Raw genomic sequence first — 72,089 nt, 5'->3', positions numbered from 1 at the left:
CTATTTTTTGTTCCACTTGAACCCATACTCATAGGCTATTCGCTGTCGATGTGACGTAATTAATCGGATTAACTACCATAGCAATTGATGAATACAATTTCGAATATATAGCCCTGCACTTCATCGTTCACGTGGCACCTATGCATTGAACCATAGTTGTCAAAGAAATGCTAATCACTCGCCATGTAAGATTAGTATTTATGAAAAGAGTGGTATTCAATCTATGTTTGGTGACATACGCGGGTGATTAGTGCAATCTGCTTGATGGTAGTTATTGCGATTATTACGTCACTTCGACAGCGAATTGTAATATAGACGAATCCAACAAGCCAAGTGATGGTCAGAATTTATTCGGCCATTATACGCTGGTGAAGTTACGTAATTAATCGGATTAATTACCATAGCAATAGGTGAAAACAATTTTGAACATATCGCGCTGCGCTACAAGCAGGTTACACTCATCACCTGTACTGTGTATGTCTGCAATCATAGATTGAATACAATACTGGTCTTTTCAAAGATACTAATCTTACAGGTGCAGCATGATATGGTTCAATGAAGAGGTACCGCCTGAACGTATCAGTGTATAACGCGGTATATTCAAAAATTGTTTTCACCTATTGCTATGGTAGTTAATCCGATTATTACGTAACTTCGCCAGCGTATTGAAATAAAACAGGAGGATGTGAGTTCATAAGGGCAATATCGGGGATTATAGGTCACAATCGATGTGGAGAGATGAGATGACAAAGGTGAATTTTGATGATTTTTACGATCGTCCGGATGAGCAAATCACTGAATGGGTCTTTAGTTCCCTCCTCTCCTTATCCTGCCAATATTATATGAATCAAAGTAAAATAAAGAAAAAATAAAATTAAACAAGAAAAAAAGACAAAGAAAAGAAACAATAAAAGAAAAACAATAGAATAAATTAAACTAAATATGAATAAAAATGATCACGAAAGGAGTCTTTAGAAAATGCAAGAAAATATAAATGAAAAGTTTGAACAATATTTTGTTTATAAAAGTTTGTGTGACCGTGATGAGGCTCGAACTCACCATCTTCCGATCTAAAGAACCAAAGTCTTATGCCTTGCCAAGTGAGCTATGCTCGTGAGATGCGAAATAAAGATAAAATAATACATTGTATACCTGCTTGTGTCGGTAAATGATTTGCTCAAATTCCATAATGATATAATATTGTGGAGGGCGCTAGCGTGAAATATGCTATCATCACAGTCGCTGCTATTCCTTATAGACGGGTTTCTACGGTACACCGAGGTCTCACTTATGTGGCCCAAGCGTGATAGAACTCGTCCTTTAAAGTCTCAACATAGTCTCCTACATGCTTACCAAATTTACCATATTTGTTTCGAGGCCATTTTAAACCTAAATTTAAACAAATAAATATATATATCAGCAAAGGAACCCAGTTCATTATGTTATTTTTAAACTTTCTCAAATTTCCCAAATTTTGGTCCAAACACTCGTCTTTTATTGGTAAAATTGTACAATGGACCCGCTGTAAATTTAAGAGTTCTCTCACCCAATATCCACTATTTGTTTCCAAATACCTATAGTGGTCACTCTTTTATATTATCCAGAGAGATGCGACTATTTTCACTTTGTTTGAAGAACATGAAGAATCGGAAAACTTCCCTTGTTGAATCAGAATGGTCAGAACGACCGTGGCAATGATCAGATCTATGCAATGATCAATGTTTGGAAAAGCACCTTTTGAAGTTTCAAGTAATTATTCTTTTCAAATGTGTGTTTCTGGATATCTGACAGAAGCTTGGAATTTGACAATGGTATTAGTCATTTGTTCCAGCTAAAAGTACATCCATACATTTTTAATTCCGTGAACATGATTAATAACAACCCTGTCCTGTTGGCAGACTTTGTTTGCTTGTGTGTTCAGTTTCTTCTCCTCAGATGATGTTTTTGTTAGTGTTGCACTTCTTTACAATTTGGTGAACCCCAAAGTGCCCTTCAGTTTCTGTCCTTTATATTTTTTATTGACATGATTGAATTGAACCAGGAGAAAATGACTGATTCGAGTCAGGCATAAACAGATAAATTATACTTCTGGCGCCCAATCTTATTCCAGGGCTGGTCAATTCTATGAATAGTATGCTTAATTTCATGATAACAAAGACGAGCTTCATCTAAATTGAGATATAAACAGCTTTATGTTGTTACAAATCTGCATAAAAGATAGATCAGGTCGGCAATGTTAACCTATTGTTCCAGGGATCGTACTGGTCAGATGTTGGGGCTATTGGCATAAAGTACAATGACCCGGTCTGATGTTCGATACCTGTCATATGGGTGGTCATTGGTCAATCGGATCAGGAAATTTGCTCAACTCTCTTATCGGATGATCGTACAACGCACATCTTCTCTTGGCTCATCACCATGAATTAAAGCCATATTATAACATTTTCATACAAAATAGATTATACATGTATTTCTTTGCCATAAAATGTCAGCTTTCACTGTCAGATATATCCCCTTTAAGTTTTAATTTTTAGCCGAACAATTAAGGGATCTATAAAGTTTACTTCGAGGACTGTTAAATATCAAACATTTTACAAATATTCAATTTTAATAATTTGTCATAAAATTTGTATTATATCGCGAATTTCAAAAAAATATTTGATATCAGAAGGACATTCCTCGTATTCAGAATGCAATTTGATAGGTCTGGTGTACTCTCAGCTCCCACAAAAAATACGTGAAAACGTCGCTAAATGTTAATATCCCATTCCTTAAGGCAAAGCAAAGAAAATCGGAATTTACTACCAGCAGCGCCGATGTCGGCAATACGTATCACTCCTTCGGTCGTGTTATGGTACGATTCTTTGTTGTGTACTCCATATTCCAGAAAAATACAGCACTAATTTTTTGGGATTAAAAAAAATATTTTCAACTTCTGCCAAATGAAACATATCTCAATCCTAATTCATTTAGTCCTAACTGGCAATAAAAGGTAAAATTCACTATTGCACAAATTTACGAATTAAGCGCAAAAAACATGCATTTTTAGTGTGTTTTTCACCTGTTGTGACAATCAAGTCTAAAATTTAAATCTTTGCATTCTAATTGTTGGAAAAGACATGTTTCATTTATATAACCAATCATTTAATTAATGTAACACAAAAAAGTGAAAATTAGAGCAAAGTGCACTCTCCCATTGATAGTTCTACGCTGGCCCTTTTGGGAAAAGGTGACAACAGCCATTTAAGAAGCACTTTGCTTTTTGTAACATAATATGGTGCAACTAAATAGCATTGATTTTATTGATATCTTTAAATTAAAAAATGTTTAGAAAATAAACATTGCCCTGTAAGGAAAAAAGCACATCTATTATTTAGTTCAATAAATGTTGGTGATGGGAGCTATTAAGAAGGAAAATTAAGGGATTAAGGGTTCAATTAAAATTATACTTCATACATTTTAAGTCGGTGGTAACCAGTATTTCAAAAAAGGTGTAGCTTTGAATTGATGTGATGGGATTCAATTTTATTCAATATTATGCTGACCAACAGGTCGTTCTACGGTGTGACGATTTAAATTACTATTCAATATAAAATGGTCTGAGAAGGCATTGAGACAAACACTATGCATGTTAAATGTTGCAAAGGTTAATGGATCGAAATGAAAGAGCAATATGGCCAAAATCATGAAAATAGGGCAAAATTGTAAAAAAATTCGCGCTTCGCGCGCGCATTCAAATGGCAAAATTCATATTGATCTGTGGCTAAAATAGTCTGAAATTGATTTTTTTTTTCGGAACAAAATATGTTAGTCCCCCTCTATATTATACGTGAACCAAAACTTGGCCACTGACTTGAGTGCACATGCCTTCCTCGGCATGTGAGTTCAGGCCTACAAATTTTGGCCTGGCCCAGGGCCCCCATAAGGTAAATCCGCCCTGGTTAAAAGGGCCCGTATTGCTCCTTGCTCTCTTGCCAAGCTATAGAACCCCGTGACCCTAAAAAGACCCTCCCCCAAAAAAACTCCCTACACGATCATACAGGGGTACATATTAAAAATGCCCAAAATTCACTGAACAACTTGTCGAATTATTCGTCTGGGTCTAAGGATCACAAAAATGTAACAAATTTACACGTATAAGACATTATAGTGACCAAGTTATGAGGTTCAACAGGTCCAAGGCTAATTTGCATGTTATACAGGGTTGAAAATTAAAGTTCCTCCGATTTTCGTAAAAATGGGGGGAAACTGTTCCTCAAGTTCAAGGGATTAAGGAAAAGAATAGTTTTTACTATCTGCGATGTCAAGTTTAGAAGATAGATGATAAATAAATACAAATTCCATTGAACCCAGTGGAATCCTACATATCGTTTGACTCTTTGCTGTGTAACATGGTAAATAGACATCGCAGATAGTGCAAACTGTTCTTTTTCTGAAACTTTTAAGCTAGGCGAACAATTTGCCTCAATTTTTACGACTGAAATGGTATAGCAACAATGACTTTTGACCCATACACAACAAGCAAATCGACCTGTGACCTTTTGTGCCCCATAACTTCCTACCGATAGGTCGTACACGCACAAACATTACATTTCTTGGATCCGTGGGGTCAGACGCATAATTTGACATGTTTGAATGTCTTATTGGAATAAAATTAATTGTTGCCCCTATACGGTCCTATGGGGTAATTTGGGGGCCTTTTTGAGGCTCGCGGGCTCAATATTGCTTGGCAGACAATAGATTCGAGCGGGGATTCGAGTTCAGCAAACCAAAATTAACAAAAATATGTTAGTTGCAAACTTTAGGCCCATTCTCCGATAAAGCGTTCAAGTTTGGTCTCCGGAATGACAAAATGCCAACCACAAAGAATTCATAAAATTCATTCAGGATCGTAAACTTTAATAGTTTAAGAACACAAAACAGTGGATGGGTGATTTTTCAACACTACTTCATTTTTGAGCAATATTACTTGTACGTATTGGGGGTAACGTATCAGTGGTAACGTATCTGTGAAACCCTTTCCCATCTTTGTCTTAATCGTGCAAGTGTAAAAACTGACCGACTTATTACCCATACTTGATCAGTCATTACCCAATGTGCTAAAGTCTGGTATGGTATTTGGCTTCATTTATCACAGCGTTTTTTTCCGAGGGGAGTAGAATTTAGGTAACGTATCTGTGACGGCATGAACGTAACGTCAGGACTTTTTGCCATTAATAGACCTAATTTTTTTTACTTTGAAACCATTGTGTTATGTTCCATATATATAATATAACTATGGAGCCTGATTGATCCATCACATATGAGAACATTCATCTAGCCAATTAATTTTACAGATTGTTATCCATTAGAAATATGGTAACGTATCTGTGAACAATATTGGCGACATAGTCTGAAAGACCTGTTGGAAAAATTTAATAATCTGTGTTGTGATGATTTATACTTTATAATTAGGGCATGATACCAGCTAATGAAAAGTACCTATAATCCATTATATGCGCGCATGTTTAGAGAGCAGGGACACATTATACACACCTTGGCTGGCGACATGGACATGCATAATCAGCTTTATTGTTTTATACTTTCTAGGCATGTTACAACCTCTAGCCTCACACATTTTAAAAAGCAACTCCTAAGTATAAGTTATATTAATAAAATTTATTTCTTTCTGACGAAACAAGTCTGAATACGACTTGAAACTATGGGCGACACATAGGCCTATTTGGCATTTTGAACACTTTATCGGAGAATGTGCCTTTAACGCAAACTTGCCGCTATAGGAACATGATTTTTCCAAAATAGAACCAGTCTAGTGTTCGACTTATTTATTTTCGTCTTAAGGTGGTACTACACCCCTTGATAAATTTGTGACTATTTTTGCATTTTTTTCAACAAATAATAACACACTGGTAACAAAGGTTATGTATATTAATAGGGGCAAGGAATCCAGTTACTACACTGGAATTTCAGTGACTCAAGACAAGTGGTACGTTATTCATTATAAGAAAAGATGTACAGCTAGAATGTACCTCATTTCTTAACAATAATAAACCACTTGTCTTTGAAATTTCAGTGAAGTAATTGGATTTCTTGCCACTATAATATACATAACTTTTGTTACTAATGTGTAGTTATGTTTTTGAGAAAAATGCAAAAATAGTCACAAATTTATCAAGGGGTGTAGTACCGTACCACCTTAAGCATATTGTCAATTTTTTTCTAGCTTTCTTCAAGATTACGTTTAAGTATCCCTACAATGAAGAATCACTTTTTCGAAATCTTTATAGAATATTTCGAAAATGTATCCCAACCTCTCTGAAAAAACCCACAAAAATCTTTACCCCACCCCCTATAAATTCACCACCCCGGGGTACACATAATTATAATTATTGCACCAACCCCTATACCACTTTCTCATAATTATATGCATTGATTCCTAAGATTCGTACTTTGTAATGCTGATATAAATTTCAAAACTTGTCGATCACCATAAACTTTGTTGTACTTTTAGGTCACTGTACTATTTCCAATGTAAAAGCTCTTATCATAATTTCAATATGAATATCTATTATTAAGTGTTCTTGGCTATCAGTTAAATAATTGTGCAAACAGTAAACATGTCCTCGAAGGACAACCACTGGCCGCTTCTTTGATGTTTTGTTCAACTCATCTTCTATTGTAAAGTCATTATTCGGAGTAAGATTTTCTTTTGAGTCATCATAATTACTTACTTTTATTGAAGGACCTTAAGCTGTCTTAAAGGGCTATCGCCTCTATGGTTGTTACATGTGTAAAAGAAACAAGCAGGGTGGCCCCAGGGAGGCTCAAGCCGATTATCGATAATATTGACTAATATTTTCGATATTCTGAACACTATTTCAACAGTTCAAACTATATAGATATTGACGACTTGTGTAAACTGTTGAATTCAAACAGGGAAGGTGTTGTTTTCCACCTTCTTTGGTCGCAAACAAGACAATTAAGGTCTTATGCAGGGTCTTATGAATTTAAAAGTACATTATGTTTTCACAACTGGCGTCGAAATCATGAAAAACAGGCGGGGAAGGTCATATATCAGAAACGGGGCTACGAAGACGGCTGGTTCAGATTTCGTTCAATTTTATTGGGCAATATCAAAGACCACAGATACAAGAGTGGATTCAAAATCTACAGTGACGCCGACAAGGGGGGTAAGGGGTGCGTTACCCAGGACCCGGGGCCCGTAAAAAGTATTAAAAAAACCCGTAGGGCCTACTTTACTATGGGGCAGTAAAAGCAAACAAAAGGGACCTCAAGGGCCCGTAAAAAGTGACGAAAAGATACCTTATTATTAAGGCATCTTTTCTTTGCTTTACGATACGTGCCAACAAAGGTCTTTTTCTCGTCCATTAAGCTTAAAGGCCAATATTGGAATGTCATCTTTCCCTGGGTAAGATCATGACACCAGGCCAGCACATGGCCAGAGGGTAACATGAATAGGTTTGTTTCACCTTGAAGGCAAGGATAGTCTTGCAAATATGGGCCAACTTTCCCCTAGGCTGTCTAATATGCAATGAATTAGTTGGACTACAACTGGTATCTACTGGTCAATTTATACTCCTATTTCCACATCTGTTATTTTTATATGGGCCTTTAAGGTATCTATCTCTTCTTTGATTTTTACGGGCTCTCCGAGGTCTTTTTTTTTTCTTTTTACGGGTCCAACTTGGGTATCTTTTCTTTGCTTATTAAGCTTTTTTTACATGCCCACTAAGGTCCATTTTCTTCCTTTTACGGCCTACGGTATCTTTTATTTGTCTTTACGGGCCCGTTGCCATAGGCGTAGATCCAGGGCGGGGGTAGGATGGGGTATAATAAGTTCAATCTGGGAGCAAAAGTCGATACTTCGAATTGCCAATTTTCGCGCGTTCCGCGCGCATTTGTCCAATTCAACGGTTCATAGGCCTACTTGATTATTTAGCTTCAAATTGGCAAATTGTTTGCACTTCGCGTGGAAATTGTTAAGAGAAACTTAATCTGGGAGCGTTCACCTTGCCCCCGGTTACATGGCTCTCGGGTAGCCCCCAATGCCCCGCCTCCCGAAAATAAAAGTCCTGGCTGTTTTCCTCCCATACACTTTCTGAATAAAGTTTACTTCGAGGACTGTTTTTCATAGCAGCCTTAAGGGGATACTACACCCCTCGACAAATGTGTGTCTATTTTTGCATTTTTCTCAAAAACTAATAACACACTGGTAACAAAAGTTATGTATATCAAAGGGGCAAGGAATCCAATTACTACATGGAATTTCAGTGACCCAAGACAAGCAGTTCGTTATTTATGATAAGAAATAAGGTACCGCTAGGATGTACCTCATTTCCTATCATATATACTGAACCGCTTGTCTTGAGTCACTGAAATTTCAGTGTAGTAATTGGATTCCTTGCTTCAATAATATACATAACTTTTGTTACCAGGGTGTTATTATTTTTTGAGAAAAATGCAAAAGTAGTCACAAATTTACCACAGGGGTGTAGTACCCCCTTAAGGAAAGAAAATTAGTTTTGCATTCCAGGACCTCATTACTCTCTTTAGATCATTGTCATTGCCTCATTTAGATAATGTCATATACCGAGAGAATCTTTATAGGCGACGAGACTATTCTTTCGTGATATATCTCATCTTAAAAATGGATTATGATTTTTGTCCTCCGAATATTCTTTAAAAAATATTATTGAACACGCACAATTTCTTCCACTTCTTTTTCTGTGTTATTGCTATAAATGCCCCGGTTCACAGCCAGCGGTGTACTTTAATTTGAACTGTATTATCATATAGGGCCACGATGATAAGTCTGTGATTAATATTTACTATGATCAGTGAAGATGTGATTATCGGTTTAATCAATTGAATTTAATACTCATATCGAACGAAGTCTATCTGTTATCACGGTAGGCCTATTTATTTGGTGTTTATTGTTTACCATAGGACTAGTGACGCAAAATATGGGGCATTGTACTTTTTTGTACTTTTAAATGTCACTCGATATATTGTATAAAAGACCCGATGTTACAAAAGTGATTTTCAATTAAAAATATTTCTTTGTTTCGGCAGATGAAACATATATCCAGCTCAATCATATTTTAGTTCGACCTTAAACTAGGAATAAAAGTTTAAATTCCACACGTTCAATCAAAATCTTATTTTGCATCATAAAAACGGTGGCTCTTTTCGGCGGGAATAAGTAAAACATGATCAGTTTCGCCGTCGATCAATATTAATGAAACGAGGAGATAGGAAAAGTGATCCCGCCCGGTAATCAAACCCAGGACTCTGGCCCTGGTCTCAACTAATTACTAGCTCCTAGTTTTGCACATTTGACTATGCCCCTGGTTCCCAAAGTTGAAGCATTCTAAATCAAGACTGAAAGGCCCATCCCTCTAACTTCACCCCTGTGGTTACAAATCATTCTTGTTCCTCCCCTTAAACCATCGTCCTTAACAAGGATCGGTGGAGTAGGCGGTGGTTATTTACCACCTCTTTAACAATATGTGCATGCAGTAATAACGCTAAAGAAAGTGACCAAAGGCTTCTGTGTAATTGTGCATGTGGGACATTTATCCATTGTGCTCGTTTTAACCACTAACGATAACTGCAAACCCCAACTTACCCGGGAGTATATAGGGTATACAAAATGCTATCAATTCAACAACCTTCAGGTGTGAGGTTGACATCCAGATGAATTTACAAAGTGCTCGAATGAATATCATATTGATAGTGTCTCTCTGATTACAATATTCATTACCTTCATATTATAAACTAAAAAAACCCCGATGAAAATCAGATGTTTAGAATTATTTCAGCTTATTTCGGAGTAAAATAATGGTTATATACGCCCAACATTACACTGAACATAATGGAAAATAAGCTATTTTGTAGGTTCGCGGAGACATGTCATTGTGATGTCATATGAGGCATGTTGGTACCTATTTAAAACCCACACATATGTACCAAACAAGAAAGTTTTTAACTTTCCTGGTACCAAATAAGCATGCATACAATATTTCGATAATCAAGGGTGGCAACTATAACCGCCCTTGGTAAACGGTGTTACCAAAACAAGTTCATCAAAAACATGAGCTCATATTCTAAGACGAGGCTTAATTCAAATCAAATAAAGGAAAAGTTTATATTTCGTCACTTTGTTGGTATCAATTAATGAAGTTCTGAAAAAAAAATAAAGCAATGCATAATTTCTCCAATTATACATCACTGAACAGGAATGAACCCTAAGGTAAAGCAAAGGTAACAATATTTGATTTACAAGTAATTATTGTTCTTTTGGTAAATACTTGATAGTCTATGAATCTCACGAACAATAACAAACTTTTGGACTCAACGTTGTTAAACATTTTGATTCCCCCCTCCTCAAGCTCCCGAGGCTGATTTTTTTTTCGACCCACCTGTTTATTATTGTGTTCCCGCATCAAATAGTGCTGCTATTCCTCTGTATCTCTACATGGATATGCTCTATAGAACCCCAAAGTATAAACAGAAACCAGATTCACGATAACCGTAATTGACATTGACCATACACTACTTTCAAAATTAAAATATTTTGGCATATTACACAAACGAACATTGCACCATGATCTGGGACCAGCTATAATTTACTATAGATGCACGCAGTCTTGATCATGGTATGCATTTTACTAGCTCTTCCTGTAAATTGCATATGCAAAGTACAGCAAAAACTCACGTTTCGAGTATAATACGAATCACGTCATGGCATTTAATTTATCAGACCAGCCCCCCCCACCCCAATTATAATGATATCAGCTATATATACTCATGATTTAATGCCAATCTCACTTACAGATGGCGCACTGCGATCCGCAATACGTATTATTACTGAGGCTGCTTAGCTTGCGCTTACACTTACTTCGTCAGCTATCTACTGAAGATAGCTTGCTCAGATGGAATATTTATAGATGGGTATCAATTCAGCTGTAGTTGTAGCTGTACCCAATTCAATTTTAAATGAAGTTACCCAACATATTGGAAATCATAATTTTATGTGCCTTATGGAATGGATAGGATATGCCTTTAAACTAATATTATTATTATTTTTTAATTATTGTTATTGTTGATGCTGCGGTTATTATTATTGTTGTTATTATTATCATTATTGTTGGTACTATTATTATTTGTGTTGTTGTTGTGGTTGTTGTTGTTGTTGTTGTTGTTATTATTATTATTATTATTAATAGTAGTACTGTTATTATTATTATTATTATTATTATTAGTATTATTATTTATAACTACTAATATTGATAGCTTATCGCTTCGCTTATAAACGCTTACCTTATGTCACTACAGTTAAATCTCGCTACATGCTCAACAATTTTGCTGCAATAAACAACTATTTATTCAAGAAATCTCTGATGGGTAAGACATGATATCTTAATGTAGAAAGTAACAACCATCATGACCATATTGTGAAAAATTAGAAAGGTTTTTTTGTTTTTCAGTGTACCATATACAATTCACATCTTCTTTAAGCATTTGCACAGCTTTTTGAAAGAAGGAGAAGGAACGTTGTCATGGTTGTCTTGGCCTGTAGGGGTGCGTTGTTAGGATGGGTGTGGACTCTGAGTACATCATTGAGAGAATTTCCGATGGTGATTTATAGTGAAACATTATGTTTCATGATTGAAGGGAAAAAGAGATTCAATAATTCATTATTCTTTTAAGATTCTCATTTCAATATTTTATTTTGTCCACATTCATCGGAAGAAAATAATTCTAAGAAATATGTTAGAAGTAGCCATTACTTTTATACGGACACTATTGTATAATACAACAAATTGGTCAATCACTTACACTCTTACGATATTCAGGAATTTGGAAAAGAATTGTCAAAAATATTGAAGAAGGTTACTTGTAGTATGTTATAATACTTCCTCACACAAAACCACATTATAGAAAATATAAATGTACAGTATGGTATAAAATAAACCAATACACTTACAAAAGTGTGCCAATCTTATAAAGTAATGTTATTACTGACAATTTTGTTTGTATGAAAATACAATTATTAGTATTACAACATTATTTTACAATTTCTGTTGATTGCACTTGTGTGAGATTCATTTCTTTTAATTGTTTCTATACAATTATTTTGTTTGAATTGCAATTATTATGTAAATATGTAATACTGAAATATCATATACCGTGTGTGTCGAAAGTCCGTTCCGCATATATCCGCTAATATGGAAGTACCCCCTCTGTTTATTTGCCTTTGGGCTACTTGCTGCAATGAACCTTAAGGCTCATTGCAGCGAAAAAATATGTCGGCCGTTGTTCTGGAGTTTTAGAGCTAATTTTGTATGTTATGGCAGATTTAAAGGTCTGCAAACATTGATTTTCAATGGAAAAACAACAAAAACCGAGGTTTGGAGACTTTCGGAGGTTATCAAACATAAAAAGACAACAACTTCAAATAAATTGCTAAGTGACATTTATATTAATCCAAAACAGTAACTATAGTAACAAATTAATATCAAATTAATTGTGTAAGTTTAATTTAAAGCATGTTAAAATGTTTTTTCTATGGGGGAGGAACAGACTTAAGACACACGGTATATGTAAGTGCCATATAACTTCATTTGAAATTGAAATTGGCATTTCCAAATATACAGTGTAGAAATTTCGCACATAGAATTGAATATTAATATTAGCAAATAAATGTCGAAAATTAAATCATTTTACTTACAACATATTATCTTCAAGGGCTCGGTTCAACACACACACCAAAAATACCAAAATACCTACAATTTTTAGGTCTTTTATGAGAGTTCATGTATATCTTCAATACGAAAGGTCAACATTTTCATATGATGGTCGTCTTTTCATTCCGGCTACATACACGAATCAAAATTATTTCAGAAGGACATTGTATTCAGAATGCAAGTTGGTCTGCCTAATGTGCTCTCATGTCCCAAAAAAAAATATGCAAAGCTGGTGCGTGGCCGAGCAGCAGATCATTTTGGAAAAATGAATGAACCATCCCTATACGTCTACGTAAGGTTACATTTTCAGTTGTGCTTGTTGAACCATATACGTTTCGTAGTATATATTCGTCACATTGATTTATGATTACTTAGACAATTAAAAACAAAAACAAAAAAATAAATGTCAACAATTGTGACTGACATAGTTGATAATGTACATAAAAATTCTTTTCATAATAGAAAACTTGAGGCACATGGACAATGATTATTGTTTAATCGTTGAAATTTAAAAATAATTATTCGGTTCTTTTCGACTATTCGCTGTCGTAGTGCACGTTAGTAACCATTGGTTACTGCTCCAAGCCTGGGCTCACACACCTGTTCCGAATTTTGATATGCCATAGATTTTGTGTTGTGATCATTTCGATCAGTGGTTCGTGTTGGTGCCAATTTAGGCTTTTAAGCATTTGTATGTGAGGTGCGCCCTTAATTCAGTAAGCGATCTAAATTTAGCTCATCTCTGGACTTGCGCAGAAGTTGTGTAAACAATCAGATTCAGACAGACAAAATGGCGGATAGTTACCCGTGGTAATTACAATTTGTAGTTTTTGTTCTACCACGGAATACACAAAATCACTAATATCAGACTAAATAGATATCGTACAGTATTATATATTATCAACGAGTATTAAAGAGACATTAAAGAATTGGTTTGTAAGTGAAAACTGTGTTTGGTGCGTATGTTCAATGAATCCCAGGTAAATTTCTGCATAGTAGGGAACGATCTGTCTCATAGGCCAAGAGTTCGTTCGTCAGGGCGAAGTTTTGGTAAAACCCCTACAGTTCGTAACAAAGAAAGCGTGATCCAGTTGACATAGCAACGGTCATATTGTAACGTGCACTACGACAGCGAATACTACGACAGCGAATATATGAGAGTCCGAGTAAAACCTAATAAGATTAAAAAATAGTTTCAATTAACAAATACGAGACCACTTAACATGCCTGATTATACCACTTTTTTTATAGTAGTAACTTGAACAGATATCGGTAAAGAACTTTTTGACAGAAGTTGAGTTAAAGTTAACTTGAACGGAAAACACACACAAAATAATTTCAGGCACATTGAATTCATAATTGCACAACTAAAAACAAAAGGGACCAACATTTGAACCCTGCGGGATACTCGGTGAAATGCACTACTTATTCACAAATCCTTGTAACATGTCAATAGGGAGCGGGAATATAATGGTGGAGTTCTTTTCGGCTGATATCGAGCTGAGCGTCTGTAGATATCGAAGTTGTAGTGCTGATGGTGAATCCGCCATGATGTCGGCTGCTTCTTTAAGCGCTCGGGATGCTGATTGTTCACCCTCAGCAGCAATGACCTGTTCGGAAATGTTAACAGTTTACATTAATCTCAAGAAATCTAAATAATTGGCGTAGATATATGGGCTTGGTAAAATGAAGTTTGAGCCAGCAATTAATTATTTTCTATCTGGTTTGAAATGATGCAGCCCTGGATTTTAAACTGCACTCCATCACCCGTATTACACGTAGAAAAAAGTATGATGAAGGTTTACAACATATAAATATAAGATCAAAATTTATGTGGCTTTTATCCACCCAATTCGCTACTTGCACGGTTCCGCCATTATGCACTATGTGCGGGAGAGCCTCGAACTGGCAGCATACATGAATGGGAATTGAACTAGTCATAACGTTCTGTGTAAGGTTACATAATTCTTCCTTTCATGTATGCTGCCAGTTCGAGGCTCTCCCGCACATAGTGCATAATGGCGGAACCGTGCAAGTAGCGAATTGGGCAGTCACAACACTAGTTTGGTGCGAACAGAACCCAGTAATGGCCGAATGAAATTTGACCATCACTTGGCTCGTTGGATTCGCCGATCATAACATATCACATAATCACACACACATTTTAGAATACTTACTTTAGCTCGAGAATCCCGCGTTGCTTCGGCTTCAGCCGCCATTGCACGTTGCAGTTGCAATGGTAACCGAACATCCTTACTGTATTATGATTGAAATAAAGAAAACACATGGTTTCTTCAATGAAGCGTTATTTAAAGCAGTTTTTATTTCAGTTTTTACTTCTCTGTACTTTTCATAACTTTCATGATATTTGTCAGTTCTTTTGTTTTAGCTTTCTTTTGTTCCTTTTGTTTTAAATTAAAGCCAAACGCATAAATTTGCCATTCACCACTCTCAAACCAGACGTCTAGTCTGTGGAGTTTTGAACAGGCCAGTTTGTTACTTTTAAAACTGGACCTTCGTCTAATCAAATGCTTGTAACTTTGCTTATTGAAGTCACATTGGATTCAATGTGGTGTCATAATGTGCAGAATTAGATAGTGCATCTATTAAAAAAAAAATTACCCAATATTGTTCAGTTTGGAAATTGTGATTATTTTTCCAAGTGTAAGGATACTTTATTGGCGCAGTATAGAAACAAATCCAACTGGGTAGTTATTTTTGTTTTATTCTTATGAAAAATTTCGGATTTATGTATAGCGCCTTATTCCAGATCTTGGAGGATTCAAAGCGCTGTAATTTCGCTACCATGGTGAATCATCACAATCAGATCACATCAACTATAGGCCTATAAACCAGTGGCTGTGCCTGGCGCAAACCTATCCGCACTTAGATTGTAACATCCACCAATTATCTGTGCAGCTCCCCAAATTCCACTGGGTGAAGGAAGTTTTTGATAGCCAAACAACTAATCACCGATTTTTGAAAGCAGAAGGAAACCAGAGATCCATGAGAAAACCTACGAGAGCGAGCATGGAACCTGGATAAACCAAGTGCACATTATGTCCTTGGGCACGGCCGGGGCTTGAACCCCGGACCTCAGAAGTGCAAGGCGAGGAAACAACCGCTGTGCCAACTCGCTCTCCCTACTCTTTATAACCCACCCGATAACCCACTGATATTGGTAGAGAGGTTAGTATTAACATGATTAACGAAGGTCAATTTCTCATCTATTATTGAGCATATTGAGTGTCTTACATTTCAACTCTTTCCACTTTGACTCCCCATGGGTCTGTTGCTTCATCAAGGGCTGATTGCATCTCAAAGCTTACTCCATCCCGATTACTCAACATCTCAGCTAAGGTCTGTGGATTAATACATACAGATATAATTACTTCAGTGCAATTGGCCGTTTCAAAAGAAGTATTAGTCTTTAAAGAACCACTTGTCTTGAATCACTGAAATTTCGGTGAAATAAATTGGATTCCTTGCCCCTATCATAATTATACATAACTTTTGTTACCAGTGTATTTTTGAGACATTTTTAAAGAGAATTCCTACTCTCAACATTGTCAACAATATTTTTAAAGGCCGATATCTCAATTTCCAATTTCCAAAACGGTGTTGAGGAGCAAAATATCTCTATATTTAAGATATGTAAAAACCTCAAAATTGATAACCTGCCCAAAAGTGTCTCCTTTTGACATGACACGTCACATATATGCTTGCAGACGAGGTTTTACGGTATATCTTTAGATGATATTTCTATCAACCATTTCCACAGTAATGATATACATTGGGTCAACTCTTACCTTCGTTCCTAGACAGTTACGCAACGTTGTAGCCGCTAATAATCGTGTAGACCCTCGATAGTCTTGTACATTAACAACTGCCATGACTGGGTTATAAACTCGAAAATAGATTACCGCATCAACTGTAACAGTAACACTGTCTTTAGATAAAATCTGAAATAAAATGTAAACAAAACAGATAAGCCAGATGCTAAAATGAAATAAACTATAACTTAATGTCATGTTTTCCCAAAAATATTCTTTCGTATTGTTTCAAACTTGTCCAGCGAATCCCACGGTAGACTTGAAGACACCTAGCATTTCCTTTGCGTATAAAATCATTGAACAGAAGACAATTCCCAAAACGGTGTTACTTTCATCAGTCACTCCTATCTTCATAAACAATTTCCTATCTGTTCCACTAACATTGACAGAACTGCGTCGACTTCAACTTGATAGAAAGACCAATATATTCCTTTTTGGGGGAAACTGCGCACTTTGGCGTAGGCCCCTAATCCAAGAACCTTTCTTTCACTCAGCAGCTGAATAGTGATTTACATGTAAAAATATTAAATATTCATCTGGTTTCAGCACACTGCTTTGAGAGCTCTTATACATGACGGCATCTTTCCCATTATAATCATGCAGAAATGTAAACTAAATTGTTGTATTTCTCCAGCTTTTATAGTAAATACCAAAGTGGAAACTCCTATCTCCAATAGACATTGCCGTTTTACGTTGCAACATACTGGTTACACTATCTGGGGGTGGTGGAGGGGATTTCCCTGAATGGTTCCCCAGCCCAAATATAGATTTAACAGATAATGTTATTGTTATTGTCAACAAACCTCAAGGGACTTTTCGTTGCAATATAGATCTTTCCTATGATTGTTTTGCATTCCGAAGTATAGAAAGCCTATCATTTCTCCGAATATAATTATATCTAGAGGTAAAAGGTCTTCGGGGAAACAAACCGCTGGGATGTGTTTTTGTTTTTTTAAACAAGTATTGAATTATTCTCTATTCTCGACACATCAATCTATAAGGATCATGAGGCAACACAATATGCTTGTCCTAGAATGACCTTTGAAAATAAGTATAAACAATACATACTCTACAACTTGTGCACCTTCAGGAGCCAATGATGATATTGTAAATGAGACCTTGTTTTTGACTCAAAGTGAGATAATCACAAAGAAATACCTCTTGCGGTGGTACATCTAGTGAAATAGTCCTCATGTCTACTACTTTGATGTCGTCCATACACAGTAAATAAAAGAATAGCCCTGGTCCTTTAGCACCACCAGGTAATATCCGACCCATGCGAAATATCACTGCACGTTCATATTCTTGTACAATCTGTGGTTAAAAAACGAAATTTGATGATTTTTTTCTCCATTGCTATTTTACCGTCACTTAATATTAGCTTTACTATTTTACTATTAGATTTGAGGACAGTAAATAATTTGCTTGCGTTTTGGCGTTGTCACAAAAGCACCGGGACCGTTCCGCAGCGTTTTTTTTTTTTCTTTCATTTTTCCTGTTTTTTCTTTGCTGTGGCACAAATGTGCCGCCGGGAGACAAAACGGTTCTCTCCACGCAAATTGATCAGCTTTGTTTGCCTTATCGACGTTTTCTATAGCAAAATATACGCTGCAGAAAATGTTAGCCGCTAAAATTATGGAATGATCTCCCTTCTCTCACTGGAAAAAGCGTCAAAGAGGAGAACAACACCCCGAAAGCTTGCCACTTGGGCATGCTGCGGAAAACCAAGACCATGAACCGAAAGTCGCCGCGAGAACGGAAAACGCAGCCTTGTCGTATAAACGGATAAACGCATGTAGCCTACACCATGCCTACACATAAAAACTTCGGCTTAGATTATACGGGCCCTTACCAACTCTTACCATGCTTACTGAAACATTTCCGACCTTTATTTACCTTGATTGAAAGAAAGAGTGAAACTGGCAAAAACAATAGGAATATTAGCCATGACAATGCGGTGAGACAACAGATAGCTCCTGCGGCTCCTGCACTAACTTCATTCTCACGGTTATCATCGTACACTTGACCTTCAAAATAAAGATTGAAAACAAAAAATCATATGATTCAAAGGATTCAATATTCACTCACCGCAAGATATCCATGATAGGTTCTTTACAAAAACGATAATGATTTGGCTTATTGTTGGTTTTGGCCTATGCCATGTAGGCCTACACGGCGCTATTCAAACGGTCATTATTCACGGCGATGCGGCGCAGGAAAGTCTATACGGTTTATACGAGGGGCGTTCAAAAAGTTCCACCTCCATTATCACACCTCTGTTATCTTACGTGCCAAGATATTGAGATTACACATGGTTATACTATTAAATCTTGGCTACAAAATAAAAGTTATTTGATTAAAATGTGATTTTTGGTTGCTAAGATGTATCAAATGAGGTGTCAAAATGCGCAGAAATAAATTCTGCTTCCAACGCATTTTACAGATTTGTAAAATTTGTATAATGGCCATTATTTAAGGGGGTAGTTACTTTTTTGAGATGTTAATAATATTTGGGATATAGTAGCCTACTTAATGTTATGGAATCGGAAAAAATGCAAAATTCAGCCACATCGATCGTAATTCCTTTTTAGAATTTTATTTTAATCCAGCTTTTCAACTTCCTTCCCATGTGAGTAATAATAGTATGATGATACAACAGTATAGCCTAATATTCCGAAACAAACTAGCATTACCTTGGCCTATATTGAGTAACAAATGAAATTATCAACAACATGTACTTTCCAAAGCAATAAACATTGATCAACATATCTTATTTGGCGAAAACGCGTGTTATCCTTCTGCCGCGAAAAATCAAAAAAGTATAATTCATTTCCTGTGGGGCCTACTAGATTCCGGGACCTCCTATTAACTATCCCTAGGGGCTATACATTGTAAATTGACGACTAGTTGAAATGTCAATGTGGTTGAACCAGCAATTTAGGTGTTAAGGATTTTGATGTGGTCGCCAAAATTTGGTAGAATTTTTCTAATGCTTGATTCATTGTGAAACAATGGTGCAATATAATGCAAAAATACATTTCCTCTTTGTTTTTTATGATTGATGATAATTTTGAGTGAAACATTATGTTCGTCTTTGGTAAATTACCAAGTGATTGATCATTATTAGTAACATTTAAATTAGAGAGAAACATTATGTTCGTTTTTGGTAAATTACAAATTGATCATAATTAGTAACATATCGTATACCGTAGGCTACGTAAAAAAAAGCTATCCATGCACTGGATCCATGCACGGCATGTATTCTGCTCCAAAAAAGTATCCTTCCACTTGGAAAAATAATCACAATTTCAAAATTGAACCATATTGGGGTAAATTTGTTTTTGTAATGGATGCGCTACCTACATGAACTAATCCGACACATTATGACGCCACATTGAATCCAATGTGACTTCAAGAAGCAAAGTTACAAGCATTTGATTAGACGAAGGTACAATTTTAAAAGTGACAAACTGGCCTATTCAAAACTCCACGGACTAGACATCAGCTTTGAGAGTGATAAATGGCTAATTTGTGCGTGCCTTCAATTGAAAATAAAAGAAACAAAAGAAAACTGAAACAAAAGAGCTGACACATAAAATGTGAGCTATGAAAAGTACAGAGAAGTAAAAACTGAAATAAATATTGCTTTAATTACATGTATTTGAAGAAACTGTGTTGTACATTTGTTGCGCTTGTTGGAATCATTTTGCGCCTTGTACATGTTGTATAGGCCAGTTTGTCACTTTTAAAACCGGACCTTCGTCTAATCAAATGCTTGTAACTTTACTTTTTGAGGTCACATTGGATTCAATGTGGTGTTATAATGTGCAGAATTAGATTAAAAACAAATTTACCCAATATGGTTCAGTTTTGAAATTATGATTATATTTCCAAGTGTAAGGATACTTTTTGGCGCAGTATATTTGGTTGACACTTTCTATTACATAGCCAGACGAATCGTCTTTATCAGTGATGTTGTTACAACTGTAAAACCATAAACAAAGGTATCCCACGGTAGTTTTATCTTGGGTCCTGTGTTATAACCTGGGGTACCTTTGCGTTACATAGTAAAAAAATTAAATGGTTCAAACATTTTACCTCCACATCAAGTGGTTCATCCTCCTGAGCATTTTGACACCTTTTTTTTAATGAAAATCGGTTAAAAAATGAGAGAGTGCGGGCAAAGTATCACAAAGTATAGGGAGGATGTAACCCCACCTCTTTTTTCCACATTTACAATCATTCTGAGCAAGTATTGGTCTTTTAAATGAACTTCTGTATTTATTTACTTGGTTTAGATGTCTGGGAGTCCATTTTAGACATTTTTTTACTAGATTCAAATTTTTAATGGGGTTTTAAATCAAATTTACGATAGGAATCACTCACCCTAATCCTCCTCCCCCTAATCCTCAGCCACCCTTGGCACATTTCATGCCAAACGTCATAAGAAAATAATTTTAAAATATTTTAAAACAGGATAAAAACATGAGTAATCTAGAATAAATTAGCCTCAATTTAAGACCTAATTGAATCTTCTAAGTGAAGGAATACTCAAGAGACAGTGTTTTGAAATCCAAGCTGCCCATCAAAATGTAACAAAACCACCTTTTTGGGTACCCCAGTATATGACACAGGATCCTTTCAGTAACATAAAATAATCAAAATATCGTACGAACTTCAACAATTTTTGGTAGGCTTCCTGTAAGGTACTTAGTATTTGACCAACATAGCACTACGGGCAAATAAAAATATATAGGTCTCCTTTTCAAAGTGTGTGTGGGTGTTGACTACAAACAGGAACACCCATTATAAACCATTTATAGTAGGCCTACACTTTTCAAATTTATAATACGGGTGTAGCCATGACAATCATTTCGTACCAATACTCCATTATGCATGTTAAAAGCATTCTTACATAATGTATTTACTCTATCAATAAACCTCCAAGCCTCAGTGAGACAGAGATGTCGGCCATAATTGCACATTAGCTTTTAACCTTGATATTTCAAATGTCGATCACATTGTCAATTAGTAGATGCAAATAATTATGACATAGGATATTAATGTTAGGGGACTCATTTTCATCTATATTATAAAAAAGTATTTCATGGAGTAAAAACTAAGATGAACTAAGAACTATTATCCCTTTTCTAAAAAATGTATTATTCCTGAAATTAGTATGAACTTAGGGGATTGCCTTCCAATTCAAATTCCTGTCACTCATGCATGAATTTATCCGTTGGATACGGGAGTAATCTCGATGAATAATAAACCTTGCAATAAAACAATCTAAAAGAGAACAGCGTATAGCGTAGCGTTGTGGTTAAAGTCTTCGACTCTATATAGTGAAGGCGGTCCGGATTCGATTCCCATGGAGCAAAATTTCACTACGCACACTCTCTCAATTAATGCATTTGAATTTTCTGGTAGATGTACGAGTCGTATTTATTGGATTGCGTCCGTCTCGTGGTACAACCTACTACCAACCCCGGGATCGTGATCATCAGGGGAGATAGGGCCTACCAGTACCATTAGCCTTTCAAAGACTGGTTTTGGCACTCATCCTATGTATATATATTTGGATCCAAAGAGTGTTCTCTCATGATCGTTATTATTAACGACCAAACGTCTTATAAGCGAGTACTATGAAATAATAATACCAGACTCCAGGGGCGTAGCCAGCTTTCTTGGTCAGGGGGGCAAAGTAAAATTTTGGGGGCACAGACGAAAAAAATTGCAGTTGCATCATACAATACATAGAGACTGTATGTCTTCGAGCTTACCGAAAAAGGCTTTATTGGGACGATGTGCGCGCGTAGCGCGAAAAAAAAAATGGTATTTTACACTATTTTCGCCCATTATCCGGCTAAAAGGGCTTTATTGTTTACAATGTGCGCGCGTAGCGCGGAAAATTTTGTAATTTACACTATTTTGGCCCTGAATTTTGCTAGAAAAGGGCTCCTTGCCCTTTTCTTTTCCCTCCTGATTTTCTCTTTCATTTTTTGTCAGAGGGGCACTTTTTCTTTCATTTTTTTGTCAGGGGGGGCACTCTGCCCCCCCTGCACCCCCGCTGGCTACGCTACTGCCAGACTCGAACGGTTAACTACGTAACATCATCGACATACCCTGTGAACGAATTAAAAAAAAACACTGATATGTGCTGGTTTATTTTACACTCAGTGCACCAGCACACACACGACTCACCAGTATTTTGTGACTTCCTCCTTTGAGCACCATGTTCCTGCTCCCAAGCTTGAGACCCCTGGTCTTGAGACGATGATGCTGTCGTCGCCATCCTCAGCACCGTTAATAAGCTTCAATACAAATCGCAGCACACAGTATAGGCCCTAAATGTTGGTGTAATTGTCCGACTTCCTACTTTCTGAATGAATGCCAGTGCGAAACAGCTGCCAACGTGTTATGGAATATAATGATGATGGTACTACTGCGTCTGAGTTTTCTTATCAACACACGCACGACTATAGACCTATCTATATAATTACGTGTGCACTATCAATTATGATTTATATTAAATAATCTTTCATTCGTAATTAATATGCAGACTACTTAAGCTTTCTACCAGACTGAATCTTTGTTAAAACAAACTCACTATTTAGTCACGAGTCTTGAAAATGACAGTATCACGCATGTACATAACCGGAGATATGAGCAAACCAACAATTAAGCAAAACCAATCAATATGTTCACCACTTGTTTTAATTGCAACAAAATTAAAGATCATATCTGTCTGTGATAGTTGTTGAATCCTGGTAAAATAATAATCAATAAAATACAATATGGGTGAATCTGAACTATATCATGAACCGGATAAGAGTAAGAGCATCAGATAAATTAGTGCGCTATCAGCAGAGATGAATTAATGTACCAAGAGCAGTAGATGAATAAGTGCGCTATCAGCAGTTGTTGAAGTAGTAAGCTTTCAGTAGTAGATGAAGTAGTAAGCTATCAGCAGCAGCAATCAGCAGTAGATGAAGAAGTAAGCTATCAGCAGTAGATGAAGTAGTAGGCTATCATCAGTAGATGAAGTAGTAAGCTATCAGCAGTAGATGAAGTAGTCAGCTATCAGCAGTAGATGAAGTAGTCAGCTATCAGCAGTAGATGAAGTAGTCAGCTATCAGCAGTAGATGAAGTAGTAAGCTATCAGCAGTAGATGAAGAAGTCAGCTATCAGCAGTAGATGAAGTAGTAAGCTATCAGCAGTAGATGAAGTAGTAAGCTATCAGCAGTAGATGAAGTAGTAAGCTATCAGCAGTAGATGAAGTAGTAAGCTATCAGCAGAAGATGAAGTAGTAAGCTATCAGCAGAAGATGAAGAAATCAGCTATCATCAGTAGATGAAGTAGTAAGCTATCAGCAGTAGATGAAGTAGTAAGCTATCAGCAGTAGATGAAGTAGTAAGCTATCAGCAGTAGATGAAGTAGTAAGCTATCAGCAGAAGATGAAGAAATCAGCTATCATCAGTAGATGAAGTAGTCAGCTATCAGCAGTAGATGAAGTAGTAAGCTATCGGCAGTAGATGAAGTAGTCAGCTATCAGCAGCAGATGAAGTAGTAAGCTATCGGCAGTAGATGAAGTAGTCAGCTATCAGCAGCAGATGAAGTAGTAAGCTATCAGCAGTAGATGAAGAAATCAGCTATCATCAGTAGATGAAGTAGTCAGCTATCAGCAGTAGATGAAGTAGTAAGCTATCGGCAGTAGATGAAGTAGTCAGCTATAAGCAGTAGATGAAGTAGTAAGCTATCAGCAGTAGATGAAGTAGTAGGCTTTCATTAGTAGATGAAGTAGTAGGCTTTCATTAGTAGATGAAGTAGTAAGCTATCAACAGTAAATTAGGTAGTTCGCTATCAGCAGCAGATGAAGTAGTAAGCTATCAGCAGTAGATGAAGTAATAAGATATCAGCAGTAGATGAAGTAGTATGCTATCCGCAGTAGATGAAGTAGTAAGCTATCAACAGTAAATTAGGTAGTTCGCTATCAGCAGCAGATGAAGTAGTAAGCTATCAGCAGTAGATGAAGTAGTCAGCTATCATCAGTAGATGAAGTAGTCAGCTATAAGCAGTAGATGAAGTAGTAAGCTATCGGCAGTAGATGAAGTAGTAGGCTTTCATTAGTAGATGAAGTAGTAAGCTATCAACAGTAAATTAGGTAGTTCGCTATCAGCAGCAGATGAAGTAGTAAGCTATCAGCAGTAGATGAAGTAATAAGATATCAGCAGTAGATGAAGTAGTCAGCTATAAGCAGTAGATGAAGTAGTAAGCTATCGGCAGTAGATGAAGTAGTAGGCTTTCATTAGTAGATGAAGTAGTAGGCTTTCATTAGTAGATGAAGTAGTAAGCTATCAACAGTAGATGAAGTAGTAGGCTTTCATTAGTAGATGAAGTAGTAGGCTTTCATTAGTAGATGAAGTAGTAAGCTATCAACAGTAAATTAGGTAGTTCGCTATCAGCAGCAGATGAAGTAGTAAGCTATCAGCAGTAGATGAAGTAGTAAGCTATCGGCAGTAGATGAAGTAGTCAGCTATCAGCAGCAGATGAAGTAGTAAGCTATCAGCAGTAGATGAAGAAATCAGCTATCATCAGTAGATGAAGTAGTCAGCTATCAGCAGTAGATGAAGTAGTAAGCTATCGGCAGTAGATGAAGTAGTCAGCTATCAGCAGCAGATGAAGTAGTAAGCTATCAGCAGTAGATGAAGAAATCAGCTATCATCAGTAGATGAAGTAGTCAGCTATCAGCAGTAGATGAAGTAGTAAGCTATCGGCAGTAGATGAAGTAGTCAGCTATAAGCAGTAGATGAAGTAGTAAGCTATCAGCAGTAGATGAAGTAGTAGGCTTTCATTAGTAGATGAAGTAGTAGGCTTTCATTAGTAGATGAAGTAGTAAGCTATCAACAGTAAATTAGGTAGTTCGCTATCAGCAGCAGATGAAGTAGTAAGCTATCAGCAGTAGATGAAGTAATAAGATATCAGCAGTAGATGAAGTAGTATGCTATCCGCAGTAGATGAAGTAGTAAGCTATCAACAGTAAATTAGGTAGTTCGCTATCAGCAGCAGATGAAGTAGTAAGCTATCAGCAGTAGATGAAGTAGTCAGCTATCATCAGTAGATGAAGTAGTCAGCTATAAGCAGTAGATGAAGTAGTAAGCTATCGGCAGTAGATGAAGTAGTAGGCTTTCATTAGTAGATGAAGTAGTAAGCTATCAACAGTAAATTAGGTAGTTCGCTATCAGCAGCAGATGAAGTAGTAAGCTATCAGCAGTAGATGAAGTAATAAGATATCAGCAGTAGATGAAGTAGTCAGCTATAAGCAGTAGATGAAGTAGTAAGCTATCGGCAGTAGATGAAGTAGTAGGCTTTCATTAGTAGATGAAGTAGTAAGCTATCAACAGTAAATTAGGTAGTTCGCTATCAGCAGCAGATGAAGTAGTAAGCTATCAGCAGTAGATGAAGTAATAAGATATCAGCAGTAGATGAAGTAGTATGCTATCCGCAGTAGATGAAGTAGTAAGCTATCAGCAGTAGATGAAGTAGTAAGCTATCAGCAGTAGATGTAGGTGTTAGCTATCGGCAGTAGGTGAATTAGTAAGCTATCAGCAGTAGATGAATTAGTGCGCCAACAGCAGTAGATGAATAAGTGCGCTATCAGCAGTAGATGAAGTAGTCAGCTATCAGCAGTAGATGAAGTAGTAAGCTATCAGCAGTAGATGAAGCAGTCTGGTATCATCAGTAGATGAAGTAGTAAGCTATCAGCAGTAGATGAAGTAGTAAGCTATCAGCAGTAGATGAAGTAGTAAGCTATCGGCAGTAGATGAAGTAGTAAGCTATCAGCAGTAGATGAAGTAGTAAGCTATCAGCAGTAGACAAAGTAGTAAGCTATCAGCAGTAGATGAAGTAGTAAGCTATCAACAGTAAATTAAGTACTTCGCTACCAGCAGCAGATGAAGTAGTAAGCTATCAGCAGTAGATGAAGTAGTCAGCTATCAGCATTAGATGAAGTAGTAAGATATCAACAGTATGAAGTAGTAAGCTACCAGCAGTAGATGAAGTAGTAAGCTATCGGCAGTAGATGAAGTAGTAAGCTATCTGCAGTAGATGAAGTAGTCAGCTATCATCAGTAGATGAAGTAGTAAGCTATCAGCAGTAGATGAAGTAGTAAGCTATCGGCAGTAGATGAAGTAGTAAGCTATCGGCAGTAGATGAAGTAGTATGCTATCAGCAGTAGATGAAGTAGAAAGCAATCGGCAGTAGACAAAGTAGTAAGCTATCAGCAGTAGATGAAGTAGTATGCTATCCGCAGTAGATGAAGTAGTAAGCTATCAGCAGTAGATGTAGGTGTTAGCTATCGGCAGTAGGTGAATTAGTAAGCTATCAGCAGTAGATGAATTAGTGCGCCAACAGCAGTAGATGAATAAGTGCGCTATCAGCAGTAGATGAAGTAGTCAGCTATCAGCAGTAGATGAAGTAGTAAGCTATCAGCAGTAGATGAAGTAGTCTGGTATCATCAGTAGATGAAGTAGTAAGCTATCAGCAGTAGATGAAGTAGTAAGCTATCAGCAGTAGATGAAGTAGTAAGCTATCGGCAGCAGATGAAGTAGTAAGCTATCAGCAGTAGATGAAGTAGTAAGCTATCAGCAGAGCAGTAGATGAAGTAGTAAGCTATCAGCAGAGCAGTAGATGAAGTAGTAAGCTATCAGCAGTAGATGAAGTAGTAAGCTATCAGCAATAGATGAAGTAGTAAGCTATCAACAGTAGATGAAGTAGTAAGGTATCAGCAGTAGACGAAGTAGTAAGCTATCGGCAGTAGATGAAGTAGTAAGCTATCAGCAGAAGATGAAGTAGTAAGCTATCAGTAGTAGATGAAGAAATCAGCTATCATCAGTAGATGAAGTAGTCAGCTATAAGCAGTAGATGAAGTAGTAAGCTATCGGCAGTAGATGAAGTAGTAGGCTTTCATTAGTAGATGAAGTAGTAAGCTATCAACAGTAAATTAGGTAGTTCGCTATCAGCAGCAGATGAAGTAGTAAGCTATCAGCAGTAGATGAAGTAATAAGATATCAGCAGTAGATGAAGTAGTATGCTATCCGCAGTAGATGAAGTAGTAAGCTATCAGCAGTAGATGAAGTAGTAAGCTATCAGCAGTAGATGTAGGTGTTAGCTATCGGCAGTAGGTGAATTAGTAAGCTATCAGCAGTAGATGAATTAGTGCGCCAACAGCAGTAGATGAATAAGTGCGCTATCAGCAGTAGATGAAGTAGTCAGCTATCAGCAGTAGATGAAGTAGTAAGCTATCAGCAGTAGATGAAGCAGTCTGGTATCATCAGTAGATGAAGTAGTAAGCTATCAGCAGTAGATGAAGTAGTAAGCTATCAGCAGTAGATGAAGTAGTAAGCTATCGGCAGTAGATGAAGTAGTAAGCTATCAGCAGTAGATGAAGTAGTAAGCTATCAGCAGTAGACAAAGTAGTAAGCTATCAGCAGTAGATGAAGTAGTAAGCTATCAACAGTAAATTAAGTACTTCGCTACCAGCAGCAGATGAAGTAGTAAGCTATCAGCAGTAGATGAAGTAGTCAGCTATCAGCATTAGATGAAGTAGTAAGATATCAACAGTATGAAGTAGTAAGCTACCAGCAGTAGATGAAGTAGTAAGCTATCGGCAGTAGATGAAGTAGTAAGCTATCGGCAGTAGATGAAGTAGTCAGCTATCATCAGTAGATGAAGTAGTAAGCTATCAGCAGTAGATGAAGTAGTAAGCTATCGGCAGTAGATGAAGTAGTAAGCTATCGGCAGTAGATGAAGTAGTATGCTATCAGCAGTAGATGAAGTAGAAAGCAATCGGCAGTAGACAAAGTAGTAAGCTATCAGCAGTAGATGAAGTAGTATGCTATCCGCAGTAGATGAAGTAGTAAGCTATCAGCAGTAGATGTAGGTGTTAGCTATCGGCAGTAGGTGAATTAGTAAGCTATCAGCAGTAGATGAATTAGTGCGCCAACAGCAGTAGATGAATAAGTGCGCTATCAGCAGTAGATGAAGTAGTCAGCTATCAGCAGTATGAAGTAGTAAGCTATCAGTAGTAGATGAAGTAGTAAACTATCGGCAGTAGATGAAGAAGTAAGCTATCAGCAGTATGTGAAGTAGTAAGCTATCAGCAGTAGACAAAGTAGTAAGCTATCAGCAGTAGATGAAGTAGTAAGCTATCAACATTAGATGAAGTAGTCAGCTATTAGCATTAGATGAAGTAGTAAGCTATCAGCAGTAGATGAAGTAGTCAGCTATCAGCAGTAGATGAAGTAGTAACCCAGCAAACACAAAACGTTTTCGACATCATTCGCAAAAGGTTATAAAAGGTTGTCAGAAAACGTTTAAATGTCGGGTTATATAAAGGGTATATTAAGAGTATAAAACGTTTTCATAACCTTAAAAACATTGTTTTGATAATCTACTGCTCAGCAAACAAAAATGTTTTACAGAAAACGTTTAAATGTCGGGTTATATAAAGGGTATAAAAACGTTTTAATAACATTCCAAAAACATTCTTGAAAACTTGATACAAAATATTCTAAACAAAATGTTATTTTGGGGTTGAAAAAATATTTTTGCGAAAAATGTTTGCCCAAAATATTTTCAATAACGTTTTAAAAACGTTTTCATGACCTTTATATAACCCGACATTTAAATGTTATTAAAAGTTTTGAATAAAACATTTTAATAACATTTCTGTGTTTGCTGGGTTCAAATATTTTAACATAATGTTATTTAAGTATTGACACAATATTTGGCAAAAATGTTTGCAAAAATAGTTTACAATAACATTTTTTGAAAACATTTAAAAATATTGTTGTAGTAAGTTTTCATACAAAACGTTTTAAAACGTTATCATGACCTTTATATAACCCGACATTTTAATGTTATTAAAACGTTTTTACCTAAACCAAAAGCCAAAATATAACTTATTTAAAACGTTTTATAACGTTTTTGTGTTTGCTGGGAAGCTATCAGCAGTAGATGAAGTAGTAAGCTATCAGCAATAGATGAAGTAGTAAGCTATCGGCAGTAGATGAAGTAGTAAGCTATCAGCAGTAGATGAAGTAGTTAGCTATCAGCAATAGATGAAGTAGTTAGCTATCAGCAATAGATGAAGTAGTAAGCTATCAACAGTAAATTAAGTAGTTCGCTATCAGCAGCAGATGAAGTAGTAAGTTATCAGCAGCAGATGAAGCTATCAGCAGTAGATGAAGTAGTAACTATCGGCAGTAGATGAAGTAGTAAGCTATCAGCAGTAGACGAAGGAGTACGCTATCAGCAGTAGATGGAGTAGTATAGTAAGCTATCAGCAGTAGATAGAGTAGTACGCTATCAGCAGTAGATGAAGTAATAAGATATCAGCAGTAGATGAAGTAGTCAGCTATCAGCAGTAGATGAAGTAGTATACTATCAGCAGTAGATGAAGTAGTATGCTATCAGCAGTAGATGAAGTAGTATGCTATCAGCAGTAGATGAAGTAGTAAGCTATCAGCAGTAGATGAAGTAGTCAGCTATCAGCAGTAGATGAAGTAGTAAGCTATCAGCTGTAGATGAAGTAGTAAGCTATCAGCAGTAGATGAAGTAGTAAGCTATCAGCAGTAGACGAAGGAGTACGCTATCAGCAGTAGATGAAGTAGTAAGCTATCAGCAGTCAATGAAGTAGTAAGCTATCGGCAGTCGATGAAGTAGTAAGCTATCAGCAGTAGATGGAGTAGTATAGTAAGCTATCAGCAGTAGATAGAGTAGTACGCTATCAGCAGTAGATGAAGTAATAAGATATCAGCAGTAGATGAAGTAGTCAGCTATCAGCATTAGATGAAGTAGTATACTATCAGCAGTAGATGAAGTAGTATGCTATCAGCAGTAGATGAAGTAATATGCTATCAGCAGTAGATGAAGTAATAGGCTATCAGCAGTAGATGAAGTAGTAAGATATCAGCAGTAGACGAAGTAGTATGCTATCAGCAGTAGACGAAGTAGTAAGCTATCAACAGTAAATTAAGTAGTTCGCTATCAGCAGCAGATGAAGTAGTAAGCTATCAGCAGCAGATGAAGTAGTATACTATCAGCAGTAGATGAGGTAGTAAGCTATCAGCAGTAGATGAAGTAGTAAGCTATCAGCAGTAGATGAAGTAATAAGATATCAGCAGTAGATGAAGTAGTATACTATCAGCAGTAGATGAAGTGGTATGCTATCAGCAGTAGATGAAGTAATATTCTATCAGCAGTAGATGAAGTAATAGGCTATCAGCAGTAGATGAAGTATTAAGATATCAGCAGTAGACGAAGTAGTATGCTATCAACAGTAGACGAAGTAGTAAGCTATCAGCAGTAGACGAAGGAGTACGCTATCAGCAGTAGATGAAGTAGTATGCTATCAGCAGTAGATGAAGTAATAAGCTATCAGCAGTAGATGAAGTAATAAGATATCAGCAGTAGATGAAGTAGTATGCTATCAGCAGTAGATGAAGTAGTAAGCTATCGGCAGTAGATGAAGTAGTAAGCTATCAGCAGTAGATGAAGTAATAAGATATCAGCAGTCGATGAAGTAATAGGCTATCAGCAGTAGATGAAGTAGTAAGCTATCAGCAGTAGATGAAGTAATAAACTGTCAGCAGTAGATGAAGTAATAAGCAATCAGCAGTAGATGTAGGTAATAATCAGCAGTAGATAAAGTAAGCTATCAGAATGCAGTAGATGAAGTAATAAAATCAGCAATACGTGAATTATTTAGCTATCAGAAGTAGATGATGTAGTAAGCTATAAGCAGCTGGTGAATTATTGCACTGTTAGCAAAATCACCATTTTGCTAACAGCATTTTCCGCTGAAGGGCCTCTATTTTTCACACAGCCCCCCCCCCCTCCCATAAGTCCCCGATGTTGAAAGTTGCGGCCGCATATCGTGTTCTTTACTAATGGAGTGTCTCTTGGGCTTCTGAATCCCGATCTGCGCCCCCACAAGAACTTGATTCTGATGAGTTCCAACCCCAACGTGATTTGTAACAGTATAAAAATACATTGACCTAAATAATGTCTATTCAGGGTTTCAGATCTGCTTCTATTTTTCCAGTTATATTTTGGGATCTAAATCTGACATCAGAATCTGTCATCAGTAACCTCATTCATATGTTTACGCTTACACTTTACATTGAGGTTTATCAGGCCCGTATGCAGGATTTTTTTTTTTTTTTTTTTTTTTTTTTTTTTTTGGGGGAGCTAATTTTGAAAAAGTGGACCCTTTTTCCAGGGGGCGATTTTGTAAAAAGGGGACTTTCCTTAAAAATTTGGCCTTTTTTTGACCAAAATAAAGCATAAAAACCCAATTTTTTTGCTCGCTACTCTAGCAAATTGTCATTTTTTGGGACTGTTTGTAAACTTTTGCACATTTTGGGGGTGCGGCTGCACACCCAACACCCCTGCAAACGGACCTGTGTAAACCGCAACAAATAACACAATTTGTGGAAATACAACATAAATAATCAAATGAATTAAACCTCATAATATCAGAATAACGTATCAATACATTTATATTTTGTTTCCTTATGTCACATTCTTTCAATACAAAACAACGTGCTGAAAATATGCCTTGCATAAATCATAGATTATTATTTCTAACTCTACATAGACAATAATGTATAATATAGGCAGACAATTACCTATAATAATATAATATAGGTCAAAAATTAAAAGAAACATTCACTGTTATGCCATTAACGGGATAAAGATATTGTTTCTTGCATTTTGGAAAATCATCTCACCAGTTAATGATAACACACCTGTAAAGATTGTGTTTGTTTACAGTGCCTGGAATCATTACCATTTTACTCACTGTTTTACTGATTTTTACAGGCCTTGTGTTTTAGCCCCCCTTGAGGGTATTAAGGAGAGCTGTTCAACCCGCTCCCCTTAAGGAGAGTAGCCAAGCTGTTAAGGAGATTATCGGGCAAGCATATTAGTAAGGAGAAAGGAGAGTTGTTCTACATTAATACCTGATAAAGGACACCCCAGATTCTAAGGTGCTTTTTAGTTATATTATGCATAAAAAGTGTACTTTTAAATTGGGTAAAACCTCTCAATAGAGTTCCAATATGTCTTACTGATAAAAGTCGGTTATTCCTACATGTAATTTTACACGAAATCAGGGTTAGGGTTAAGGTTAGGGTTAGTTTAGGGTTAGGATTAGGGTTAGGATTAGGGTTAGGATTAGGATTAGGATTAGGGTTAGAGCTAGGATTAGCTTACACGAAATAATTACATGAAGGATCGACCTAAAAGTCATAATTTGCATAAATGTAAAATGAATGTCATATTTTGGTCTCCACAGTGGTAAAAAAATAATAGAAGTAAAAAGTAAAATCTATATTACAAATACATATATACATTGCATGAATAAGTATAAGCAAAGTACAGAACCAAAAGCCTGATATGGTCTCCATTCAGAGTATACAGGAAGACGCTAGATATAGGCTACATAACCAACTCGCTACCACTCGACTCCTTTATGTAAGAAGCATGGACTAAAGAAGTAAACCCATAATGTGCAGATATTTTTCATGAATTTTGTTTTTTCAAAGCAGATTTATTGGCACTGATAGTTTTAATGTTTACACATGATCCAACTTACACCAGGTAATTGGAATCAGTCAAAATTTTTGTACTTGGGAACAAAAAGAGCAAATTTGAATTATTATTTGAATTCAGATGATAAATCCCACATCAGCTCCATGTTAAATGGCCAAGATATTCAGTGGACATTCTTTTATTTTACCTCATTATTTCAGCTTTAAATGGACACAAAACCTTCCTGACAAAAATATAGGCCTATTACTAGTATCACTTCATTATTTTGTGGTAAAAAATCAACTAAATCAAATTTATTGGAAACCACACATTATGGCTTTAAAAGTAATGCTTAGCATTTATATATTTTGATCAAATTGAGATAAAATGATATTATTACAAAGATTAGTCCATGTCTCCATGAACTCAATAGCCTAAGTCTAATTTTGTAGAGGAAAGATGGCATATTGAGTACTGATGCATACATCGGTCAAATCACATACTGACCAAGTTTAATACAATTTCAAACAAAATCATTTCACATAAAGAGCTATAACTTTAATGTTACACATATACAATGTTACTCGAAAGATCGGCATGCAGAACTCACCAAAATTAAAACTTTCAAGTGTCTTCTTCATAAAAAATACCCTTTGAGGAAAATTAATTTACCAATAAATAAGTTTGAGGCTATATCTAAAACCAGTATTGCATATAGCTCTGTATGTGAAAATTGTGTCCATTTCGTATAGAACAGTATGTGATGTGACCAACGACATGTCACTAAACCAGATGACCCAGAATTCCCAAGCGATCCAAAAAGTCAGGTCAAAGTGGTTTGCCCAACGATACAAAATACCTGTTAGTCATTATGTGACTCAAATCTGCCACCTTCAAAAACCAATGAGCCATCCTGCTTTATAAAAATTTGACATAAGGTTGTGCATGGTATTAGTTTACCACTTTTTCAATGCATGCATGGAGTGAAGGGGCAATCAACTTGGTTGGTAAAATGTGGTTTAAAGCCATAATGTACGATCTTTTAAAATGAGTATGGCCAATTATTATTCAAACATAATTTTGGGCATATTTGTAATGCTTTAATACATGTATCCCAACTTACACCTAATTGGATTCAGACAAATGCATTGTGTTTTTAGGACAATAGAGCAAGTAAATTTCAATTAAAGTCAAAATTATGACTTTAAATCCTTGAGAGAGCAAGCTTGGGTTAAATAAGAATGAAATAAAATAAAATAAGATAAACACCATAGTTTTAACTAAAAGCAGTTAAGATAGTAAATGAGTTTACTTTCATTTTACCTCATTAGTTTGGTTGAAAATGACAAGAAAACATTCCTGACAGTTGTTACTAATAATATGTGGCAAAAAATCACCAAAATAAAATTGTATATTAAGTAAGGCTTTGCGCTATGTGCAGGATGTGCTCATTTAGTCAACAATTTCACATTTTCCACATCTCCATATCTGCCACTTTTAATGTTCATATCAAATTTTGAAAATAGTACTGTTGATTATCACTTAGGTCTTGAGTCTTCTTATTAATTGGGAATGCCTTAGATTGTTCATATGCCATTCTGAATTACCATAAACGTATCATAAGTCTAACATGAACATGGCTAAAGGCAACTAGAAATTCAGTAAATGTCATGGGTAGCCTATACAACATATAACATACTCAATGTCAAGATGATTTTTCTGTCATGGTGATTGTACTACGTTTTCCCTGCTTAATATGGGCTCTTAAACATAATTAAGCAAGTTACAAAAGTTCAGTAGTAATAACTTTATACTAAGCAAGTCAATTCATAGTAGCTGGAGCGTGCTAATTTGGTCAGATACCATACTAATTACTACTTTGGTATTTAGAATGAAAAAAAATTGAGTTTTGAAGTACTATATTGACACATTGGAATGGCATTCATAATGTTCCACGAACATTATTTTTGCTATTACACCATATAGCGGTTTAATTCAGCATATAAAGGGTTTCCACCAGCACCAGGTTTAGCTTTATCATGTAGTTTAAGTACATGTAGGCCCACATATACCTCCACATCAGATCTGAACTTCTTAATTCGTTTGTCTAAACTGTCATATGTATGCATATTTTTATCATACATGTATTCAGCATTGTGGTGACTAATGAACAGCTTAGCAAGTTTGGTCATACACAGTGCCATTCTTACAATGCCTGTACATGTTATTTCATAAGAAACAGGAAAGATGCAAAGTTTTTCAATATTTTGATTTTGTGAGAGTACCTCAAGTCCTGTGTCAGTGAAATGTTCAGGATCCTTGTCATCAAATGTCAGTGTTAAACTCTTCAGTTTTGTAAAGGAGGATCCTATTATATTCAGAATTTCATCTGCATCATGACAATTTTGAAGAGTTAGATGTTTTAACATGCTACTTGATAGTGTCTTTATAAAATCCAGACTAATCTCAGGCAGATGTAAGTATTTCATGTTTCTGTTACTGCTAATTAACGTTTCAAATGCCTCATTGGCAAGTGCCTGTTCTTCCTCCGTATATACCTGTCTTGTATAAAGTGGGCGTGAAAAACGAAAGGATTCCAAATTCCTGCAAACTTGACTGCAATCATGAATCAATGATGCTACAGAACTTACCGATTCAAACCAGCACATTTGGAGCCATAAAAGAGTTAAAGTTGAAGCAGAGTTTGCAATCATATCACTAAAGTCATTTGTCACGTTACACCAAGCAAGACTAATTGTACTCAAAGAACAGCCTAGTTGTTGAATAGATAACTTGCCGAGTTGTAAATGAAAATTCTGAGCCATGAAGCTATGTAAGCCATGAAAACCATCCCCACTCATGGACATAATGTCACACAATGTATGTTTAGGATTTTGTCCACATAAACCAGGAGATATTAATGCTAGAGACTTGAGCTCATTTCCAAAGGTTAATGATTCCACATTGTCCTCTTCAGCAAATGCAATGTCAAGCTCCTGTAACTTTGGGCTACTGGTGTTAATTTTATCCAAGATGTTCATATTGGCACAATGTGCATATATACGGGTGGTGTTTATATCAGCATAAGTATCTATCAGTGCTTCCACTCTGGACACTGCTGGTTTTCTACCAGATGAATAAATAACAATATCCTTCCAAAGCGAGCTGGTACATATTAGTTGCCACCATCTCTTGCACACACTGCATGAACAAAACGAAAGAAAATGATCAAACAATTCTATACTGCGCCAAAAAAGTATCTTTACACTTGGAAAAATAATCACAATTCCAAAACTGAACCATGTTGGAATAAATTTGTTTTTTAATAGATGCGCTATCTAATCCTGCACATTATGACACCACATTGAATCCAATGTGACCTCAAGAAGTAAAGTTACAAGCAATTGAATAGACAAAGCTCCAGTTTTAAAAGTGACCAATTGGCCTATACAAGGTGCAAAAAGATTCCAACAAGCGCAACAGAGCAGTGTTAATTTCAGTTTTTACTTCTCTGTACTTTTCATAACTTGCATTTTATTTGTCAGCTCTTTTGTTCCTTTTGTTTTAAATTAAAGGCATACACAAATTAGCCATTTACCACTCTCAAAGCAAATGTCTAGTCTGTGGATTTTTTAATAGGCCAGTTTGTCACTTTCAAAACTGGACCTTCATCTAATCAAATGCTTGTAACTTTGCTTCTTGAAGTCACATTGGATTCAATGGGGTGTCATAATGTGCCGGATTAGATAGTGCATCTATTAAAAAAATAATTTTACCCCAATATCGTTCAGTTTTGAAATTGTAATTATTTTTCCAAGTGTAAGGATACTTTCTTGGAGCAGTATAGATGAATAACTTGTAGAAAGCCCAACGCAGTGTTTAAAATTGGGATAATTTGCCATAGAAGTAGTGACATAACAGGATTAATTACCATAGCAATGGGTTTACACTACTTTTGAATACATTACCCTGCAGTCGCACTAGACATTATGCCGTTTCTCTGCATTAAACATAGATTCTCAAAGAATGGTGGTCGTATAGAATTTTAACATCATGCTGATCACTCGCACCTGTGAGATTTAGTGTCTTTGAAAAGAGCAGCATCCATCATTGCACACATACACAGGTGTTGAGTGAATCCTGCTTCTAGTACAGGGCAATACATTGAAAAAATAGTGTAAACCCATTGCTATGGTAATTAGTCCTGTTACATCACTACTTCTAAGTTCTATGCCAAACTTCAACATCAGTCCATGGCATTACATGTACCTTTTGTTGATTTCATAGTTTGTGACTGAGGACTGAACCCCCTAATAAACACAATTCAAAAAGAAACTCCTCACTTACCTAATCCAACTGAAATCTAAACCTGCTCATGGTATGACAATTTTATTGACACAGTCATATGCAGCAATTTGTTAGCTCTAATTTGATACCGCATTTTCTACTGAAAGCTCTCAATTAACAAACTGACTGATACCAGGATATGACATTTTTTTCTCAATTTAGAGCTTTTGGTACCAAATGTGGTATCAAGTTCCAAAGACCCAACAAGATGCTGCACACAATTGTCAAAATGTATTGCTTTGCACGATAATCAGGATGCACTCACCACCTGTGTATGTGTGCAATGATGGATACTGCTCCATCAAATCATCACAACATAAGCAGGTGTAGATTTATGACAGGTTATGTAAGTGACGACTTTCATTTTGTGTTTTGCTTACTATGAAATTTTACCTTAAAATAAGGTTTGTGAGTGATCATTTAACTGCTGAGTCACTGTGATCTGTCCATGATCTTTTTGACATAGGGCCAGGAGTGGTCCAAATGACAATATAGTCATACAACCCTGGACTATTCTGAATGATATAATCAGTGATGATTCAATTGATGACCAATCTGTAGCTTCACAGGAGGCATATATGGGGTTGCTTGTAAGGTGAAAGAGCAAAAAACAAATCTGATGTTATGTTTTAGTTCATATTCTTGATAGTGGTGGACTGGACTATTGCTATTGAAGTTATACACATACAGGGTGTCCCAAAAATAAGAGGCCCCTCATTGCGCCCTCTTTTTCTCTTATTTCTGAAAGGTTGATCAAATATATTTTGGTATGTAAGGAAACCTTGAGTCGTTAGCTTTAATAAACCAAAACAATTATATCAATTGGCTAATAACTTCTCCACGGAGAAGGTTCGGCTACTTCAAAGATTGAAAAGGAGTACACCATGCATGAATATCAAACATTCCTCAATGATAACTTTATAAAATAACTTAATTTATGGAATGTGCTTTGTGGGTTTGTGGGCAATGGATTTGTTAATAGTGAGTAAAATGGATGCCCAATGGGACTTCTTTTGCTTTACTTGAAAGTACTTATTTTTTCTTGGTTATTTATGTAATTCTTGGTTATTTTTGTTACTTACTTTGGTTCTTGCTTTCTTTTTTTATTTACAACACAAGTCATTTCTCTTTTTAGGATAAAAGGTAGCCCTAAAATGCTGTTTGGTTTGTCGTTGGTTCTTCTGAAGTGAGTTTACTGTGCTGCTCTGCCCTCTACCTCGTTGCCTCCTTGGTGAATACAGGTTTCAGCCTAGGTCCTCATTGCATCAATTGCGTTGCGTACCATCCTTGTGTGCCGGATACTTGCGAATGCATTCAGTAATACGTTTGTGAAGATCTTGGATTTTGCCACATAGGAAAAAATCAAGTGGTGTGAAGTCTGGTGATTGTGCAGGCCATTCCACAACATGAGCCATCCCAGCCACTCTGTTATCCGTGGACAGAGCGAAAAACGGGTACTTTTATTCAACACGGCATATATTCAAAAGTTGTGAGCCAATTGAAATAATTGTTTTTGTTTATTAAAGGTTTCTTTACATATCAAAATATGATCAATCTTTCAGAAATAGGAGAAAAAGAGGGCGCAATGAGGGGCCTCTTTTTTTGTGGGGGGGGCACCCTGTATATCAGATGAAGATTTATGTCAATTTTGTGGAAATACATGTACAACAAAAATAATTGAATAAATTACACACCATAGATCACAATAATGTAACATTTATTTTTGTTTCCTTGTGTCATGTTCAACTAATACAAAACAGGCTTAAAACATGTCTTGCTATAAAAAGATTGGTCTCTCAAGCATACTGCAAAAAAAAAGTTATGTCCTATCACTATGGACCACAATAGCCTCATCCCAATGGCATAGTGCAATAACCTCAATTAAACAATGATAGTGCAAAATTTGACCTCAAGTTGCAGAGTATGAGTTTTAGTACCCAAATTTTTAAAGGTCATTCAATTACTGTACAAATGTATTGGGGTTAAAGAACTGTGCCCTGATAAATGAGCATGTTGTGGATCCTAGTGTATTCTCATTTATGTGTGCAGGTTTGAGAGACGACCTTTTTTTACCTAATCATAACTTTTTCTTACTCTTATCTACATCTAAATCTATAAGCAAATTAAATTATAAGCAAATTATAAAATAATTTTTGCAGGTGAAAAGTAAAATTCACTTTCGTGATTAATGTCAATTACAATATTTTTGTTCTTGTCTTGAAACAATAATACATAATGAGTATAACTTTGTTTTAAATTTACCCTTGGTCTGTCACAGGCACACCTAAAAGGCCAAACAAAACCAGGTTGATCTATCAAACCATTTTGCATAAAAGCTGTGTCCTATATGCTTTTTTTTATCATGAGAACAGAAACCCTTTTATTCTGTTCTTGAACCATGCAAAGATTAGTAGAAAACAGATTTAACTTATTTAAAGCTAAAAGCAAAAGCTTTATTACAATACATGAGTTAGATTCACTTACACAAAGCTAAAAGCAAAAGCTATGCATTACAATGCATGAGTTAGATTAACTTGCACGAAGTTAAAAGCAAAAGCTATATTACAATATATACATGAGTTTGATTCAAGTTTTTGATTTAGTTTTCATTTTTGTAATTCCGTTGAATATGTTTGCAGCTTAGTACATACTAATGAATGTAAATATGGTATGTAAATGATCAACTGGTAGAAAAATGTGTTATCTACAAAAGCCTGATGAATAATGATTGGCAGTTGCATGGGCTTGGTCTGCTACTATCAGCATGGTCAGTAAAAGTAGTGTGAATGGAATTATAACAGAATAACAGATAACAAAAACTTGACGAAAAGGCTTAAGTTTTCTTGTGAGTTACAAATATTAAATCAAAGACTTGAACGGCTTGAACCAAATTATTGCATGAATTAGTAACTAAAACAAAAGTAAAAAACTATTAAATATAAAGATGTCAACTGATATGGTATCCTTCTTTCGGATAGTTCCAGAAGATAATAAGACAAATATACATATATTTACCAACTCCTTATTGGAAGAAGAATTAAAGCCATTAATGTATAATCTTTTTTAATGATTTTTTTTTCAAACCTGATATTTTTAGCACATGTTTACACATGTCGCACCTTACATCTAATTGGAATCAGCCCAATATGTTGCGTTTGTAGGAAATCTAGCAACTCTGAAAATCAGATCAACTCCCTCATAGAGATGCACATTAAGCAGCCAAGTTAGTCAATGGATTTTCTTTTAATTTACCTCATTATTTCCACTTAAAAATGCAAAAAAAAACATGTAAATCGTACAAGAAATGCTTTTAACATAAGAGTACCGGTGAATACATGTCATTAAACCGGAAGACCCACAATTCCCAAACATGATCCAAAAAATCAGCTCACTGTGTACATGTAAGTGTTTTGCCAAAGGATACAACATGCCTGTTATCCAGGACCATAAACAGAATTTATTTTGGAGGTGCAAGACTATCAAAACATGGACCTTTTTCAAATGAAATACTAGTGTTGTAAAAAAAAATTTTGGACTTCATCGCTCATCAATTTTTCTCTCACATTTGGACCTTTTATTGGACAAATTAGCAAAAAGTAGACCTTTATGGATTGGAGGGTGCTGCACCCCACCACCTGGCGTATATGCCTGATGTGATGTAACTCACTGTGATCATGAGTGTGATCACTTAAAATCAACGAGCCATCGTGTTCCACATAGGCGTAGATCCCGGGGGATTGGGGGGTGATAAATCCCCCCAATATTTTGCCAGGGGGATGGTCCATACAATCATTCCCTCAATGTTGCAACCTGTATGTGGGTTTAACCTCATATTTGGCCATTCGACTTTTGCGCCATATTTCATCAATTTAGCTTCAATATGGCAAATTTTTCTGTTGCCAAAGGTGCTTGATTCACTATACTTCAAGAAATTTTTCCAACCCCATCCCCCCATTGTCAAAAAGAAATCTATGTACACCACTGGTGCTCCATAATAAATTGACATTGGGTCGTGAGTGGTTCAACAATTCACATTCCTACAACAAAACAGCTGATAAGTATAAATGGTTGTGGAATCGAACTAGAGACCTGTCTGGCACTTTAACTGTCCACCAACATGGCTGCCGTTTCAATTGTTATACCGTTCCGGTTGGCTTATTCGATAGGGTCTATATCTCAACTACAGTTTCAATAAAACCAGATAGCAGATATTTTTTTAGCATCCGGATGTATGTCTACATATACCTCCACATCAGACCTGAACTTCTTAATTCTTTTGTCTAAACTGTCATATGTATGCATATTTTTATCATACTTGTATTCAGCATTGCAGTGACTGATAACAAGCTTAGTAAGCTTTGACATACTCAGTGCAGCTCTCACAATGCCAGTACATGTTATTTTATCAGAAACAGGAAAAATGCGAAGTGTTTCTATACTTTGATTTTGAGAGAGTCCCTCAAGTCCCCTGTTAGTAAATTCTGTCTCAACATTCTTGCCATCAAATACTAGGCTGTCATATAAAGTGAATGATAGTGTTAAACTCTTCAGCTTTACTAGAGACCATCCTATTTCATTCAGAATTTCATCAGCATAATAACAATCTTGAAGAGTTAGATCTTGCAACAAACTACTTGCTACTGTCCTTATCAAATCTATGCTTATCCGCGGCAGATGTACTTGTAAATGTTGCATGTTTTTGTTGCTGCTAATTAGTATTTGAAATGCCTCTTCAGCGAATGTGTGTTCGTCATCAGAAGTACCTACATACCTTAGAAGTGGGCTTGAAAAATAAAATGATTCCAAATTCTTGCAAGCTTGAGCACAATCATGAATCAATGATGCTAAAGATAGTTGTGACTCAAACATGCACGATTGGAAGACTAATTGAGTTAATGTTGAAGCAGATTTTTCAACCATATCTATGAAGTCATTTGAAACATTGCAGCTAATAAGATGAATTGTATGCAGAACTTGAGAAAAACCTAATTGTTGAATGGATAGATTGCTGAGTAGCACATTAAAATTCTGAGCAGTAAAGATATTTAAGTCATGAAAACCGTCCCCACTGATGGACTTAATGTCACATAATGTATGTTTAGGATCTAAACCATCCATCGATGGAGAGTATAATGCTAGCGACTTGAGCTCATTTCCAAAGGTTAATGATTCCACATTGTCCTCTTCAGCAAATGCCATTTCAAGATCCTGTAACTTTGGGCACCTGGTGTTAATTTTATCCAAGATGTTCATATTGGCCCAATGTGCATATATACGGGTGGTGTTTATATCAGCATAAGTATCTATCAGCCCTTCCACTCTAGACACTGTTAGTCTGCCAGATGAATAAGCTACAATTTCTTTCCATAGAGAGCTGGTACATATCAGTTGCCACCACTTCTTGCACACACTGCATTAACAAAATAATGAAGACAAAAGCATTCTGGATGAAATACTTGTAGTAAGCCTGATGATCGAGTAATAAAATTGCTAACCACTTTCAATTTTGCAGAACTGTATTTCTCCTTTACTAGCTGTTTTCAAACCAGGCTGCCATTTCTGATGTTGATGAGGTTTTAATATTCACTAACATGTTAAGTGTTCAAATTTTTAACAGATATGTGCCAAGTTTGATGGAAGTGTTAGAATTTTAACATGTGAATACGTTCAAATTATTGTGCAAGTGTGCCACGAGTGTTAATTTAAAAAAAACCATGTTAGTGTTAAAGTGTTAATGTTAACAGAATATGACTGTGTTAATAAAAGTGATAACTGTTAAAAAAGTGTTACTCAAATCATGTAAATATATTACTTGCTTTTGCAGTATAGTACAGTAAATTGTGTAGTGAAAATGCTACACATGAGACAGGTATATGTGATGGGTGATGCTTTCAAGACATGCCTGTACCTCTATAGAAATGAACTATTTTGTCTTAAATATTGGCGAACCTAACTTTGACCAGGTTATATAAGGTTAAAATTGCTAATTTATCAAAGTTAAACTTGTTTTCAACTGTACAAACATACCTTTTATTCCATTGAACAAGCTTTATTTTGTTCCAAAATTCAAGTTTTTAAAGCTATTTTTCATGTAAAAGAGCTTGATGCAAAACCGGTGATACCAGCTCCGAAGCTTTCGCGTAGTTTTGACGGTAATTTACGCCAGTGTATCATGCATTTTCAAGCATATTTGACGCCTTTTTACTGCGTGATGCATTTCTGCATTTATCCAAGATGACAAATTTCTCAAAAAAAGTGATGTATTTTTGTGAGAAAATTCCCATATTTCTCAAATTTTCTGCAACTTTTCACTCATCTGATCATCTTTTCATGTGACTGAAGTGCACTTATTTTATAAAAGTACCTTTCTTGCTTTTATGATTGTTTAAAAATTATTTGTTGTGATTACAGAATAGGGTGCAACTCTACTATTACAAGACTGCCCTACTACCCCCAACCCTAACCCTACAATGTAAACTCCGTAAATGAGGACTGGACTCAAGTCTAGGAGGTTGTACCCTATTTCGTAATTGTACCAATTATTTTTCGAGACAAAAACTCCCTAAAAAATGCCATTTTCACTTGTTTTCAAAAAAGTGTCTTGACCTTGTTTTTTACCCTAAAATTTCCTTCATTTATTAAAGCCCCGCCCTCCTTCCAACACAATACACCTTGACTCCAAAGTGTTTGGCAACTTTTTAACCATGATGCAAAACTAAACCTTGATGCAAAAGTAAAAATTTAGTCCTTATATAGCAAGGGTGGTCTAAAAGTCAGGATCGCCCACATATTGAGTGCTTTAAGGGGCACATTTGTAGTTCTTCATGCACTGTACAATACTACAAACATTAAGAGGCACCACCCCTAAACCAACTCTAACTCAAACCTCATACTTTATTTTATTTATTATTTACTATAAACGTTACTATAAACGAACAGCAATATTAAGCCCAGTAAGCAAAGGCTGCCAGGGCCCTGCAAAACTGGCAAAATAAAAGCACTGACATCTGAGAGATGAGTGGACTCCGCCCTTGCAAACTGGTCATAAAACAGCAGTGTAGATACTGATATTGGACTCTGTCATTTTTATCATTTGCTTAAAATGTTACCTTTTTCAGAGTTTTGGTTAGTAGCAAGGTATAGCTTGCAACACCATTACGGCGTCGTCTTCATTCAGCGTAGTGATGTTTACAATCCGCTGTGTCACCCCAACAAATGTGGTGTGATTTATAAAATCTCCTGCCCCGAATGTGAGAACACTTATGTTGGCGAGACAAGTAAAGAGCACATTAGAACACACCACCCCCTGAACAGCAGTCGGTGACCAAATAGCTGATCATAGACATGATATAAGTATGGACGATGTGGAAGTCATCGGCAGAGAGGATCACTTCTGGAACAGAAAGATTGGTCCAAGCCATAGGGATAAAGACACTAAAACCTACGCTCAACAGGGACGCCAGATATGACCTGCCCGCCATCTATATACAATGATCTGCTGACCCTTGACCACCCGATGACCGGAGGATTGTACATTTTGTAAGCATCACTATACAGTAAGCCAAAGAATTAAGGTACCAGTTATGTTCACCCCTGTATATCCTAAATAAAGACAAATAGTACAACATTAAAACAAGCAGCGAAAACCTGTACTCTTTAGCTCTGATTTAAGACCTTTAAATTGGTTGAGAAGTAAAAAAACGGTGATCTAAAATTTAATGAAGAAACAAAATCAAAAGTTGCACTTTTGTGTTCTAATCAATGAAAGCACAACGCTAGTTTTAACATGCTAATCAATGGAAGCGCAGCGTTTGTTCTCTTTTTCACAAACGTTTTGTGTACAAATCAATAGGGCATATAATGCAGCAAACTGCAACTTTTAAATTGGTATCTTCCTTGGGTTTTGGGATCGCCGTGTCTTTATTTCTTGCACAATTTCAACGAATGAGGACTTAAATTCGAGCAAATTATGACATGTCTGTCTTTGTTTAGGATATACAGGAGGTGAACATAACTGGTACCTTAATTTTTTGGCTTACTGTATATGCTGAATGACGACGCCATGATGGTGTCGCAAGCTACATCGCTGCTAACCAAGACTCTGAAAAGGGTAACTTTTAAAAGCAAATAGTCATAAAACATAAACAAAAGTATTTCATTATATCAAAACATAAAAAGTACAAAGATATTAACCCATTAAAAGTATTCTTTTTTAAACAACACTACATTATATTGCTATTAGACAAGGATGAAATACACCCCATATAAATAAGATTATGCCCCTCTCCCCCCATCGCTGATATTCTGTAGTAATGCTATATTTTTACTGTTAGTCAATATTCCTGGCGCTCTTTGATGAATCACTTCTGTTACATATGGTCCCCTGAATTGATGTATATCTCAACATTGGGCTTAATCTGTTTGATTTCTTCTTTGATATTGTCATAGTTTTGTTCATTTTCTGTAAACTGGTAACATATCCTTACTTCAGCAATCTTGGGCATTGCGCTTATGGTTCTGATTATTGCATCCTTGGTTATTGATGGTGATGTATATATTAAACCAAGCAGTTTGATATTAGGATGATGAGAAAGTGCTAGTAGTCCTGTATCGGTCAGGTCTGCACAAATAATCAATTTCAAAGTCTCTAGCTTCGGAAAAGGAGAGCTTATGATGACGAGGAAATCATCTGTCACATCAAAGGTTTCTGCAAAGACAAGTTCCCTCAGTTCAAGCATTTGACTTGCCATTTTTCTCATCCCAGCAGAATCTACCCTTAAATCAAGTCCATGCAGATGCAGACTTTGCATATTTCTGTTGTTACTGAGCATTCCAATTGCCTTTTCTATTTTAATATCAACATCAACTGATGATGTATAGTCCTGTACACAGATGTCAAGATGAAGCATTTCCAAATTTCTGCAATCTTGACCACAAGTCTCAATCAGTTCTGCTAATAACAGTCTTGACATAATTTTACACTTGTAAAAGACCAATTTTGTTAATGCTGCACCTGTTCTTGCACTTATAAGTTGACTGAAGTCACTTTTGAAGTCCTCTTTATGGAATTCAATATGCAGATCCTGTAATTTTGGACATTTCTTACTAATTTTATCCAAAATATTACAGCTGCCTCTATTTGTATGTATGACCGTTGTGTATTTACTGGCATAGGTATTTAATAGTTCTTCCACTCTGGATGTTTCAAGTGTTCCGCCATATTCATGATCATCAATCAAGATTTTCTTCCAAAAGCTTCTATTTTGTATCAGCTGCCACCACTTCTTGCACACACTGGATGAAGAAAACAGATCAAACATTTCAAATTCAGATCGAGAAGAATCTATACTTTCACATTTTTTTTACAGAAACAGACCAGATCTTTTTCAAAAACAATCCCAAATATTGCTATAATGCAACAAATAATGAAAGTAAATAAAATATTGAAAATACCTGTTTGATAGATAGAAAAGTGCTAAATGTAGATGGCATATGAAAAGTAGAAAGCAAAAATACACAGCAATAGTTTTTAACACCAACTATAACAGCAAGATATCACACAAACTTGAAAGAACAAATTTCTTGAGCAGTTCCATAGAGAAACTCTCAGGGCCCGTTTGAGTGTATTTCTCTGTTACGACAAATACACAGGCAACTTTGCCACACGGATCTCTTCCCCTTTTTTGCAGGGACAAAACATTCACAAGAACAAACAAAGCACAGAACAAAGCTACTCAGTTGAGTGTAACTCAAAGTGGAGAAACTAAAATTGCAGCCGAGAACTGAAGGTGCAGTGTATGTCACAATGCAAAAATGCTTTTATTTCTGTGGTGTTTAGTGCAGTGTTGTGTCTGATTGTAATGTGGATCTCATGCAGTAGACAAAAAGCATTATAGGGAGAACTGGAGAAGACTGGATACATGAAAGGAACAAATTGCATAGCACTTCTTTCAGGCTGTCACTTTATACATGTAATAGACAATTCAGAAGGAGCGTAGCAACTGGTTGCTTTAGACATGTTAGAGTATATCCAGAGATGGAGCAAAGCATGTGGTCCAGCCCAGCTGGCCAAGCTGTTGTCAAGCCCATGACAGCTAACTGATTGAGACTGCTGCAGGCAGCAAATTGAAAACAGATATACCTAATTCCTTGAGGCAGTAATTTAGATATTCTTTTTCATTGTCTCTAAACGTAATGATGATAAGTATATAAATCAGATAAGCAGTCAAGTTACATTGTAGCTCAATCGTTAAGGCATTCGACTATGGTGCGAGAGGTTGCGGGTCTGAACGCTGGCGGTGCCTAGTATGCTCTTGTGGAAAAATTGAGTTAGCTTGAAATTCCCCTGAACAAGGAACTTACTGCTTATTGTCTTGTTGCAACCCGTACGAAACTCGGGCCCTGATCCTGGTTGCGATGGTTATTTGTGGAATGTTTAGGGTGTGCGCTCTTGCAGCAGCAAAGTCCCTGATTTGTTGTTAAATGGTTTATGGAATGATGTAAATGTAATGGTCAGTGACAACCTGTAAAGTGTGCTGAGGCTTATGGATCAACGTCTAGGCGCTGTGCCTGTACGAAAAGCGCTATAAATCACTGTGGTTTTTTTAGTGTTTTTTTTTCAATAAAAGTATACATTTTCAAAAAGGAAATGATACGCAGGGAATCCAACTACATTGTGTAGCATTTCCTGCAATTAGAGCAATTTTTGAGAAAATCACATAAATTGATTTTACATTATTGTCTCAAGAAGGCATATGGACTTCAGTTGCTATCTTAAGGGCTCCATAAACAACCGAGACAGATTGGGACAGCCTGGGGTACACATCGTCCTCTCTAACCATGCAAAGATTACTACAGACATGAGTATAGTTTGATCAGCTCTTGGCGGGAAATGTTAGGCTTTTACCACTACGCCGAAAAGTAGACCCACGTTCAGAGTGCTATTAGTTGACCTTTCTGGTCTATATTTTGTGTGTTAAAGAAAGTAGACAAAAGTACAAAGACTCAATTAATAATTTGTGACGCTTCTGGCGAGATGTCACAAGACAACTCCCAAAATAAAATATTTTGATATTAATACCGATGTTATAAGGCCCGCCAATGTTGTAAAGAGGGCCGAAACAACAACACTTTTGTAAATGTACATAACTCATTAACAACAATAAATTAAGCAAGTTTTCAAAGTATATGATTTGTAGAATGAACTTTTGCAAAACATCAATACCGCATCTACCCTTAGTGAATGAGGTAAAAAGTAACTAGTTGCAATCTTAAGGGCTTCCCATAAACAACTGAGACAGATTGGGACAGCCTGGGGTACATATCATCCTCTCTAACCTGGCAAAGATTACTACAGACATGAGTAACACATATCAAATGAATGAGGTAAAAAGTAACTAGTTGCTATCTTTAATCTTAAGGGCTCCACATAAACAACCGAGACAGATTGGGACAGCCTGCGGTAAACACTGTCCTCTCTAACCATACAAAGATTACTACAGACATGAGTAACACACATTAAGTGAATGAGGTAAAAAGTAACTAGTTGCTATCTTTAATCTTAAGGGCTCCACATAAACAACAGAGACAGATTAGGACAGCCTGCGGTAAACACTGTCCTCTCTAATCATGCAAAGATTACTACAGACATGAATAACACACATTAAAGCCATATTATAACATTTGCTGAGGAAGACGCCCTCACTGAATTTTAAAAATTCCTTTTTTTACACGATTAAATTGTGCTTTATTAAACCAATATACCCTGCAAAAATCAAGACTCCAGGTGCTGTAGTGATTTTGAATAAAACGCCGGAACCGGAGCTTTATTATTACGATGGAATTATTAGTCGAACACATACACGATGTTCATAACACACAGTGCGTACACGGCGTAAAGCGACGGTGATATATACACAACAAAGGGTCGTATCACAATATGACCAAAGGAGTGTTACGTATTGGCGACATGTGCGCCGGTAGTAAATTCCAATTTTCTTTTGCTTAGCCGTAGTTGTTCGCTCAAAAATAAAAGGGATATATCTGACAGTAAAAGCTAACATTTTATGGCAAATAAATGCTAATCTATTTTGTTTGAAAATGTTATAATATGGCTTTAAGTGAATGAGGTAAAAAGTAACTAGTTACTATCTTTAATCTTATAAGGGCTCCACATAAACAACAGTGACAGATTGGGACAGCCTGCAGTAAACACTGTCCTCTCTTATCATGCAAAGATTACTTGTCACCAATGCGCTATAATTTTTGAGAAAAATGCAAAAATAGGCACAAATTGGCCAGGGGTGTAGTACCCCTAAGTGAATGAAGTAAAAGTAACTAGTTGCTATCTTTAATCTTAAGGGCTCCAAATAAATAACAGAGACAGATTGGGACAGCCTGCGGTAAACACTGTCCTCTCTAACCATGCAAAGATTACTACAGACATGAATAACACACATGTGAATGAAGTAAAAAGTAACTAGTTGCTAAGATATATCTTAATTGTAAACCTAGTCCTTACCTCTACACTCCTCAATGGAAGACAAATTACATGTAACGGGGAAAAAAATGAAATAATAGAAATTACTATGTTTAGTCTGTGTCGCTATGAACTCGAAAGCCTTGATGTCTCATTTTGTTTTTAAAATTAAAGTTTGTGATTTATAGTATCAAAAGGCCTCATCCAGAATAGTAATAAAGAGATGTATGTGGAGGGTGGTTTAATGATGTGATCAAACAAAATTATTATGATGTCAACCCAAATCATATTCCACATTCCGGGTTTTACAGAAAATCCTGTTTCTTTCACCTTTTGAAGGAAAATTATTCAAATTTTAGTCATCATAATTTAAGAGATTACATAGGAAATACTGACACAATTCTCCACATAAATCCTAACCTTTAAATCTTGTGTTTAACCTCAGGCCTCAAGTTTTCAACATCTACAAATTAACAAATTAATATGTGACACGATCAAGGGAAATGAGTCGGATGTCGCTAATATTGATTTTGAGATATTGGCAAAGAAAGTGTTAAAATTCTTTCGTTTTATGTTGTTTTCGGCGATTGATAAATTGACGTAACTTCACAAAGAAAAGTCACATCAACATGGAGTTTTCAGTTTCTGAAAGCTCTAAATGTCCTCTTTAGATACATGTGTAAAACTCATTTTCTACCAGGGCTGACATGTGACTCATTCCCCTTGATCATGTCACATATAGTAAACCAAATCTATCTATCTCTTTGGTTGGCAGCTACTTTTCTAGTCTTATGTTTTTACCTTTAATAGCCAATATTCTGGTGTTCTCCGATATATTATATCACATCTCTTCTGTTAGCATTCTGGATCGATGTATACCTCAACATTGGGCTTAATCTTTTTGATTTCTTCTTCAAGATTGTCATAGTTTTGTTCACTTTCTGGAAACTGACGTATCCTTACTTCACCAATCTTGGGCATTGTGCTTATGGTTCTGATTATTGCATCCTTGGTTATTTCAGGTGACGTATTAATCAAAACGAGCAGTTTGATGTTCGGATGGTGAGAGAGCGCTAGTAGTCCTGTATCAGTCAAGACTACACAAAATATCAATTTCAAAGTCTCTAGCTTCGAAAAGACGAGCTTATGATGACAAGGAAATCATCTGTCACATCCAAGGTTCCTGCAAAGACAAGTTCTCTCAGTTCAAGCATTTGACTTGCCATTTTTCTCATCCCAGCAGAATCTACCCTTAAATCAACGCCACGCAGACGCAGACTTTGCATATTTCTGTTGTTACTGAGCATTCCAATTGCCTTCTTTGTTTTAATCTCAACATCAACACTATCATGTGAGTCCAGTACAAAGAAGTCAAGATGAAGCATTTCCAAATTTCTGCAATCTTGACCACAAGTCTCAATCAGTTTTGCTAATAACAGTCTTGATGCAATTCTACACTTGTAAAAGACCAATTTTGTTAATGCTGCACCTGTACGTGCACTTATCAGGGGATTGAAGTCACCTCTCAATAAGTCCTCTTTATGGAATTCAATATGCAGATCCTGTAAGTTTGGACATTTCCTATTAATTTTATCCAAAATGTTACAGCTGCCCCTATTTATATGTATGACCGTTGTATATTTACTCGCATAGGTATTAAATAGTTCTTCCATTCTGGATGTTTCAAGTGGTCCGCCATATTCATGATCATCAATCAAGATTTTCTTCCACAAGCTTCCATTTTGCATCAGTTGCCACCACCTCTTACACACACTGAATGAAGAAAACAGATCAAAACAATTCAAATACTAAAGAGAAGAATCGATTCTTTCACATTACAAAAACAGACCAATGTTATCTTTTTCAAAAACTTATATGAAACAATACCAAATACTGCTGGTAATGCAACAAATAATGGAAGTACATGAAAAATTGAAAATACCGGTTTGAAAAGTGCTAAATGATGTAGATGGCATATGAAAAGTAGGAACTAAAAATGGGCAATTCCACGGTAACTCGTGCTACACTTTATGGCGTCCTTTTACATACTTTGTGCTCCAGCTTTTAAATTGATTTGATTGGAATCTGTATTTTTTGTATTTTAATACCCAACATTCAAGGCTAGATCCTCATAGTATTGCTAATTCAGGATATCAACTTTTGTATGTATGGGACAGCTGTAAAATCGGTAACTCGTGCTACTGAGCAGAGGACATGCTTAAAAATCACTCATTTTTATTTTGATGGTGTGCTAAAACAAAAAACACTAAAGCCTTATTGATTATATGATAAGTAATTGCTATAATAAGGTTTGTTTTGGTATACCTTAAAAAGTTGTGCCCCTCATAGTTTTACATTGACTGGCAAAAAACATGGTAACTCGTATACGGTAACTCGTGCTACAGTTTGTCCGCCATATATAAAATGGTATTGTTCATCTAAATGTCAATTTTTTTTGATAACAATTCCTCAACAACTGGTGTAATGACCAACCAATCTATGTACAAATAACCCCCCAAATAACCCATCTATGTACAAATAACACTATTCAGTGTATGTACCAGCATGCAATGTACCACACACATTACATACAAACATCCCAGCCTTACATCCGCCTTGCTTGATCCTGTTTGGATATTTTATTCTAGGGCTTAAATTTAAACAGTTAAATTGAACAGTCAACAATTGATAAAACTTTTACTTCCATGTTATTTGACTCTAAATTCCCTCACAAAACTTTTAATGTTCATGGTTATTTGCTCTGTAAGTTTTTTAAAAATTGCTTTCTGAGTTATAGAATGTTTGGTCATCTTTTGGTTGAGACCATTTCCTGCTTGGTGCAAATACTCTAGTTTGCCCGATTTCAATCACTTCACTAAGCTGGAAAATGAGCCTCATTACACTCAACAACAAACCAATTTCCAATACAAATCTCAGAACTATACAAATCTCAGTATCAACAATGTCACTGTGGCTGTTAATCTCAGGATTTCCAGTATCTATTTTGTTTGTTTTATTTCTTCTTTTGCCTCGGTTACTCATTCAGTGGATGTTTTAAGGTATCCTCTGTTCTTCCATGAAGCCCATATTAATTGATTGGTTCTTAGGCTAGATCCTAGGAGGTGGAGGGCTAAAATTTTTGGTTGCATCATTTTGACCAGGTATTGATAGTGGGATATATGCTAAATAGCATGTTTTTTTAGAGAGACTGTACAATGTAAAGTCTTTGAGCTTAAAAAAAAAGGACTTTATTGGTGTGTGCAAAAATTTGGTATAAATAAATTTACACTATTTTGGCACATGATCGGGGTGGAAACTGGCTTCTTGAATCTTATCTCTATCTTTGCCTTCCATATTTTTACTTTAATTTTCCTGCGACAGGAGGTCACTTTTCTCTTTAATTTTTGGCCCCCACACATGTGTGGTTGCCTGGTTGTTTGTTTCTTTCTTTCTTTGTTTGGCTGTCCAGGCGGAAGCAAATTCATTAATCCACTGTACAGCTCCAACACAATAACTGCAAACTTGGTACCGGTATGGTGATAAAATAATGGTGGCTTGATGTGCTGTGTAGTTTTGTGTTATGTTATTTGCATATTTATGAATATTAATGAGCTTATTTACAAATTTTGCCTACATTTTCATTAATCCACTTTGCAGCATTATAAACACAATAACCAATCAACTTCAAACTTGGTTTGGTTGGATATGGTGGCCTGATGTGCTGTATAATTTTGTGTCATGTTATTTGCATATTTATGAATATTAATGAGCTTATTTGCATATTGCATATTATTTTTATTTACAAACCTTTTGTTATTTACACACTTTTTGTGTGTGTGTGTGTATGGGCACCTTAATTACGAACTGCATAATTCTAGTTTGTCATGGGGCAGGCTGCCCCCTTCCCCTCCAGTACTGCTGCTAGAAAGCTGTTACCAATATCATGGTCACATATAAATGCATATTCATGTAGTTGGGAGATCCTCTATTGCTGCCAAGTGGTAGATTTTGCATTACCTTTGCTGGTACAGGGGGAAGTGGGCTATGGTAACTCGTGCTACATCGGTAACTCGTGCTACTGGTAACTCGTGCTACAGTTTTAAATGGGTCATTATTATGTGATGGATAGTGTTTTGTATATTAATTTCTTATTTTTACTCAAGGCACTACTAGTAGAAGGAAAATAATAAGTGGCATCAATTAAATTGCCAACATTTTGAAAATATATAAAAAAATGCATCTTTCGGTAACTCGTGCTACGCCATATTTAGTGCTATGAAAACGCAATGAAAGAAAAAAATTAGTGGGGGATTATTTAAAATGTGTTGGATGTTTCTTGAAGACCATATTTCAGAGATATAAAATGTATCAAATTTAAAAGAAAAGTGCCCATGTTTAATAAAATAGGCCCCTTGAAAATATCTAAGTTGAACAGGAGTTTTTCACTTAAAATACACTCTCCAAAGAAACTAAAAAAAAACCAAAATGTTAGAAAAATGCCGAAAAAAAGTTTATAACTTGAACCTTACATCTGTTTGGAATAATATAAAAGTTAAAAGAAATATATATTGGCAATTTCATTTTTTTGAGTCATGTCCACTTTTGCTTGGAATTGCCCAAATACACATCAATAGCAATTAACACCAACTATAATTGCTCAGCAAGACATCGCACAAACCTGGAAGAACAAAATTCTTGAGCAGTTCCATAGAGAAACTCTCCGAGCCAGTATTATAGCTAGTTTTGAGTGTATTTGTTGTAACAGACAAATACACAGGCAACTTTGCCACGCCACACAGACCTCTTCCCCTTTTTTGCAGGGACAAAACATTCACAAGAACAAACAAAGCGCAGAACAAAGCTATTCAGTTGAGAAAAAATCAATGTGGAGAAACTAAAATTGCAGCCGAGAACTGAAATGCAGTGTATGACAATGGAAAAATGGTTTTATTGATGTAATGTTACTGGAAATCACCTTTTTGTTGTGTTTAGTGTAGTATAGTATCCGATTGTAATGTGTGATTCACTAACATGTAAATGTGCACAACAAAAAGCAGCATGGATCTCATGCAGTAGAAAAAGGCATTACAGGGAGAACCGGAGAAGACTGGATACATCATGCATGAAAGGACCAAATTGCATAGCACTTCTTTCAGGCTGTCACTTTATACATGTATGTAGTACAGTGTTGTAGGTCTCGAGACCAGGTCTCGGTCTCGAGACCATCTCGAGACCTGATTTTGCAGGTCTCGGGTCTCGATGTCAAGGTCTCGGTCTCGGTCTGGTCTCGGTCTCGGTCTCGGACATCAAAAGTCTCGGTCTCGGATGATTTTAAGTTCGAGACCTGTCGAGACCTGAAGAAAAAATATAATTTTCTGTTGTTCTTTATAACTTATTTTGTACCAAAATTTCATTGAATGTTGAAAATAATCATTGTATTGAAATACACTCAACTTGAATATGTAGGCCCTACTGTTCATGTTCATAGGCCTACTGCCAATTTTTGAAAATTGACTGCATATTAAATACAAATAGTTTAAATTATGAGAGAGTAATCATGCGTAAAATTGGCAAAAACATGTTTGCCCTAAAATAATAATATTATCATTTCCTGTTTTTTAAATTAATTAGTGAGAGCTAATAGGCCTATATACTGCATTATTTTGCCATTTTACATAATTATATTATATGTAAAATGGCAAAATAATGTATATAGGCCCCATTTTACATTTAATTATATTATATGTAAAATAGCAAAATAATGCAGTATAGGCCTATATATAAAATGGCAAGATAATGCAGTATAGGCCTATTAACTTTCACTAATTAATTTTAAAAAAATAGGAAATGATTAAATATTAGTACACTGATAAATAGTTTATAATTTTAATGACACATGGACACTGACAGTGGACACCCCTCTGGCTAATGCCTTGAATGCAAAACAGTTTGTCACTTTCGTTGTTGCTTTTAGTGATTTAAAATAAAATCTACTATAGGTTCAACTTCAGATTGAATCAGAGAATGTCTGGGGCTGATGCAACAGCGGAATTCTTACGTGGAAGTTGAGTTTCATAAAGAGTAAACATAATTGTTAAGAATAAAGATACAGAAATCATATGATAATAACATGTATGATGAGTTAACAATAAATGGACCAATAAAGTGGTCATGTTCAGGATCAGATGCGAGCTTCCGATATCAGTTCATGATTAAACAAAGGTCTCGGTCTCGGTCTCGGTCTCGGAACTTAGAGGTCTCGGTCTCGGAAGGGATGGTCTTGGTCTCGGAAGGTTTGGTCTCGGTCTTCGGTCTCGGTCTCGGATGGGCAGGTCTCGGTCTCGGTCTCGGTCTCGGACATAGAGGTCTTGACTACAACACTGATGTAGTAAACAATCCAGAAGGAGCGTAGCAACTGGTTGCTTTAGACATGTTAGAGTATATCCAGAGATGGAGCAAAGCATGTGGTCCAGCCCGGCTGGCCAAGCTCTTGTCAAGTCCATGACACTGAGACTTTACAATACAGTCTCCATTCAGAAAATAAACCTCTAGAAATATACATCTATTTGTAAAGTGTAAACCTAGTCCTTTAATACCTATACATTCCTCAATGGAAGACGAATTACATGTAATGTAAAAAAAATGTAAAAAATTACTATGTTTAGTCTGTGTCGCTATGAACTCTATAGCCTTGATGTCTCATTCTGTTTTTAAAATTAAAGTTTGTGATTTCTAGTATCAAAAGGCCGCATCCAGAATAGTAATACTAAATAGATGTGTGTTATTATGATGTCGACCCAAATCATATTCCACATTCCGGGTTTTACAGAAAATCCTATGTTTCTTTCACCTTTTGAAGGCAAATTATTCACATTTTAGTCATCATAATTTATGAGATTACATAGGAAATACTGATACAATTCTCCCCATAATTCCTAACTTTAAATATTGTGTGCAGCCTCGGGCCTCAAGTTTTCAACTTCAACAAATTAATATAGTTACAATTATATACCTCATATAATAGATTCCTGTCATCTGATTGGTTGAAGGTGCAGTCATTGAATTAACTATGCCCGCAAAATGAACTATGGACCTGTCCATGGAAATGAACTATGGACTGGTCACGTGCGTCACGATCAAACTGCGCAATCGCACCATCCATGTATTCATTCAGTATATAAAACAAATATTGACTGCTTTATATTCAGGAAATGGTTAAGATTATAGGCCCGCAGTGATCTCTAAACCATGCTATGACCCTTGGCTGCGCCTCGGGTCATACATGTAGCATGGTTTTGAGATCACCTTGGGCCTATAATCTTAACCATGCCCCTCATAGCAGTCAATATTTGTATACCCAAATCTATCTCTTTGGGTGGCAGCTACTTTTCTAGTCTAATGATGTTTTTACCTTTAATAGCCAATATTCTGGTGTTCTCCGATATATTATATCACATCTCTTCTGTTTAGCATTCTGAATTGATGTATACCTCAACATTGGGCTTAATCTGTTTAATTTCTTCTTTGATATTGTCATAGTTTTTGCTCATTTTCTGTAAACTGGTAACATATCCTCACTTCAGCAATCTTTGGCATTGAGCTTATAGTTCTGATTATTGCATTCTTGGTTATTGCAGGTGATGTATTAATTAAACCGAGTAGTTTTATGTTGGAATGACGAGAGAGCGCTAGTAGTCCTGTATCGGTCAAGTCAAAACAAAGCACCAATTTCAAAGTGTCTAGCTTCGGAAAAGAAGAGCTTATAATGACGAGGAAATCATCCGTAACATCCACGATATCTTCAAAGACAAGTTCCCTCAGTTCAAGCATTTGACTTGCCATTTTTCTCATCCCAGCAGAATCAACACTTAAATCGATGCCACACAGATGTAGACTTTGCATATTTCTGTTGTTACTGAGCATTCCAATTGCTTTTTGCATTTCACTATCAACATCTACATCATAGTCTACAAGACCATTATTATCACGGACATCAAGATGAAAAGTTTCCAAATTTCTACAACTTTGCCCGCAAGTCTCAATGAATTTTACTAATAACCTTCTTGAAGCAATTGTGCAATTATCAAAGACCAATTTTGTTAATGCTGCACCTGTTCTTGCACTTAAAAGTCGATTGAAGTCACTTCTCAAGTCCTCTTTATGGAATTTAATATGCAGATCCTGTAAGTTTGGACATTTCTTACTAATTTTATCCAAAATATTACAACTGCCTTTACTTGTATGTATGACAGTTGTGTATTTACTGGCATAGTTATTTAATAGTTCTTCCACTCTGGATGTTTCAAGTGTTCCGCCATATTCATGATTATCAATCAAGATTTTCTTCCACATGCTTCTATTTTGCATCAGCTGCCACCACTTCTTGCACACACTGGATGAAGAAAACAGATCAAACATTTCAAATTCACATATAATTCATGGGGAGAAATCTAGACTGGCACAGTTGTTTTTAGCAGCACTTGTTAACTTTCTACTTTACAGCAGCAACAAAAAAATACATTGGAAAGAAGAACAAAGCTCCAAGCAATGCTTATCATTTGTGCAGAAATTGCAGCAGTGAACCTAAAATTGCAGTGAGAACCGCAAGTGCAGTATTTGTCATAACAACATGCATTCACAACAAGAATAAAGAACAAAGCTCCAAGCAATGCTTATCATTTGTGCAGAAATTGCAGCAGTGAACCTAAAATTGCAGTGAGAACCGCAAGTGCAGTATTTGTCATAACAACATGCATTCACAACAAGAATACTAATTACTATGCTCAACAAAAAACACCATGCATTGATTGCATTCTCATCAGCATTCAAAATAAATGATAATCTGCTCACCTTGGAAAACTAAATCTACATGTAGTACCAGACAACAAAAATGCTACCGATGGTTGTCCATTAGGCAACCAAAAATATGATAAAAGCTCACCTAAAATACACATTTCAGTTGCGATACAAACCATTTATAAACAAAAATAATGGATGCATTGTACACATGAAAGTCTGCAATAAGTGCGTAGCAGTTGCAAAATGCTACACAATTTTCATCATTTGCTACACAATTTTGGAATGTGTAGCAATTTGATACCATTCAAAAGTATTCGCTCCCAAATTTGGTGAGCATTTTTGCTACACAAATAAAATTGCTTAATGCGGTGCCTTTCACATGCAAATAGACAGCCCATGCTCTGAAAATACAAACAAGAATTAAGGGTCCGTGCAGGTTTTGCAAAAGGGTTCTTAAAGTTTGTCCTAAAATTCCAGTTATGCACCATTAATTTAGTGAGTCTTTACAATATTTTATCAACCATTAATCAAATCTGACTACTACTAATGGAAGTTCCACACACTACACAGCTTTTAAAATCAACTTTTGCAGAAGTTTTAATGCGGAAAATATACAGACAACCAAGAAATGAGGTGAACAACCAAAAAATGAGACCTGGTTGCCCGATGACAACCACCTTTATTTTCTTATTTCGAACACCGATCCTCATGCAGCTGAAAAAGACAATATAGATAAGACACAACACCAAATAACATGCAACTATGCCCAGGGGCCACATGTATTTCAAGTTGTATTATCACCTGCGTACACAAGTACAAACTTACAACTTGCTCTTTTTCACAGACGGTGTAATATATATGTGACACGATCAAGGGAAATGAGTCGGATGTCGCTAATATTGATTTTGAGATATTGGCAAAGAAAGTGTTTAAATTCTTTTGTTTTATATTGTTTTCAGCGAGTCGTATCAACATGGGGTTTTCAATTTCTGAAAGCTCTAAATGTCCTCTTTAGAAAAATGTGTACTGTAAAACTCATTTTCAACCAGGGCCGACATGTGACTCATTCCCCTTGATCATGTCACATATATGCGAGGATCTCATTTAGGGTATTAAAAACAACAAAAATGGAAAAATGGTACCTTAATCGCACTGTTCACATAGATGTTAAAAAAGGGTAACTTAGTACCAAGATGTCAACAAAAATCAATTGAAATGAAGGTAAAATTCTAGGTGAAATTGTACTCAAAAACTCCTCAAACATGTGCTTTTTCTTTAGACCTCTTGACTGATCCCAACCAGCAATTTAAAGTGTGTTCATTGTAACATGTAACAGTAATATACTTGCTTAGGGCAGGAACATAGTTAGTACTTGCTTTAGGTCCATTTGACACTGATGAAAAAATTTGCTTTGAGTACTTTTGAAAGTTCTTGTATGTAGGTGACATACAACTTGAAATTGCAAACTATGCTACCAAGCTTCTGAATATAGACAAATTGACAAATTCAAGGATGTTGTATCATGCCAAGCCTGAAATGTACGACAGGTCCCGACTTATACTATTTACGAAGAGTGTTATCCAATGCAGAGTCACAAAGTGAGGACTCAGATTTTGACCTCACTTTGTCAAAATGTCCTCACTTTGAATGTGGGAAACTATCGCTTGTCCTCGCTTTCAATGGCTCGGTGAACACACACCCTGGACGACTCATGCTGTCTCAAGGTCTCTCATTCGGATGCCCTCAAAATCATTCTAAGACTTATTTCAAAAACTATATTTATGGCCTACATGTACATGCATGATGCAAACAAAACTTTAAAAAACTTGAAAAGGCCAATAACTTGCAAAGTCCATAATATAATAGGTCTATATAGAGAGCAGGGTTTCCCATTCTTATCTAGACTACTGCTTTTCAGATTGCTTTCACCTCTGCCATTTGCTGTACATCAAAATGATTGCTACCCATCAGTTTCTAGTGATTTTGGACAAGACTGCCACATAAAACACAACATATGATCTACAAAATTTGTGAATTTATGTTATAATTGGTCATAAAACTATATATTGTGGTCATTTCAATATGATCCAATGTTAAATTCGGAAGAAGCAGGCTTTTAATAAGTTAATACTGATGGGTGCCAATCATTATGATATACTCCGCATATCATTAGGCTCCTCCATGCTTGCTCCAAAGGCCACAAACATACACTTTAATGAGTTTTACCGTGTCCTGGTTTAGTGCAGCACTGATGGACACTTCATTACTGTTATGAGTTAGTATACCATATATTTCCCACTATGAGACTATGTCACTGGATATGACACACATCTGAGAGTAACACTATAGTGGGAATTCCAATTGATTGAACGCAGCTTTCAATAGCGTGACACATTTTTGTGTAAACTGCGTGATGTACGCCAGCGTATGTGCATGAGTAACGCCGAAGTGAATCCAACCATACCAACACACTCATAATTGGTTAGCATTGTATCCAAGGTCGTGCGTTCGTGTAGTAGTTTGAAATTCGCGATACGATCGCAGTTGAATTGAGTGCAGCTGTTGAAAGCTGCGTTCATTCAATTGGAATTCTTACTATAGTCAAACAAGGGTTTCAATGTACATGTAGGCAGTAGGGCTAGGGGTGTGACTTCACAGGTAATTGTGTGCATTACTGGGTCAGGAACCAGGTACCAAGAGTTTGGTCACTGTCATAGTATGCAGCAAGTTAACTGTCTGCTATATTATAAATGAACAATGATCCCAAAGGCATACAAGTACATTGGGGCCATTTATATCTGGCTGGCACTTACCTGCCAACAAATTATTTGAGTACCCCTCCCCCCACACACAGACACCATGGGTTCTATTGTGTACTTTTTTCCAGTAAGAAAAGTGTTACTATGAGATTGCAGTATGATTTCCAGTGTCATAGTTTCATACTTATCACTACAATGTATGTGCAGCATGATAGATTGGAAAAAAAAATGGAATAAAAGGGTGATTTATAGGTGCACTGCAGGGTGGTGGTGTTGACATTGTGCAGAATAATGTGTATAAAGTCCCACTGCATGATGGTATGTCATGAATCTGGGACAGATTTCTTATCTAGTACAATGAGTAGCTAGGCACATGCATAATCAGGGATGCAAGAGACAACTTGCCACATTTTTGGCGAGTCAAACAAAATAGCCATTTAAGCCCCATGCTGCGAATTACTCTGCTCGCTTCCCTCACTCCACTTCATGGATAGTACCACATTGCCAGAAAAAAATAAGTCCCAACACCCATGCATACATGCAGATGGGGAATTAGTCATCCAAAACATCACCAGATATGATATCAGGGTTAGGGTTAGACCCCAACCACAGAATTTAAACCAGAGAACCCAGACTCCCTATACTGCCACATACAATAGCACCATCATGTGGGAAAAATTGGGGGTATTTGGGTCCATGCCGAATGTGCACGGAAACAAACGAAAACAATTCTGCATCTCATCTGAAGCGTTTAAGCATCTCATGCAGGTTGCCGCAAAGTGTCTCTAAAATGTGTCTAGTATGCGATGTCGCTCACATGACAACAATTGCCTCTATGGCGGCTAAGTCCGGGTTCTCTGGTTTTAATCATGTCACCCAAACTCAGATATCACCTCAGGTGATGTTTTTGATGAGCAATTCCCCATCTCCACAGGTGACACGATCTGATCCACCTCAATTTCAAAGTCATTCTTCAGTACTACTGGACTTTGTTCACTGGCATTGCAAATGAAATTGTGAATTTTGAGGCCTGTTTGCAAACATATGATTTCAGCAATAGCAGGCTTGTGCAAATTGATGCTGATAATAATGATAATAAATTGCCTCCTTTGTCCTGGATGGATCATATCATGTTACATGCCATATTTAACAAAGTGAGACATGACATTCAATACATCTCAGCTATCAGTTTCCTGCTTAAATCTTACCATGCAACTCTGCCTTTGTCCCACACAGTAAGGAAAGAAAAGATGAGGAGTAGTGCATCATCTGTCAAGATTTCTATGGGGATGCTATCTACAGCTGCTGTATCTGCTGAGGAGGCCATCGTTATCTATAAGAGTGCAAACAAATAATTGATGATTATTAATATATCATAGACTTCATTGCCTGAGTGATTTGCTATTAAAATATTATCCAACTTGGCTTTTACCAAATGTGAGGTCGAAAAATACCTACAACCAACTGACATTTTGAAGCTATTTCATTTCAGGCCACAGTAAGGCACCAGAGCCAAATTTGTTCGATCTTTGGGTCGACCGTCAATGCTTCTTGTTAATGAAATACCAACTAATGACTCAGAATTAATGGAAAATCGTATTGCACAAAGCATTACGCATAAAGATTAAATGTGATAACAATTAACAGTAGCTAATTAATTGATATTTCATAAATAATAAGCATTGACCAAGCATTGATGCTCGATCGAAAGTTCGAACTAATTTGTTTCTATTTTCTAATTATTACTACTACTTTTGAGTTCACTAAATAGTGATACTATTGGAATATCATCTAGTTTAAGAAACTAATCAAATTACCACATGCACTACCATCTAGACAGAAATAGTGTCCTACATAGTCTATTTCTGAACTACTCGAAGGTTGCTCCGACTGTCTAAATATTGGGATGTCAAATATCAAGTTAGAGAGATAATCCCTTCGTTGTACATAATGGCCTGTAAAAATCCAATTTGCTTCAAGTTTCTAAAAGTTTATGTCAATACAGAACTACATCCTAACAAAATTCAATTTTCCTACATCAGAAAAAGGGGTATAATGAGCTGTCTACAAAGTGTGCTGACAGATTCCAAAAGAGCATTGTTACAGTACCTAAAATTTTTCTAGTATTAATTGGTTTATACATCTGGTTTATCACCCGTTGGGTGGGCCTGGCCAGCTGGAGTGAAAATTCAAATTGGCCAAAGAGGGTATAAATTACCAGTAGTTGAGCTTGGTATTATACCCAGGGAGCAGGGATGGTCCACCTGCATCGGGAAGATATAAAAACCTCATGGGTGTCAAACAGTTCAGTGTGGTCAAATAAACACCCCTAGGGTGGACACGTAAAAAAATCTTCTGCACGGGCCTACAACAGGGGGGGACACATGTGGGGGTCCATTTTGGTAAATTTTGCTCAAAGTATATCGTGTTTGGTGTCAAATGAAAGGAAATTTAATTTCAAACACAGCAAGTGGTGTTTGTTTTGTCAATTTATCATCCTGGAAAGAGTTACACTTGATTTAAGGTGTACAGTGTAGGCCTACACTATATAGTAACGAATGATTGAAACGCTAACATGGTTAATGAGGCTATTATAGGCCTACATCGTGTATATTACTGTCCCTATCTAGAATATTAGAAAATGCTAAAGGTGCCTTAAAACTTCTAGCTATTTCAGTGGAATGTTTCATTCTTCCAGTTTGGGGTAAGTCCGCCCGGGAAAGATATAGGGCGAACATGCCCCATCCTCAAAAGGGCGAACGTGCAAATTTTTGTATTTTCTTCAGGGTATGGAAAATGCAAATCGAATAAAGAGTTTATAACTGCATTAAATCTTTGACAAATCACATATGTTCCCAATAGAGATTTCCATTAAAAACAACTTTATTTATGTATCAATGATAATACAACATTTTTAATGCAAGTTTTGGTGTAATTTTTTGGTTTTGGCTGTAGTTCGATGAACACGTCCCTATATGTCACATAGCTAATGAGAAGTTTATAATGACCTATGTCACCTAATTTGGCCATCACCAAATTCCTCGATAGCCGTAGTGCTGAGAAACAAGGGGTGGACGAACCTGCCCCTACTGGCGAACACTCCCCGCACTCCCCTACTAAGCTTAGCTAGAATTGTGTTATCATGACAAATGTTGAAGTCATACAATAATATCCTATTGGATGTCTTCTTCAGATCCACTTTCTTCTTCATCACTTGACTCCAGTTCACCTGCCAGTTCCATTTCCAAGACTTCTTGCAGCTTTGCTCGACTACCGCTAGGATGTCCTCTGCAGATTCAGCCGATATTGCAGCGTCTGGATGCTTTTGAACACTTGCAGTTTCTCTGCCACCCTTTTCTGCAGGAGCAGTTGGTTCCTTTTGACACATTTGGTGGTCATGGTGGATTTCACATTGCTTGTGGAACTACGATCTCTCCCTCTAAAGTCCATCCGCATTCCTTTGCGATGTGTGCTGTTTTGTATATGATGCATGCATATGCAGCTCTCTCCAGGTGAAGGCGAAATGCATCCTCGGTTGGTGGTAATCTCTCTAACTAAGTTAGTAGTATCATTCTCCAGAAATTTGTGAGCCCTGAGCTCTGTAAGACTATTACACCGGGCGATGTCATTGACTGGAAGAGTAGACTGAAATGAACAACTGCCGCGCCTGGTCAATGACGTCATCTGTCAGGTTGTGATCACCGTCAGCCTCAGCAAAACTAGCAAGATGATCCAGTGGAACAGTCTTGCTTTTCTCTAACCATGTAGGTTTTCCTATGAAGAAACGGTAGCTAGCCGTAATGTCACGTCCACTGAGACTGTGGATCAGTGGAAGGGCCTGATACCAGGGATAGCGCTAACTCATGCGCCATGGGGTCATAGGCGCATTCTTTTAGCTTTTGGCGCACAGAATTACCATTTAGAGGTTGCTAAAGGGTCAATTTAACCCCTTATACCTATTGTATTGGCTCCATAGTTTAAAAAAATGTACAATTTTTCATCCCTTGTTCCTAACGCTACCGGTACCCCTGCCAGACACAGATCTAGTTTGCCTGCTATTTCATGGATAGGGAGATAGCTCTCCTGGTCAGTTTTCATCCACAACTTTACTCCCATTTCCTGAAGCATGGTCCAACAACATCAGTGTTGGTGTAGATTACTATCCGCTTCACACCTCCCACTTGAGTAGCATAGACAGTGATGTGTAGCAACATCCCCGTATCTGCACATGCTTCTTCATGAATTGACATTAGTTGCTTAACTCAGAGAAGATGTAAGGAAGTAATTACAACTTCTCTGCTCAACTGCAATCTCACTTCCATTGGTCAACAGGATGCATTTTTGTTCAACAGTCAACACAGAAACCTCCCGCAAGAAACAACTTCATCGATCCTAGACATGGGTTGACCATCTCATCACTGACCCACTTCTCTCTCACAGAGGTACACAGGCAATGCTGATTTGTTGTTAGATACGCTGAAACAGCTTTGGGATCAGGCGCAAAAAAGTGGCTGCTCACTTCATACACTTTTCCACCTGTTTCAGCCCATCTTGTATACGCTCTGCAGACTTCAGGCTGTTGGCATAATATCTGTCGCAACAGAAGTGTATGCTCTCTGTACGTTGGGATAGATTGGACAGTAGTGATCGTCTGTATTGGTCAGCAATATCTGGAAAAGGAGCATCTCTGTCAAATGACCACTTACGAATGACAGACATTGCATCGACAATCATACTGGTGCTAACAATGGAATCTGTGGGACGCCAGATATCTTCAGCAGGTTGTACTCCAGTCTCCTCCTTCAGGGCTTTCATACGGCAGGATTTTCTGTATTGACCCAAGCTCTCAAACCCAGACTCAAACTCAGGGTCCATGCTTGCTTGTGGTCAGAGAGCTCCCGGGGAGAGAGCTAGAGAGAGGAGAGGGGGGTTGACCAATACTGAGGCTATATGATCACCGGCATGTCCAGGATCTGTTCCTGCGGGGAGCTCAGAGGGGCTTTCAGGGTTATGCGGGGGGCTTAATGGCTAAAATCACCATAAAACGGCTGATTTTACATGATTTTTAACAAAGTGCGGGGGCTTCAACCCCCAAAGCACCCCACAGACACGCCACTGATGATGGCTAGCTGGGTCAAGGACTGGGTTGGGTAAGGTCAATGGCGTCGGATCTCTGTTAGAGGGTACTCAGGATAGAAAAAGGTGTCAATTCTAAAGTAGGAGTGGGTCTACAAGAACATGAATCGTAGAGAGAATCTAGCTACTTGTTATCTATCCAGAAACATGGAAAGAATGTGAAACAGCACATCATATTAGTGTATTGATTGCAAAATTTAACGAAATATGATACCACACATGCCATATATGCAGCTCTACTTCATCTGATAACCCCCCCCACACACACACCCCCACCCCACACCCCACCCCCATTATCCAGAGCCCACACACACACACACCCCAACATGGTGGCCCAGTCCAATCAAATGTATGGCATAATTTTAAGCATTCATTTACTAATCTTTGTGCAAATAAAAGGTGATTTTATCACATATATTAAGTATTATGCTGCAAAAATGGGTTTCTGGGGGGAAAACTTTGACCCCCCATAACACCCCCTGTGCAGCTGATTTCAAAACGTGTCCACCCTAGGGATGTAGCCTATAGTCCATAGAATCCATCTATATAGGACACGTTTTTATATCTTGCCAAGTCAGTTTGCATCAAAATATGGGGTTTTGCTCCCTGGGTATTAACTATTATCCTTTTTCAAAGCATTTAATCCAATTATCCACTTTGAACTGTAGACTAGAAAAACTTCTTTTTAGCTGCATATCTCAAAAGTGACCAATGTTTTTAAAACACTCTTTTACTTGAAAGGATATTCATATTATTCTCTTACAATGGAAAAGACCTTGAGCACATTCAAGTGTGTAAACATAGTACACCTTTGCTGCATAATATGACATTATGGATCCACTTGAACAGTAGTCACAGTTTGAATGAAAATGTACCAAGAGCACACAACATAACACACTTTATGTGCTCAAATACACCAATAATAATGACCTTGAAATATGCTGAAACTACAGGAGTACTATGGTACTCCTTACTTTACATGCAGGCCTGCTGCCTACATTGTATACAAGTTTTACTATTTTGGTATCAGTAATCTATCATGGATCCCATTTTTTTTTCTGGGACCTGAGAGCACATCAGATAATCAAATTGCATTTTGAATTACGAGGATGTCCTTCCGATATCAAATAATTTTGATTTTCTTAAAATTCCTGATAAGTTGATATAATACACATTTGATGGCAAATGATTAACAATTGTTTACTTAATTGGCGATCCTCTATTAATTTATTGAACATATTGGTTAGGATTTTGTATTCTTAAATCATTACACTAAAAGGCCAAAAGCAAGAGTAATTGGCCTCCTGATAAATGTAACTACATAAATGAGGATGATAAACTTAACCATATTCTATCTCTGTATGATAGAATTGTGGTCCAGTTCTCTTACATCATTTACATACATTTTAAAAATTAAAAAGGAAGCTTGGTTTTCAATCATTATCTTCGTAAGCTATCATTGTATGGGCGTATGAATACGAGTAATGTCCTTCCTATATCAAATAATTTTGATTTTTTTTTAAATTCTTGATATAATACACATTTGATGGCAAATGATTAAAAATTGTTTGCTTAATTGGTGATCATCTATTAATTTAAACATACTGGTTAGGATTTTGTATTCTTCAATCATCTAAAAGGCCAAAAGCAAGAGGGGTAATTGGCCTCCTGATAAATGTAACTACATGTACATAAATGAGGATGATAAACTAAATCATATTCTATCTCTGTATGACATAATTGTGGTCCAGTTTTCTTACATCATTTACATACCTTTTAAAAATTAAAAAGGAAGCTTGGTTTTCAATCATTATCTTCGTAAGCTATCATTACCGGTATATCAGAATTTGTCAAAATTCTGACATTTCATCTAAACACAAGTCTGTGTTCTTGATAGATTATGTAATTCCTCTGAAGTTATACAACTAATTCTGATAATTAAGAACTATGTTATTTAGTAGTAAATATGAACTTAGCAAATTAATTTAAAACAAGAAACATACCTGTGCTGTGTGCAATAGTAAAAACAGACAGACACCAGTTATTGTGTTGTGTTCAGCAGCATCAGTTAGTCTTGAATGCAGATGAAGCAACTGATGCAGAACCCAACAAAAGAACTTGTGTCAAAGTTCACACAGGTAGATCATTCCAAAAAGTTTTATGGGGGTGGCCAATTTCCTTGCCAAATTTTAAGTTGTGCTGTTGACAATTAATTGTAAGTAATCTCAGCCCAGCAATAAAATTGAACGGATGTCATCCAAATTTTGTCCCTTTTTGAGATGGCCATCGATTATGTCAACAAAAAATGACAAAGACTAATTCAAAAAAATGAGATTTGAAAATTAATAAATTTGAGGTCATACAGTACTGTAGTTTCAGAAGTGCTACACAATACCTCTATTTTGATGGATCCTTACATCAATTTTGAAAATTATGTGATGCTGAAAACATGTTTTACAGTTACACATCATACTGCAAATGTACTCTTAAAGGAGTGTTTCGTGATCCTAGCATACTCTTTTTATGACATTTTTCAGTACATATCCACGAAAAAAGCCTATTCCCAAAATTTCAGTTGATTCCGATTTTGCGTTTGCGAGTTATGCATGATTATGTGTATTACACTGCTCCATAGACAATGCGTTGTAATTTCGTTCTGGTGCACCAGAGCGAAATTCAAATTTCACGATATCTTTGCTAAACGAATTAATCTGCAAGAAATATTTTGTACATAAACATTATGTAGCCAGAGGTTTTCAGTGATATAAAAATCTCAACTTTTTTTGAGAAAAGTGGGGGGATGAGGCTGTGGATCACGAAATGCCCCTTTAATCGGATAGCAACATTTGCACAGTATTTTTTTTATACCTGAGAGCACATTATACAAACTTCATACACTCTTAAATAGCAAGAACCAATCAGAGCAAGCGTTAGAAAAATCCAAACCATGCATTGATTGTTCTAATTGCACTCAGCGTACTACGCGCAAGCGTTTCGTCGCGTAGGATTGATTCATTTTTCGGGCGGGTTGATGCATTTATATTTGGTTCTATTTTCCAATATTTTTAGTGATAATTTTGTTATAAAAAGATTAAAAATCACGTGTTTTTTTCTTCTCGTGTATGAAATAGGTTAATGAACTCGTATTACTTATTGCCTTCGGGGCTCGTGCATTAGAGCGCATTAACATGCACGCGTGCATTATTTTGTCTAATTTCTCTCCCAAGAAGTAATACGCGTTCATTAACCTATAATTAAACAGAAAATAATTTAAGATGTTTCTTTTGACAAATAAAAACTTTTGTTCCTGATTTCCACAAATTTTTACGTGTTTTACTTTGTTTCCATGTGAAAAATTCTACATGACAATGTTAGTTAAGTGTCTAAGTAATTAAATAAAACTCAAAGAATTACATATTTGCATAATTTTGTCAAAATATAACAAGGAATGATGTGGATCTTTTGTGTTATGTTTCTGAAGATTTTGGACTACTTTTGCCAATAAACCGGTTGACAAAATATATTTAGTAACATTACTGAAGTTATTTTTTTATTTTTTCTTGAATTTAGATATGTTTTGCTTACAATAAGACAATTACATCTGTGAACGCTGTTTGTAATTTTGACCCTTTTGTCACACATTGGTGCCATTATTTCTGATTATACCCATATGCTGTTACAGGTTAACAGGTACCAGAGAAGATGTAAGGAAGAGGAGGTTGATCCAGCTATCCTCAAACAAAATATGTGTGAGACCGCTCATTCAAAGTAAATGATGGATCACCCTATTTAGCCGCTTAACAATAGAATACTACAATGGGGTTTGAACCGGAGCAGGTGTGATACATAACTACTTTTAGGGATAGGTCAGTGTTGCATGTCATCGTACCATGCATACCATACATGCAGGCACTGTCATCCAGTCAGATTTCAGATAAAATATGACTGAAGTTCCAAGACAAATTACAATTTTCGTCGCTTGTTGTCACTTTCAGCTTCTATCAGTTGTGACAGACAATGTTGTCAATTATCAGAATATCTTTATTAGGTTTACAGGAAATGACCGGAAAATACATAAAAACTTGAAAATGGAAATGATCAACAATCACCACTTCTCTAAAAAATCCTAAAATTTTCTTCTTTAGAAATGTATAATATTTAAAACAAAAAAGGCGGATTGTGGGGGAAACTTTACAACACTCGATTTCTTTCTTGTATTATCCCATCCAAGCAGGAGGTCCTTAATACACGCGTTTCATACTTTTTATCAAACTCTCTATAGAAACATTCGAAATATTTCCAATTCTGGAGTGAAAATCGGTCGACCGTGAGCGGTCTCACACATCACATCAAAGGCTACTGCAAGTGGATGTCTACAGTCTGTCCACTTAGAAGTACAAAGTAAATAGACCTCGGAAACGGGAGGTATGAGAATAATTATTTCAGCGCAATGCTTCTTTGGCGCGCCAACTGCTGCGCGCGATTTGTACTTGCCGAAAGCGCACCACGCTCTTTACGCTGTCGTCGTGTCGCGTTAGCGTGTGACGCAAAGCATCGACCCCCGATGCCACAAATTTGGTTTGTACTTCTATGTGGACAGACTGTAACTACTTGAGAATAAAGGACTATGAATAGGTGCAATCGGATTACCTACGGGATTATCTCAAGTATATAATTCCGTTAACCCTCCTCTTCCTTACATCTTCTCTGCAGGTACGTATTAGGTCTAGAAGACTATTGAACACTTTAAAGTGATTTGCAGGGAATTGCAGAATAATGATGATTTTATGCAACCTCATGCATGTTCAAAGTTAAAAACAAACCGCAAGAAAAGTTAGGCCTATACCGGTACTGTATGCTGGACCAAATTGCCGTATTCAATTTGCATGAAAGAAATATGTTTCCAAAAGTAATTCATCTCTAGGCAAAAACAAGCCAATTTGTACACAAAATAGCGACAATTTCGGCTCAAATGTATAACTTTTACAATTATAATATGTTTCGCAATAAAGAAAACGGCACTGTTGGTAACCTAGATGCTTTAGAAAGGGTGGGTTTGAAGGGTCCACAAAATGCTTAAAAGGGTTGGTTTGAAAAATTTCTGGTTAAAATGCGTGTCCAAATATAAAGCGTGGTCACTGATAAAAAGGGTGGGTTTAGAAGTCAGTAATTGCTAAGGCTGGCATTTATCTCGGGCGGGTACCGAGATTACATTACCCGGGTAGGAAATACCCTCCCCGGGTACCCTAAATTTCAAAACAAAGTATCGATTTTCATATTAAAAATAGAAAATATCTTGAATTTTTTTTTTTTTTATCTAGGTCAACCATTTAGGTCCTGGCATTTAGGTCTATAGTAAGAATTCCAATTG

General features: G+C 36.4%; 2 protein-coding genes across 2 annotated transcripts; both read right to left on the bottom strand.

The window, feature by feature from the left end:
* Positions 1 to 13,917: 13,917 nt before the first annotated feature.
* LOC140138449 (stomatin-4-like) lies at positions 13,918 to 23,141 on the bottom strand. Its single transcript, XM_072160341.1, has 7 exons — positions 22,808 to 23,141; positions 18,500 to 18,630; positions 17,762 to 17,917; positions 16,580 to 16,732; positions 16,026 to 16,132; positions 14,948 to 15,026; positions 13,918 to 14,380 (listed from the first exon to the last, which is right to left on the bottom strand). The coding sequence occupies exons 1-7, from the start codon at positions 22,896 to 22,898 to the stop codon at positions 14,192 to 14,194; spliced, it is 906 nt and encodes a 301-aa protein (XP_072016442.1). The 5' UTR covers positions 22,899 to 23,141; the 3' UTR covers positions 13,918 to 14,191.
* A 17,346-nt stretch (positions 23,142 to 40,487) lies between these two features.
* LOC140137868 (uncharacterized) lies at positions 40,488 to 68,775 on the bottom strand. Its single transcript, XM_072159670.1, has 3 exons — positions 68,722 to 68,775; positions 62,791 to 62,915; positions 40,488 to 42,956 (listed from the first exon to the last, which is right to left on the bottom strand). Exons 2-3 carry the CDS (start codon positions 62,907 to 62,909, stop codon positions 41,735 to 41,737), a joined length of 1,341 nt encoding a protein of 446 aa, XP_072015771.1. The 5' UTR covers positions 62,910 to 62,915; positions 68,722 to 68,775; the 3' UTR covers positions 40,488 to 41,734.
* Between the last annotated feature and the right edge of the window lie 3,314 nt (positions 68,776 to 72,089).

Source organism: Amphiura filiformis, chromosome 17 (assembly GCF_039555335.1).
Source record: "Amphiura filiformis chromosome 17, Afil_fr2py, whole genome shotgun sequence".
NCBI lineage: Eukaryota > Metazoa > Echinodermata > Ophiuroidea > Amphilepidida > Amphiuridae > Amphiura > Amphiura filiformis.
The sequence above is the reverse complement of the archived record's forward strand: the minus strand, read 5'-3'. Positions and strand labels throughout refer to the sequence as shown.

What these genes read in the sequence shown, in the direction of transcription:
- LOC140138449 (XM_072160341.1), bottom strand. Translation starts at nt 22,898, where the DNA reads ATGGCGACGACAGCATCATCGTCTCAAGACCAGGGGTCTCAAGCTTGG. An exon ending in AAAGTGGAAAGAGTTGAAAT is followed by an intron (nt 15,027 to 16,025) that starts GTAAGACACTCA and finishes ATCATAATACAG; the next exon opens with TAAGGATGTTCGGTTACCAT. An exon ending in CGCGGGATTCTCGAGCTAAA is followed by an intron (nt 14,381 to 14,947) that starts GTAAGTATTCTA and finishes ATTTCCGAACAG; the next exon opens with GTCATTGCTGCTGAGGGTGA.
- LOC140137868 (XM_072159670.1), bottom strand. Translation starts at nt 62,909, where the DNA reads ATGGCCTCCTCAGCAGATACAGCAGCTGTAGATAGCATCCCCATAGAA. An exon ending in GACAAAGGCAGAGTTGCATG is followed by an intron (nt 42,957 to 62,790) that starts GTAAGATTTAAG and finishes TTGTTAATGCAG; the next exon opens with TGTGTGCAAGAAGTGGTGGC.